This window comes from Furipterus horrens, unplaced genomic scaffold (genome assembly GCF_987537825.1).
Source record: "Furipterus horrens unplaced genomic scaffold, mFurHor1.1.pri manual_scaffold_5, whole genome shotgun sequence".
NCBI lineage: Eukaryota > Metazoa > Chordata > Mammalia > Chiroptera > Furipteridae > Furipterus > Furipterus horrens.
In genome coordinates, this window is record NW_028327175.1 from 126,126,950 (window position 1) to 126,197,202 (window position 70,253).

At 39.4% G+C, this 70,253-nt stretch overlaps 1 pseudogene; it reads right to left on the reverse strand.

Annotated features, from left to right (window-relative positions):
• Positions 1-47,411: 47,411 nt before the first annotated feature.
• Positions 47,412-49,967, reverse strand: LOC150009752 (cAMP-regulated phosphoprotein 19 pseudogene; annotated as a pseudogene).
• Positions 49,968-70,253: the final 20,286 nt, after the last annotated feature.

Consider the following 70,253-nt stretch of genomic DNA (forward strand, 5'->3'; position numbering starts at 1 on the left):
TTTGTAAAGTGGCTTTTCACCTCCCACCATCAAAAGAAGTATCTATTTTTCCACCCACTGGCCTTGTGTTCTACTTGGACTAAAAGAAGGAAGGGGACAGGATGATGGGTCAATTCCAAGCCTAGGTCTCTAGAGACCATGCATGTTTCCTGACATCATCATGTGTACAGGCCTATCTGGCCTTCCGCAGAATTAGAGACTAGGTGGAGCAAAGCCCAGTTATCCCAGTTGAGGCCCAGATATGTGATAGCCCAACCAAGACCAGCAAACTCACTTCTCCAACCTGAAGTTGACCAGAGACCCATGAGTGAGCCCAGACAAGACCAGAACAACCACCCAGCTGACCCACGTTCTTGTGAGCAATAAGGAGTCCTGTTATTTTAAGCCACAGCATTTTAGAGCAGCTTTGGTCAGTAAAAGATACTGAAAAATCAAAATAAACCAGCAAGTAAATTGTTGGAGTTCCTATTTGTTCCCAGGCTGAGCTCTTTTTCCACCCTCAAGCTGTGCTTCTAAATGCCACTTCTCAGAAATGCTCAGATTTCCAATTTAAGCTGGCATATATAATTTCCTTAGTGCAATGCTCACCTCACAGCTTTTCATTGAACGTGGACCACACCATATCAGCTGTCTGCAACAACCACCACCTCACAAAGATTAGACCCACACACTCATAGAGGATAAATTCAGGAGGGGCAGAGAAAGACATGCCCCCACCCCTGAAGATTTTCCACAAATGGCACCTTCAATAATTCTTTTAAGACAGTGGTTCTCAAACAAAAGTGATTTTGATCCCCTAAGGGCATTGGTAGTGTCTGGAGACAATTTTTATTGTCACAATTGGGGAGTGTGATGTGCAATGGGTACTGCGAAGTAGACATTTTACAATACACAAGACAACCCCCTACAACAAATTATCCTACTTATCAGTAGCAAGGAGGCTGAGAAACCATCTATTAAGGTAACATGTAAACAAGACCATTGTGACTATGATGGAAACACTTTTGAGCAGTGGATCTCAACCCTGGCTATGCATCCAGGGAATTAAAAAATATATATATCAACACCCAGGCCTGATTCCCAGAGACTCTGATACAAATAGGGTGGGTTGAAAACCACTACTTTAGAAAAAATACTATGACAATGAGTCATACAGAGAAGATAGTGAAATGATGTTTTACAAAAATATGTTTGCCCATTTTCCTTGTCTAACTAGGCTTTCCACCTTGTCTTGTTCCCCTGACCACAACCCTCCCTACGATTGCTTCTTGTCATGTGGCTTACCTCCCCTTGTTTCTGTCTCTCTGTACTTCCCTTCCTCATCACTTTTACATCAAACAATTTTTTCTGATGCAAAACTCTATCTGCTCACAGATTTTTATGACACCTTCATTTATAGAAAAGATTTCAAGATTTACTATAGGGTTTTCTTGGTGATTCGGGATTATTGACAGGACACATCAGTGGGCAGAATCTTCTGATCTCCCTACTTTTATTCACACTTCTCTTCTGTGCACTAAAGGGTTAACTCACCAGGTCTGAATGGTCAAATCCTGCACACTCCCCACCAAAAGACTGGCCTTCGATCTGCTTCTGGGCCTGGTTATTACATAGAAGCCCTTGGAATATCCTAACTGATGACAGTGTTTCTATATACCTGAGGCCTTGGGTGATGCCAATCAGTTTGATTTCTATAGGGGCTTGGGGCAGGCTAACTAAGTCAGTCAGATAGTCACTCCATGCCCACATGACTGGCCCCCAATCAAAACCATGGACAATAAGGCTTTGGTGATTTTCCCAGGTTGACAATATTCTGTGTGTGCTATCAACACATTGTAGCTGAAGAATTAAGCATTGTGATTCCACTCAGAGGTAGAGCTGAGGGCCAGCACCTGGATTCTGCCTTATGCACCCTTATCCTTTGCTGATTTTAAACTGTATGCTTTCACTGTAACAAACTTTGTGAATATAACAGCTTTTCTGAGTTCTGTGAGTCCTTCTTGCACATCATCAACCTGAGGATGATTTTGAGGATCCTGATACATCTTCCCACTCCCTCTTCTCTTTTTCCTTCTTCTGGAATAAACTAAGAGATTCCTCTACATGTCTCCTGCAAGGCAGTTCTGACCATGTCCAGATCATTTATGGTCTTATACTCCTGTCTAAGTAGTTTATCAAGCAATCTCTTTCAAGTAAATTCAGTGCTTTCCATGGAAATGATGCTAGTAAAAACAAAAAATGTTCTCCAGATCATTACACTCTTTGGCAAACATTCCTGTGTAAGGTATGCATGCACACACACACATATACTCAGAGATGTCCAACTTTCACCAGAACCAGGACTAGGTGTTGCTGCACTGCTAGAATCTAGGAATCATTTTTGCTTACTAAGGCCAGTGAACATAGAATGAAAAATGAAAACCACAACTGGCAGTGCACATAGAATCAGCCTCTACAGATAAGGTGACACCCCCCCCCCACTTCCCACAAGTGCTATCAGTTGACTTGATTCCTTCATATGAATGTATTATAATTTTCTCAACCAGTCCTCTGTTGTTATATTCTTGGTTCGTTTCCAACAGTTTTGCTTTTCCAAATAAAGCACCAATAAATATTCTTGTATAGTAATCATTGGGCTCTTTTATAATTATTATCTTAAGATAAATTTCTACAAATGGAATTTCTGAATTAAAGAATACAGATATGTGTAAGATCTCTGATAGATTCTATCTTTTGGGGACTATATAAAATAAAAATTTCACCAGTTCTATGTAAACATGATTGTTTCCCTGCTTTCTTACCATATTGAACATTAATCATTTACTCCATTAATTAATTGCTCTATAAGTAGGAGGACAATTAGCTAAATTATAGTACCTTTATGTGATAGAATATTATGCTGTAGAGAATAAGGGAAGTTTCTGAAATATAAAGGTGGAGAGAAGCAAAATGATAGACTTTTCCTATCCCAAACAATAAAACGAACAAAACATTGACAAAATCTATATTTAAAAAAAAAAAAAAAAAACACTGGAAGCATTTAGAGGAAAAAAGGATGGCTTGTGCCCCCATGTTATGGCTTTAAAATGTCAGTGGAAGAAATACAGATGTTTCCTGCAATCAGTAGGCAGCTTCTGCCCTGTACCCTAGGGAGTGTAAGGAGTGGTAAGAAATAAGTAGAAGGTAAGGGCAAAAATCTGAAAAATCTTACTATTATCCCCCAGTTTGGAGAAAAGACAACTTAGGGGATGAGCCAGCAGCCTGGGAAAAAGGCCTCAGTCCCCACCCCCTTGGAAGAGAAGTTCCTTGCTTACATCTCAGTGTGGTGAAATAGGTAGTCCCACAGTGACAAATACCTAAGGCTACACACCTTACAATGTTACAGGTATAACAGCTCTACCTAAGACACAGAGGCAAACACAGGAGGCTGTCAATTGAGGAGACAAAGAAGTATGGCTCAGTAGAGGGAGCAGATCAGGTTCCGGTGGGGTAACTAAGTGACAAAGAGCTAGCCAATCTAACAGATGTAGAGTTCAAAACACTGGTAATAATGATGCTTACAAACTTACAGACATGCTTGAATATGACAAATGCAGAAGGGAAAAAGTGAAGGCTATGCTAAGTGAAATGAAGGAAAATCCACACAAAATCGATGATGAAGGGACAGAAACGGGTTCAAATCAATGACTTGAAATATATGGAAGAAATACACAGTCAACCACTACAGAATGAAGAAAAAATAATTTAAAAAATAGAGGAGAGGATTAGGAACCTCTGAGACAACTTTAAACATGCCAATATCTAAATCATAGGGGTGCCAGAAGGAGAACAGGAAGAGCAAGAAATTGAAAACTGATAAAAAGGAATGAAGAAAAAGTTCCCAAATTTGGCAAAGGAAATAGACATACAAGTTCAGGAAGCACAGGGAGTCTCAAACAAGCTAGACTCAAAGAGGACCACACCAAGACACATCGTAATTAAAATCCCAAAGGTTAAAGATAAAGAGGGGATCTTAAAAGCAGCAAGAGAAAAGAAGAGAGCTACCCACAAAGTAGATCCTATAAGTCTATTAGCTGATTTATCAAAAGAAACTTTGCAGGCAAGAAGGAACTGGGAAGAAGTATTCAAAGTGATGAAAGGCAAGGACCTACAACCTAGATTACTTTATTCAGCAAAACTATCATTTAGAATGAAAGGGCAGATAAAGTGCTTCCCAGACAGGGTAAAGCTAAAGCAGTTCATGATCACCAAGCCATTATTATATGAAATGTTAAAGGGACTTACTTAAGAAAAAGAGGATCAAAACTATGAACATTAAAATGACAACAAACTCACAGCTATCAACAATAAAACTTAAAAAAATAAAAACAAAACCCAACTAAGCAAACAACAAGAATAGAAACAGAATCATAGGTATGGAGATCATTCAGAGGTTTATCAGGTGGGAGGGGAAAAGGGGAGAGGTGGGGAAGTGGTACAGGGAATAAGAAGCAAAACAGACAGGGGGAATTTAAGAATAATATAGGAAAGGGTGAAGCCAAGGACTTATAGATACAACCCATGGACATAAACTAAGAGGGGTGAGATTGTTGGAGGGAAGATGGGTACTGGGCAGAGGGAAGCAAATGGAAAATAAATTGGGAAAACTGTAACAGTATAATCAATAAAGTATATTTTTAAAATGCCAAAGTTTAAAGATAAAGAGAATCTTAAAAGCAGCAAGAGAAAAGCAGAAAGTTACCTACAGTGGAGTTCCCATAAGACTATCAGTGGTCTTCTCAAAAGAAATTTTGCAGGCAAGAAGGGACTGGCAAGAAGTATTCAAAGTGATGAAAAGCAAGGACCTACAACCAAGGTTACTCTATCCAGCAAAGCTATAATTTAGAATGAAAGGGCAGATAAAGTGCTTCCCAGACAAGGTAAAGCTAAAGGAGTTCATCACCACTAATCCATTATTACATGAAATGTTAAAGGGACCTATTTAAGAAAAAGAAGATGATCAAAACTATGAACATTAAAATGACAACAAACTCACAACTTTGAACAACTGAACCTAAAAAACAAAAACAAAAACAAACTAAGCAAACAACCAGAATAGGAAGAGAAGCATGGGTATGGAGATCATTTGGAGGATTAACAGCTGGGAGGGGGGAGGGGAATATTAGAAGAAATGATGCAGGGATTAAGAAGCATAATTGGCAGGAACAATATAGACAGGGGGATGTTAAGAATAATATAGGAAAAGGTGAGGTCAAAGAACTTACACACATGACCCATAGACATCAACTAAGGAAGGGTATTGCTGGAGGGAAGGGGAGTATAGGTGGGGGGGGTAAAGGGGGAAAATTAGGACAACTGTAACAACATAATCAGTCAAATATACTTAAAGAAAAGATCCAGATCAAGAATTTATTTAACTTTTTTTCTCTGTGTTGTTAAATTTAGTAATGTGTACTTCTATCATGAGTGATTCCATATACCTGCTATTTTAGTTTATTTAGTTCTTTGTTATAGCCTCTTTTTTCAACAAAAACTTATTATTTCATTTCTTTTATTTTTTCTTATTAAAATAATTTATAATTATAGTTTTGCCTGTGATTACTGTGTTGCCCCCATCTCATCAGTTTTATGTTATTCTGTACATAAACAGAAACTGAAGTTTTAATTACATCTTTTCCCCTAAGAAACTTATATGGCTAATTCTTAAAATTCTAAGTATTTTAATTTTTTTCATTAGCCTGGTGTTATCTACCTATAGTTAGTTTTTATCAGATAATTTCACTTGTAAGATTTCTATCATTGGAATTTACTTATCCTTTCATTTGGCCTGATACATTATTTATTATGTGTTCTCTATATGTTTGAAAAGCATACATATTTTTATATGTATCTATTATCTAACATTTATTAATATCATTATTCAAATTCAAATGTTCTTATATATTTTGCCGTCAGAATGAGAAATTTGTTACTTGCTTGCTCAATGTTAGTTTTGTCAATATTTCTTATAATTTTATAGAAATAATTACTTTTATTCTTCAAATTATTTGCCTCAGCCTTATTTTAAATTTAAGACATGCATGCAATAGCATTTCACAAAAAGCTCTACGTTAAAAAACTGTTAACTCCAGCTCTTTTAAGAATGTGAAACACTGGATTTTCATTAAATAGCTTTCCTTTTAAAAACATGTTAAAAAGATAATACATACTAGTCATAAAATTAAATTAGAGCCATGGTTTTATGAATTTCCATCACCATAAAATTAAGTTTTGTCTGTTTGATAGCAAAGCTTAAAGGCAAGAAATTTTCTTAAATTCAGAGATTGCCCTTAATAGTTCCAAGGGTTGTTAAAATCTTGACCAATAAATGTTTCATACAGAAAATGGCATTTGCTAGAGTGTTTGTTATACAGAACTTTGCTGGTTTCCTAAAGTTGTGAGGTTCATTTTTCATGGGAGGTTAATTTTTAATCCTGATCCAGTTATAATTAACTCAGCCAGCATGTAAAATGTATATTCTCTGGGAGTCAGGAAAAGCTCTTGTAAGATTTTTCTCCTTACCTAAGTAACATCATAGAAATAAAGTGTGGTTATAGTGGAAATGGTTTAAGCAAAATCTGTCTTTGGCCATTGCTACAGTTTTTTCTGTCAGTGCTTTGCTTTTCATCTCAGAGATGTTCATAAATGTTATCTCGTAGAGGGGTTATACCTTCTATTATAAAATAATGCTCTGTCCAAAGTGCTTGTGCTTATACATCCTTCTTTCTCTAAAATTAGTATTACTGTTCTGTTTTCTTTATTTTTATATTTCTGATGTTGTTTTGACCATGCCCCCCTTTTTTTCTTAACACTTTTGATTCACTTTGCATTAGGTTTGTCTCTTGAAAACAGCTATATTTTAAAAAATCTAGTCTAAAGGGCCTTGTTTTTTTAATGTGGTTATTTAAATCCTTTTATTTCTGTTACATTAGGTCTTATTATCTTCATCATGTCTTCTACTTTATGAAGTTAATGCACTCATGTTTATTTTTTCCTCTTGTCACTTGCCCTATGAATCATGCCATCTTCTTGGGTTATTGTTCTGCTTTTTATAGATTTGTTCACTTCAGTTTATTCATGGACACACTTCCTCAGCTCAGGTAGTTCAGAGTTTCCATAATCCTGCCTTCATAAAGGGCAGTGACCTTAGGGAAGTGGAATGCAAGTTCAATTTGAGAAATGGCGTAAAGCCAGTGCTCCCAAGAAGCTCCAATTTCAGGTGCTTTTATATGAAGTTCAAGATGATTCGCAGGCCTCTCTGCTGATTTATTTGTTTTCCTTGACTAATCTATTTACTCAATGTCAAGTAGGCCAAGGGACTTCGGGATCAGGATTACACTTAATAGTCTGAACTCTATAGGCCCTAAGGTGAACTTGATCTATGGGGAGGCAGAAAGTTATCACTGGGGTGTCGAGAATCTGAACCTAAGTCTCTTTAAGGTGAAAAAGGAAAAACTGAGGATCCCAAATATTTTAATTGTTGCCTCCTTTTCCTGAGGAAGGTTATGGTTTTTGTTCCTGTCTCCACTTGTTTGGATCCTAATTACCACTTAACATCTATATTTAAGAAGCAAAGAAAGCAGAAGACAGGAACAGTGGATATGGAAATAGGTACTATAAGAACAACTGGTGGGCTGGAAAATGATGAGCTTGATGGGTTTTGGATGCCACTTGGGACCGTGGTCTGGAGGTTTTTAATGCAATCATTGCTTGTGGTAGGTCACCTGGATGCTAGCCAAAACACTGGTAGAGGCAAGCCTCAGAAATCAGTCTTGATCACTGTTTGGCATTTTCTATTTTCGGTTACAGAAAGGCCACTGTCTAATTTGTATATCTTCTTTTCAAATAATTACTTTGACATGTGCTTTAAATATTATAACAAAGTGATAACACTTACTTAGATACCATATAATGTATTGCAGTTAATTACATTTAATTGGTCTTTGTTTATCTTCCTACTTTTGTCGAGACTTCCTCTTTATTAATTTTTTTTTCCGAATTAATTTTAATTATATTGTTACGGCTACACAGGCGAGATTGAACATTCTGAAGTGGTGTATAAAGTTAAGCAAAGGATTTTAATAATGGCCAGGAGTTGGGCAGACCCTGAGCTGGTCTTTAACATGTTCCAACCTACAATGGAGTCTAAACGCCGGGTTTTTATACTAGTGCAGTCTCTTTGTTTCTTCTTTGGTGGGAAACAGCCTTAGGAAGAGGGGGCTGGGCTGGACTGCAGGAATGTCTTGGCAGTAACAGGAACAGAAATTCGTAAGGCTATAAGATTATCTTCGGTGGCAGCATAGCTCTTCAGCCAGGGACGAACTCCCTGCGAAGCAATCTATTTTCAAAGGGCTAGACATTCTGCAAAGCACAACCTTCACAAATGTTATAAACCAGACACAAGCAAGCAAATGGAAGGTGATAGAGGCTGAGGTGCTTTTAGCTTGTAAATCACTAATTGCTATAACACTCCTTCTTACATTCCTTTTTCCAAGGCCTTTTAGCAAGTCCTTGCTACTTCTTACAAAGAACATTTAAAGCCCTTACATACTTACATATTGAAACTTTTTACAGGGACTATTTGGTGCCTCTACAATATGAGTAATACATGAATGCATTATTCCTGTTAATTCCAAGTTAGCCTAAGTTTCTTCTCTCCCTCCACAGGGGCACAGAAGTAACCACTCTGGTGTGTATCTATCTATCTTATCCATCTAGCTATCTGTCTTTTTATCTATCTATCCTTCCATCCAATCAATTTTAAAATGCAATATTTAAAAAAATGACATCACATTGTATAACTTGGTTTTCCCTCCTCCCTACCTAGAGACCTAACCACATACAGTTGACCTTTGAACAATGTGGGCAGTCAAAAACTCACATATAACTTTTGACTCCCCAGAAACTTAACTACAAATAGCCTACTGATGACTGGAAGCCTTACCAATAAAATAGTTGATTCACACATATTTCATATATTATATTATTATATACTGTATTTTTACAATAAAGTAAGCTAGAGAAAAGAGAATGTTATTAAGAAAATTGTAAGGAAAATACATTTACAGCACTTATTGAAAAATATCTGTATGTAAGTAGGCCCACACAGTTCAAATCTATGTTGTTCCAGGTCAACTATATCTATTTTAAACTGTGGCATAAAATTCCTTGGAATAAATACAGCAAAAATTTAGGATCATAATCCAATTGATGGATATGAGAGCTCTTCTGATTGGTGGCCATGTAAACAATGTTGCAAGGAACATCCAACTACATGCCTTCATGTGCACTTATGCAGATATTTTTTAAGGGAAGAAAATAAGCAGTAAATTGCTTTATTTGTTGTTGTTTTATGTTTTTAGGACTATACTAGCAAGTACAGTAGCCACTGAGCACTTGAAATTGTGACTAATGTGAAAGGAGAAGTAATTTTTTTTTAACTTTAGGAAAACTTTAAGGTTCAAAATTGCCAAGAAATGAGAACTAAATTTTTTACTGTACTTAAATTTTAAAATTTCAAAAAGGAATCAGTACAATACATTTTTTCTGTTAAATTTAATTTTATCTTAGTAGGACGAATAAGTAATTGCACTGCATAAAATATTATTATTATATTATAGGGCACATGCTGTGTGCATAAAGCATATGCCTTGTTATAGGTTGGCTGGCCATATGTGCATGATTCTAGGGGTACATGTGAACACATCACCAGTCTAATTGGTCTCAATGGACTGATTCAGTTTAAATGATTGTTTTCTGTGCACTGATCTTACACTTAATGTGTTTACTTGAATGTTTAAGGCAATCAGTATAAGTTGCACGATACCTCTGTAAATCACAATTGGTAATTAAATCAAAATATATATTAATTTAATTATATTATAGTTCTACAGTTTTCTATAAGGGAATACAATTTTACATTCAGAATGAAAACATACAAGTGATGCAGAATCACATGAAGATGCAAATGCTAGTGCAATGACCAGAATAGTAAAGAAAAAAAGACTGGAAGAAGATACATCACAGATTTCATGGTGAATGGCAACAGCAATTAGCTGTGGCAAAGCAAAACAAAAATGCTGTGTTTGTTGTGACAGGAACATTTAAAAAAATAAAGTGGGAATATTGAGACATTTTCATCAAATACATAGTGAATTTGATAAGAAGTTTTTTCTCCACATTCAAAAAGAATTGGTGTAACTTATGAAAAGATGCCCCATATCACTAGTCATTAGGGAGATGCAAATAAAAATCACAATGAGATACTACTTCACATTCACTAGGATGGCTATTACCCACCCTTCTCCCCTTCAACACCAACAATAAAAACCCAGAAAATAACAAGTTTTGGTGAGAATAAACTGAAACCTTTGTACATAGCTGGTGAGAATATCAAATGGTAGACGCACTGTGAAAAGCAGCATAGCAATTCTTCAAAAAAATTAAACGTAGAAATACCATGTGATTCAGCAATTCCACTTCTTGGTATATAAGCAGAAGTGAGAGCAGAAATTTGAACAAGTGTTGGCATGCTCATGTTCATAGCAGCATTATTCACAACAGCCAACTGCTGGAAGCAACACAAGTATCCATTCATGAACGACTGAATAAACAAACTGTGGTCTATACATATGATGGAATACTTTCTAGTCCTAAAAAGGGAGGGAAGACTTCTGGCCAAGATGGAGGCGTAGACAGACATGCTGCATCTCCCTCCACAACTAAGAAGGAACACAGCTACCTCAAAACTAGAAACAACCAGAAGTTCCAGAAAAATCAAACTGCATGGAAGTCCAGCAAAGAAATATGTAAAGGAGAAATACTCATCCAGACAGGTAGGAGGGATGGAGCCAGGGCAGAGAGAATGCGGTGTTGTGGTCGCAGCGGCAGCAGCAGCAGCAGGCCAGTAGAGAGCAGAGTTACACATTTTAAAAAGTCAGGAGGGACACCTGAGGAGCATTCCCAGCTCCCCGCCAGACCAAGCAGCTCACAGTCCCAGCACTGGGGAAAATCAAGCCTCATTGCTTCTGACTGTGCAATGGGGGTTGGGACAGGGGCAGAAACTGCCAGTCCCTCAGCAGAGTCTGCTTGTTTAAAGGGCCCCCATGATCCTAGAATGTCCGCATACCCATCCACCCTGGGAACAACAGCCAGGTCAACATCTAGAGAGGCACCAGTCCCATATGGAAGTGGGAGAAGTGCCTGAAAAAGGGGCGAGTGCTGTGCAAGAGACATTGTTCCCTCAGACCCCTCCCCCGCATACAGTGGCACCACAACGTGGTGAAACAGGTCACCTTGTATGATGAATTCCTAAGGCTCTGTCCCTTACAATGTAACAGGAGCGACAGCTCTACCTAAGATATAGAGGCAAACAAACACAGGAGCCTGTCAAGATGAGGAAACAGAAAGTATGGCCCAAAAGGTGGAACAGATCAAGGTTCCAGTGGTAGAACTAAGCGATGAGGAGATAGCCAACCTAACAGATGCAGAATTCCAAATACTGGTGATAAAGATGCTCACAGGCTATGCTTGAGTATGGCAAACACATAAGGGAAGAAGTGAAGGCTATGCTAAGTAAAATGAAGGAAAATCCACACAAAACCAATGGTGAAGGGACGAAAACCGGGGTTCAAATAAATTATTTGGAACATAAGGAAGAAAAAAACAGTCAACCAGTACAGAACTAGGAAATAAGAATTGAAAACAATGAGGAGAGGCTTGGGAACTTCTGGGACAACTTTAAATGTGCCAACATCTGAATCATGGGGGTGCCAGAAGGAGAAGAGGAAGAGCAATAAATTGAAAACTTATATGAAAAAATAATGGAGGAAGACTTCCCAAATTTTGGGAAGGAAATAGACATACAAGTCCAGGAAGCATGGAGAGTCCCAGGTGAGCTGGACCCAGAGGGGACCATACCAAGACACATCATGATTAAAATGCCAAAGGTGAAAGATAAAGAGAATCTTAAAAGGAGCAAGAGAGAAGTGGAGAGTTGCCTAAAAAGGGGTGTCTATAAGACTATCAGCTGATTTCTCAAAAGGCACTTTACAGGTGAGAAGGGACTGGCAAGAAGTCTTCAAAGTGATGAAAAGCAAGGACCTACAGCCAACATTACTCTATCCAGCAAAGCTACCATTTAGAATGGAAGGGCAGATAAAGTGCTGCACAGACAAAGTAAAGCTAAAAGAGTTCATCATCACCAAGTCATTATTATATGAAATGTCAAAGGGACTTACTTAAGAAAAAGATCAAAACTATGAACACTAAAATGACAACAAACTCACAACTATCAACAACTGGATCTAAAAAATAAAAACAAAATCCAACTAAGCAAATCAGAATAAGAACAGAATCATAAGTATGGGGATCATTTGGAGGGTTATCAGCTGGGAGGGGGAAAGGGGAGAAATGGGGAAATGGTGCAGGGATTAAGAAGCATAATTGGTTGGTACAAAATAGACAGGGGGAAGTTAAGAATTATATAGGAAAGGGTGAAGGCAAAGAACTTATATTCACGACCCATGGACATGAACTAAGTGGGGTGGGATTGCTGGAGAGAAGTGGGGTACTGGGCAGAGGGAGCGAAAGAGAGAAAAATTGGGACTACTGTAAAAACATAATCAATAAAATATAATTTAAATAAAAAGGAAGGGAATGCTGATACAGGCTACAACATGAATGAACTTTAACAACATTATTGTAAGTGAAATAAGCCAATCACAAAAGAATGAATATTATGTTTCCACTTATATGAGGTTCCTAGAATAATTAGATTCATGGAGACAGAAAGTAGAGTAGAGACTGCCAGGGGCTGCGGGGGGAGGGCATGGGAAAGATTGTATTTAATGGAGGCAGAATTTTAGGGGCAGAAGATTGAAAAAAACTCTGGAGCTGGATGGTTGGTTGTAAGGGTTGCACAACAATGTGAATGTGCTTAATGCCACAGAACTGTACACTTAAAAATGGTTAAAGTGATACATTTTATGTAATTTATATTTTACAATAAAAAAGAAACTATGAAATAATTGCCTGAAATCAAAATAAAATGTTGAACAAAAAAAGATATTAAATACGGCCCTGACCTGTATGGTTCAATTGGTTGGGCATTATCTTGCAAAACGAAAAAAAAAAAAAAATCATTGGTTTGATTTCCTTTCAAGGTACGTGCCTGGGTTTTGGACCGGTCCCCATTTGGGGCATGTTTGAGAGGCAACATGTTTCTCTCACACATCAATGTTTCTCTCCCCCTCTTTCTCTTCCCTTCCCCTCTCTCTAAAAATAAAGAAATAAAATAAAAAAATTATTTTAATAGGTTTTAACAGGATCAGAGATTGCAGTTTTGGCCAGCTATAAAATGACTTGGGTTCTTATACACACATGCACACACACTATTTTAATGAAAGATGGTAAAAGAAATAATTTCAGTTGTGAAAAATTTTTAGAAAATTATGAGGCAAAGAATTTCCAGAAGCAGACTCCATGGAAAGTGTCAGGGACACAATCATTAAAATTGTTCAGTGTAGCCCTGGCCAGGTAGCTTAGGTGGCTGGAGTGTCATCTGTACATCAAAAGGTTGAGGGGTACAAAATACAGGGGAAGTTAAGAATAATACAGGAAAGGGTGAAGCCAAAAACTTATATGCATGACCCATGGACATGAACTAAGGGGGCTGGGATATCTGGAGGGAAGGGGGCTACTGGGCAGAGGGGGGCAAAGGGAAAACAAATTGGGACTACTGTAACAATATAATCAATAAAATATACTTTTTAAAAAAGGTTGAGGGTTTGATCCCTGGTCGGGGCATATACAGGAGGCAACTGGTTGATGTTCTTTTTCTCTCTCTCTGCCTCTCTCCCTTCCTCTCCTTCTAAAATCAATAAACATATCCACAGTTGAGGATTAAAAAAAATTGTTCAGTATATACTGGAAATGCTGTGGGCCATCCATTCTTGGGAAGGAACAAGGAGCAATGAATGTGATGATCTGCATCTTCATTTATGTTCATTGTTTGAATCATGTGTGAGTTTTATAGAGATCTACTCAACTCTTATTTTTCAATTCAAAATTTTCTTGAAACAAAAAAATTTTTTACCCAACATTAAATAATCAAATATAAAACGTGGCAGTGTGATGTCACATTGTATAAGAACAAGATAAATTTGAAGCTCTAAGAAAAGAAAAAGCATACTTATCACCTAGCTAGAAGGGTACAAGAATTTACATTGAAATTAAAACTTTTCATAATACAAGTTAATAAGAATGTTTTTACATATTTTCTTGTGAGTCAATATGCAAAATAATTTATTGTAATATCAGCATTATGTAAATTATCTGCAAAATGTACAAGAAAATTTTAAAGAACATTTTACTGATGTTGATAAACTTAGTTACTTTAAAATTTATCCAATACCCTTTTACAATCCATGTTAATAATACCGAACTGACAGGTCAGTGAACTGACAAAACACAGACAGGCACACTTTTGAAAGTGATGTGCTTTTGCTTCAAACAATTTTTCTAAGAAAGATAAATTAGCTTTGTCAATGTGGAAGTGATGCAAGAAAAGTGATTTTTTAGTACTTGATTCAGTAACAGAAAAACTTTTAAGTATGCTTCAAATAGAGTATGTGATTCCACTTTTTCAGCTATAAATATACATATAGATCAAATATTTCCATTAAAGAATTTTGTGTCAGGATTGAGCTGTGCTGTGAGTGTAAAATATACCCTGGATTTCAAACCCTTAAACAAACTACTACAGAAAGGATTATATCTCATTAATAATTTTTATACTGATTACATATTGACATGAGAAAATTTTAGAAATATTAGTTTAAATAAAATATAATATTAAAATTATTTTCACCTGTTTCTACCTTTTCTTTTTTAATTTTATTTTTTGGTTTTTCAATTACACTTGTCCCATTTTCCCCCATTGCTACCCCCCAGCCCACCTCTTCTCCCACAATCATATCCCTCCCTGTTGTCCATGTCCATGAGTCCTTTATACACGTTCCTTGTCTAGACCCTTCCCTTACTTATCCCTCTTCTCTCTTTTCCCCCCTCCCCCCTTTTGACTGTTGTTCTGCTCCTTGTCCTATTTAGTTCATTTGTTTATGTTGTTCTTTAGTTTCCTGTATTAGGTGATACCATATGGTATTTTTCTTTCTTTGCCTGGCTTATTTCACTAAGCATAATTCTCTCTAGTTCCATCCATGTTTTCGCAAATGGCAGAAGTTCCTTCTTTCTGTGTGCTGCATAGTATTCCATTGTGTAAATGGACCACAGTTTTTTGATCCACTCATCTACAGATGGGCACTTAGGCTGTTTCCAGCACTTAGCTATTGTAAACAGGGCTGCTATGAACATTGGGGTGTATAAATTTTTTTGAATTAGGGTTTTAGGATTTTTTCAGGTATAATCCTAGAAGTGGAATCTCTGGTTCAAAAGGCAGTTCCATTTTTAGTTTTTTGAGAAAATTCCATACTGTTTTCCATAGTGGCTGCACCAGTCTGCATTCCCACCAACAGTGCAGTAAGGTTCCCGTTTCTCCACATCCTTGCCAGCACTGTTTGTTGATTTGTTGATGATATCCATTCTGACTGTTGTAAAGTGGTATCTCATTGTGGTTTTTATTTCCATCTCTCTGATGCCTAGTGATGTTGAGCATTTTTTCATGTGTCTATGGACCTTCAGAGAAGGAAAACTCTGACTCCAAAAAACCTCCGCTGCCTTGCGGCATACCTCTTCAGGGGAAAGGCTAAGGGAGTAAACCCCGACAGAAAATCCGGAGCCGGAGTCCCTAAGGCGGTTTGATGTTGTAGTCAACACCGGCAACTCCTGCGGCGCACCTGAACCCAAGCTGTATTGACTCCGTCTTTCCCTTGGACCCTTCAGCTGCGAAGAGAGGGGGGGTCTGCTGCATGGGCAACAGCAGACCCTCCATATTACCCTGCCCAGACTCTGTAGCTTCAGTGTCATCGCAAGATGTCGATTCAACACGGGAGGAGACAGATACCATGTCACTCCCGAGTCAGACTGCACAGCCATTCTCGGCGGTGCAGATAGACTCTTAAGAAGCTACACCATCGTCTCTCAAGACGGACGGCTGCCGACGACGACTATGGACCTTCTGTATGTCCTCTTTGAGAAGTGTTTGTTCAGTTCCTTTGCCCATTTTTTAATTGGGTTGTCTGTTTTTTTAATGTTGAGTCGTATAAGCTCTTTATATATTTTGGAGATCAATCCCTTGTATGAAGTATCATTGGCAAATATTTTTCCCATATGGTTGGTTTCCTTTTCATCTTGCTGATGTTTTCTTTTGCTGAGCAGAAACTCTTTAGTTTGATATAGTCCCATTTGTTTATTTTTTCCTTTATTTCTCTTGCCTTAGGAGATGTATCCGTGAAAATATTGCTACATGGGGTATCTGAAATTTTCCTGCCTATGTTTTCCACTAGGACTTTTATGTTGCCATGGCTTACATTTAAGTCTTTGATCCATCTTGAGTTTATTCTCATGTGTGGTGTAAGTTGGTGGTCTAGTTTCATTTTCTTGCACGTCCCTGTCCAGTTCTCCCAGCCCCATTTGTTAAAGAGGCTCTTCTCATGCCATTTTATGTTTCTTCCTCCTTTATGAAAGATTAGTTGACTGTATAGTCCTGGATTTATTTCTGGGCTCTCTATTCTGTTCCCTGATCTATGTCTGTTCTTATGCCAGTACCAGACTGTTTTAATCATAGTGGCTTTGTAGTATTATTTGATGTCTGGTATTGTGATTCCTCCTGCTGTGTTCTTCTGTCTCAGGATTGCTTTGGCTATCCGGGGTCTTTTTTGGTTCCATATGAATTTTTAGAGTATTTGTTCTAGGTCTGTGAAATATGTCATTGGTATTTTAATAGTGATTGCATTGAATCTGTAAATTGCTTTGGGTACTATGGCCATTTTGATGATGTTGATTCTTCCTATCCAAGAACATGGTATTTGCTTCATTTAGCTTTATCTTCATTAATTTCTTTCTTCAATGTTATGTAATTTTCAGAGTACAGATCTTTTATCTCTTTGGTTAAGCTTATTCCTAGGTACTTTATTTTTCTTATTGCTATAGTAAATGGTATTTTCTTTTTTGTTTCTGTCTCTGATATTTTATTGTTGGTGTACAGAAATGCCTTAGATTTTTGTATATTTATTTTGTACCCTGTTATTTTGCCAAACTCACTTATTATATCGAGTAGTCTTTTAGTGGAGTTTATAGGGTTTTCTAGGTATACTATCACGTCGTCTGCAAATAGTGATAGTTTTACTTCTTCTTTCCCAATTTCGATGCCTTTTATTTCTTTGTCTTGTCTGATTGCTGTGGCTAGGACTTCCAACTCTATGTTGACTAGGGTGGAGAGAGTGGACATCCTTGTCTTGTTCCCGATTTCAGGGGGAATGCTTTCAGTTTTTGTCCATTGAGTATGATGTTGGCTTCAGGTTTCTCATATATAGCCTTAATTATGTTAAGATATACTCCCTCTACTCCCATTTTGCCAAGTGTTTTCATCATAAATGGGTGTTGTACTTTATCAAATGCTTTTTCTGCATCTATAGATATGATCATGTGAGTTTTGTCTTTCATTTTGTTTAGGTGATGTATTATATTTATTGATTTGTGAATATTAAACCATCCTTGCATCCCTGGGATGAACCCCACTTGATCGTGGTGTATGATCTTTTTGATGTATTGCTGGATCCTGTTCATCAATATTGAAGATTTTAGCATCTATGTTCATCAGTGATATTGGCCTGTAGTTTTCGTTCTTTGCTGTGTCTTGACCTGGTTTTGGAATTAGGGTAATACAGGCTTCATAGAAAGAGTTTGGAATTTTTCCCTTTTCTTGGATTTTTTGGAATAGTTTGAGGAATATAGGAATTAGTTCTTCCCTAAATGTTTTGTAAAATTCGCCTGTGAAGCCATCTGGTCCAGGGCTTTTGTGTGCCGGGAGATTTTTAATTACTATTTCAATTTCCTTCTTTGTTATTGGTCTGTGGAGACTTTCTACTTCTTCTTGATTCAGTTTTGGAAGGTTATATGTTTCTAGAAATCTGTCCATTTCTTCTAGGTTGTCAAATTTCTTGCCATACAGTTCTTTGTAGTAATTTCTTACAATCCTTTGTATTTCTGTGGTATCAGTTGTGATTTTTCCTCTTTCATTTCTGATTTTGTTTATTTGGGTCTTCTTTCTTTTTTTCCTGATGAGCCTAACTAAAGGCTTGTCGACTTTGTTTATTTTTTCAAAGAACAAGCTCCTTGTTTTATTGATCTTTTGAATTTTTTTTTGGTCTCTATGTCATTTAATTCTGCTCTGATCTTGATGATTTCGTTCCTTCTTCTTGCCCTAGGCTTTGTTTGTTGTTGTTGTTCTAGTTCTTGTAGCTTTAGGGTTAGACTTTTATTTGAGATCCTTCTATCCTTTTCAGATATGGCTGTATTGCTATGAACTTCCCTCTTAGGACTGCTTTTGCTGTGTCCCATAGGTTTTTGGCTCTTGTGTGTTCATTATCATTAGTTTCCGGAAACTTCTTGATTTCTTCTTTGATGTCATTGTTAACCCATTCATTATTTAATACCATGTTATTCATTCTCTATGAGTTTGGATGTCTTTGATTTTTTTCTCTGAGGTTGATTTTTAGTTTCAAGGCATTGTAGTCTGAAAAGATGTTTGATATAGTTTCAATTTTCTTGAATTTGTTGAGGCTTTTTTTGTGTCCTATCATGTGGTCTGACTTTGAGAATGTCCCATGTGCTTTTGAAAAAAATGTATATTTTGCTTCTTTGGTGTGTAAAATTCTATATATATATATATCAGTTAAGTCCATGTGGTTTAGTGTGTTGTTCAATGCCTGTATATCCTTGGTGTTTCTTTGCTTTGAAGATCTGTCTATTGTTGATAATGGAATATTAAAGTCCCCTACAATGAGTGTGTTGCTGTTAATACCCTTCTTGTGGTCTTCTAGTATTTTCTTGTGCTCCTATGTTGGGTGCATATATGTTTATCAATGTTACATCTTCTTGATAGACTGTTCCCTTAAGTATTATGAAATGTCCTTCTTTATCTCTTTTATTGCCCTTGCTTTGAAACCCGTTTCGTCTGATATGAGTACTGTTACTCCAGCTTTTTTTTCATGTCCGTTTGCTTGGAATACTTTTTTATATCCCTTTACTTTCAGTCTGTGTAAATCTTTTGTTTTGAGGTGTGTTTTTGTAGACAGCAAATATGTGGGTCCTGTTTTCTTATCCATTCCATTACCCTATGTCTTTTAATTGGAGCATTTAATCCATTTACATTTAAGGTTATTATTGACATGTATTTATTCATTTCCCTTTGTACCTGTGTTCCTCGCCTCTTTTTTTCTTCTTTTTCTTAAAACATTTCCTTTAGCATCTCTTGCAATATCGGTTTGGTGGAGAGGTATTCTTTTAATCTTCCTGTGTCTGGGAAACTCCTTATTTCACTTTCCATTTTAAATGAGAGCCTTGCTTGGTAGAGTATTCTCGGTTGTAGGCCTTTGTTTTTCATTGCTTGAAATATTTTTGACTATTCCATTCTGGCTTGTAGTGTCTCTGTTGAGAAATTGGTCGATAGCCTTATTGGACCTCCCTTATATGTTATTTGCTGTTTTTCTCTTGCTGCTTTTAGGATTCTCTCTTTGTCTTGGAATGTTGCCATTTTACTTATGATGTGCCTTGGAGTGGCCTTTTTGGGGTTCCTCTTCATTGGGACTCTCTGTGCTCCTTGAACTTGCATAACTTTTTCTCTCATCAGGTTGGGAAATTTTTCTGTCATTACTTCTCCTATCCGCTTTTCTATTCCTCGTTCCTCTTCTTCTCCCTCTTTTATTCCAATGATCCTGATATTATTTTTTCTCATGCTATTGTGTAATACCCTTTCATCTTCTTCATATTTTTTCAATCTGTTTTCATTTTCTTGTATTGTCTGGGAATTTTTTTCTACATTGTCCTCTAACTCTCTGATCTGATCCTCTGCTTCGTTTAGCCTGTGTTTTTCAGTTCAGAGACTGTATTCTTCATTTCTTCCTGGTTCTTGTTAATAGTTTCTATGTCCTTTTTTATGCTGGTGTATTTCTCCATAAGTTTCCTGTAATTTTCTTGGAGCTGTTGGTAACTTCCTTCAAGATTGTCATAGTTGTTTTTGAGGTTGTCGAGTATATTTAGTTTCTTCACCACCATTGTTTTGAATTCCGTGTCTGACATTTGGGCTATGTCTATTCCATCTACCTCTGTTTCTGGGATTTCCTCTTTTCTTTTCATTGAGCAGTTGTTTCTGCGTCTTACCATGTTGGATTCTTCTTGCTTGTTTTTGTTTTTTGGGTTTGTCTACTTTGACGTCCCACCTTTGTGGTATGAGATTCTTAATAGGAGATCTGGGGGTTTCAGTGGTGCAGTCTCTTTGACCTCCTGAGCCTGATGTTCTTGGGTTACCCTTTATGTCATTTGTTTATGCTGTCTGGTTTTATTTCAGATGCTCTTTGGTAGGATCTTCCCTCTGTCTAATTGATTGAAAGTCACTCTGCCCACTTTGTCTTGAGTTCTTTCGTGGAGATGCTGTTAAAAACATAAACACACAGCCCACGCAGGAAACACACACCCTCAAAAATATCCCCCACCCTCTATCCCGCTATCATCAGCAAATGAACCAGTATTAATATAAATGTAGAGAGGTTATGGCTTTTATACTATAGGAAGAATAGATAAGAGTTGTTTTTAAAGAGGAAAAATATAATTTTTGAGAGAGGGGATGATAGATTAATAATAATAGCAAGCAGTGTCGAGACTATGCAAGGCAGTAGGTAATATTTACATTGTATGTTAATAATAATAAAAGAAAAAGAGGAAGAATGCAGAATAGAGTAAGAAAGTGGAATTGTATAGTATTAGATTTATATAGTAGTTATATTCTATTTATTTAGTGTGAAAGGGAGGCTAAACAAAACAGAAAAACAAATATACAAAAATTAAAGATGAAGGATGAGAAGGAGAGATGGTATGAAACAAATTAAAGAGATAATTAAAAAAAATTTTTTTTCCTCTTTTATTTTTTGGCTTTTCAATTATAGTTGTCCCATTTTCCACCCATTGCTCTCCCACACCCAACCCACCCCTTCTCCCACAATCATATCCCTCCCTGTTGTCCATGTCCATGAGTCATTTATACACGTTCCTTGACTAAACCCTTCCCTTAATTATCCCTCTTCTCTCCCTCCCCACCTCCCCCTTTTTGACTGTTGTTCTGCTCCTTGTCCTATTTAGTTTGTCTGTTTATGTTGTTCTTTAGTTTCCTGTATTAGGTGATATCATATGGTATTTTTCTTTCTTTGCCTGGCTTATTTCACTAAGCATAATTCTCTCTAGTTCCATCCATGTTGTCGCAAATGGCAGGAGTTCCTTCTTTCTTTCTGCTACATAGTATTCCATTGTGTAAATGTACCACAGTTTTTTGCTCAGCAAAAGAAAACATCAGCAAGATGAAAAGGAAACCAACCATATGGGAAAACATATTTGCCAATGATATCACAGACAGGGGACTGATCTCCAAAATATATAAAGAGCTTATACGACTCAACAGCAAGAAAACAAACAACCCAATTAAAAAATGGGCAAAGGACCTGAAGAAACACTTCTCTGAAGAGGACATACAGAAGGTTCATAGACACATGAAAAAATGCTCAACATCATTAGCTACCAGAAATATGCAAATAAAAACCACAGTGAGATACCACTTTACACCAGTCAGAATGGCCATCATCAACAAATCAACAAAAAAGTGCTGGCGAGGATGTGGAGAAACAGGAACCCTACTGCACTGCTGGTGGGAATGCAGACTGGTGCAGCCATTGTGTAAAAAAATATTTTTAAATAAAAGTAAAAATTAAAATTAAAAATAAGAAATTTTAAAAAGTTAAAATAAAATAAAATACAAAAAAAACAAATAGAAATAAAAATTTAAAATAAAATACAAAAGGAAAGTTTTTACTGAGTTCAGCCTTTGTGTGTCGTCTTCTTTTTCTCGATCCACAGCTGGTCTAATGAGGTGGGCCAGAGGGTCCTGATCCTTGCAGCAGCTGTGTGCACCTGCGTGTGATGTTGATTGTGTGCCCAGATTACTCCTGTGCGCCCACCCACGGTGGCCGGTGCTTTCTTTTGGTGCCTATTGGAGCCGACTGGGGTGCTTGTGTGCGCGCACAAGTGCGCGCAGAAGGTGGCCTGCACGCTAGCCTTAGGCCTGCCGAGTCGTGCCCCTGGAGTTGGTATCTTGCCCCTTGAGGCGGGGCCCCAGACACTTGTGCACAGTGGAAGTGAGCATCTGTGAGTCGCCACCACGCGCAGTCCCTGCACCTGCTTGAGTGGGCACGAGCAGAGCTAGTGCAAGTGGGCTGTGCTCCGGCCTGGCACCCACTTGGGCTGGCCAGGGGTGTCTGCGCACGGTCTTCTGTGTGCCCAGCAGGCCCTCCCTGTGCCTGTTTGGGCACTGATCTTATGTCTGTTGGGGTGTGTCCAAGGGGCACATGGCCGCACGGCCACAGACCTCGCTGTGCGCCTGGGCCAGTATATAAGGGCACTCCCCTGTGCACGCCCAAGCTACCCAAGGGTAGGGTTGGGGAGTAGGTGAGTGCACTTCTGCTCCTGCGCTCCTCAGGAATGTCCTATTACCCCCTGACCTTTCCTCCCCTCTCCGCAGCTCACAAGAGAAAAATATAAAGAAAATCATGTTCTCACATGCACAGCAGTATGCTGTTTCTTGTCTTTCAGCGCCAGATGCCACCTGGCCCACTCCTGGCTCTTCCAGCAGGCAGAGATCCGCTCTCCTCCTGATTCCTCTCTGGGGAAGCCTGTGGTTGCTAAAAAGCCTTTGTGTACTTCCAGCCACAGCTCGGGGAGCCAACCCAGTCAGAAACCCCATCTCTTCCTTTTTTCCTCCGCTATCCTCACCAAACAGGTCATTCCCAGATGGTTTTCTCTAATCCAGCAGTGCCAAGGCTTGACTCCTGCCAGTGTCCAGCTGCTCACTGAGATGTTCTGTCTGCAATTAGTCCAAACTACAGACAGGTCTCGGGAGCCAGAAAGCATAGCCTCCCCTCACTCCTCCGCCATCTTCTGTTTCTACCTTTTTAAATGTGGTTACTAGAAGAATTTACATTGCACATGTGGCTTACATTATTGTCCTATTGAATTCCTCCCTTCTTGTTAGTCCAGATTTCCCTCTGGGAGAATTACCCACTGGGATTAGGTCTGAGAAAGAGGGCAATTTAGGTGCTTGCCTCTTCTCTCAACTTCCACTGTGGAAGCTGAAGGAGCCAAATCAAAGAAGGTAGCCCTGAACTTGGACAATCAGAAGCTTACTCATGGGACTTTGATTCAAGAGTAAGGTGTGCAGACACAGAAGGTTTGGTTGGAAGTCAAACTCAACACAGTGTCAGTGGCAATGTGTGGACCAGAATTTTTAATTCCCCAAAAGGCACTGTTGTTACTGTCGGGAAAGGAGTGTATGGATGTTGCAGAACCAAACAGAATGTCCACCAGAAGTGTAGCCAGAGCAAGGTGTTGAATCAGGCAAAGATAGTGTCAAGCATCAAATCTGAAGAATTAGGTAAGCCTCCAAAAAGGGAATAAGAAAAAAATGTGGGAGCCAGGAAGAAGGGAATGGGATGGAAAGTGAAATGGAGCATGAGCTGTAACCAAGAATGAGTGGTGGATAGGATGGTAGATGAAAAGAACAACATAAAGATTAAGTAAGAGGCAGGTAAGGACTCCATGCCTGTCTTAATCAGCTCTTCTGCTAAAAAAATAGTCCTTTGAGTCCTAGAGTGAACACCTGGTTTAATTAGAGAAATAGGACTCTGTGGAACCATGAATGTCATGGCAACCATGATTTCTGAAGACCAAAGGAGTGGCCTTTGGGGAGGGAGGTGGCTCCATGGAGGAGGAATCAACCTCATCTCCTGTCCCCTCTTTCTACTTTCTCTATAAACCAGGTTATGTGGTTCTTATCAATGGGATGGATTTTGTTCTTAATTCAGAGAGATTTAAAGGTCAGGAACTCAGTCCCTCTGGCTATTATTTCAGGTTTGATTAAGGGTTCAGCTTATAACTGGGCTTCTGCATCTTATGCCCTGGTTCTGGTGGTATCTCCTTTCTTTACTCCTATGCATGAGTCCCTGTCTCAGCACATTGCCTAGGATCTAACTTATTCCTCCCAGAGGCTGAAAATGTTCCTTTGACTCTCAACTCAGTAACCACAGCCCTGCTTTCTGTCCACCCCTGCCTGACTTACTTGTTAAAATATTGGAACAAAATTCCTTAGTCTTTTAGAGGCTTAAACCAATAGTTTCTTTGTTCCATCTACATATCTGAATTCCTCACATGGCCTTTGCCTCAAGCCCTTCCCCATGGCACCTCCTACACTGTGGATTACCCCCAGCAGTATGGTCTTTTCAGGGACCATCAGATCACTGCCACTGATTTGGGTAGATCCTTGGCCACAGTCGCTTGGTCATCTTTGTTCTCTCTGCCTAGAAAATTTATTTTTTCCAAGGGGCCCAATGAAACTCAGCCTATCAACATACCTCTTTCTCTCTTTCATTTTAATTAATACCATTTCAACTTAGCAATTTGCCTTCTCCCCAGCTTACTCTCCTGTTGTTCTTCCCAAGAGACTTGCTTCTCTGGACAACTTCCCCTGATAAAGTTCTACGAGTGCAAGGATATTTGCCTATTTGGTACACTTGATGTATTCCAAGTGCTCACAATAGTACTTGGCACATAGTAGGTGCTCAATAAATAGTCATTGAATACAGGAAAAAGAAATTATGGATCAGACTCCTCAGAGAGAGCAATACTCATTAGCAGTGACCTATGTTTATGTAAAACACAGGATAACTCCTATAGTTGCAAAATAGTTCCTTTTTTATCAATACTTATCTTAAGGATGTCCCTTAATATAAACAGTAAGTGGGTATATATAGAAGCAGGAGCTCTCTTTTCCTCCCCATTCTGAGGTGGATGTCATTTTAGTGTAGCTTTTCCATTGTCACTGGTGATAAACTTTACCAGCCACTAACCTAGGTGACGTCACCGGTATCCACCTGCCATTATCAGTATTTTTCTCTTGGATCTCCACAAAAGCTCCTAACTGGTCTTCCTGATCCTTGTCTCCCCAAACCCCATTTGTCCTCTACAAGTGGCCACTGATTTAGCTAACACTGTGAATTGCACTGGAGACAGATTGGTATCAGAATGGCTGGAAGGTGACTCACTACCAAGTTATTTGAAGAGGGACATGACACAGCTAAAGATGGATCCACCTTGGGAAGGCGATAGTTGCTGTGGGACATGGCCTCTGTCTTGGGCTCACGAGGGTTGAATTTCAAACTTCACCTTCTTTCTCTTATCCAGCTTTGATTTCATCCCTAAGTCATTCAATTGTTAGAATTGTGAGCTGACATGCACTCTGGCTTCCTTAGTTGGAACCTTAGGCAGCTGTGAGCTGAACAGACTGACCCATGGTCCCCAGATGGGTTATAATACCTGTTTCATTCCTCAGGCAGCAAAATGTCTTGAGAGCCAGGACACCTGGCTTCTAGACCTGACTCTGCCACTAGTTGCATGACTTTAGGAAAATCACATCACCTCTCTGGGCCTCAGTTTTCACACCTGAAAAATGAAGGGGTTGCATTATATTAGTTATTCTCTACTTTTAATTTTTCCCCCTCTCGAACATAGCCAGTGATATAAATGCATCTATGAGACTCACACCCATAGGCAATTCCTGGGTGCTAACTTCATCCCTTTCTTCCCTTCTCAAGAAAGCCTATCAGGATACAAGGTAATGACAGAGAATATTTGAATATGTTTTTATTAACTTTATGATGAATTAATAATCCATAAGCTTGGTATTTCGATTGCAATAGTTATACTTATCAAGGATTGAATTTCCCACTTTCAGAATGAAAAGAGAGTGGAGTAGAGAGAGGGCATAAGGAAGAAAAACTTATCACTTGTATAGTGAGGAATGAGTGTGAGATGAGAATATGGACCTGCTAGTTTTTCCATTGGCCTCAGTCATTGCTAACCTCCCATCCTGTGAGGTTCTCATCAAGCTGAGAGTTATAGAAATAATTTTTATACAAAGTCCCAAAATGTAAATCAATGACTTCAGCTCATGTTCACTTAAATAAACAGAGATCTGTACCTGTGCTGGAAGAACACTTGATGGGAAGCATATTATCTCCCGTATGACCTTCTCCTTAGAGGTTTTCATGGGCAATTCTGACTCTGTGGTTTTTGCCTTCAACACTTGCTTTCTAATCCTCATGTCAGATGTGACTCTGCAGAATTCCAGTCTTATTGACAGATGCCATGACCTCCCCTCACAACTGCTTGTTTCATGAACTAACGTTGATAGATGCTGAATTAGGTAATCTCCAAGGTCTCACAGAGCATGGCTTCCCATCTTCCACCTGGCTTCACTCTGCTTAGGCTACTTTCCCACAGTCCTGCCTAAGAAGATTCCTCCACTCTGCTACATTAATAGCTATTTTATCAACATTTGTACCTATGTTTTAGTTATCCCTTTGTAAGAAAGAAATGTCACTGTTATCTCATTGTAAGAAAAGATCCCTCTGTCCCTGCTAATTCTTCCCCTTGTCCTTTCATTTGACATCCCCTACTCAACAATCATTTTTTCTGCCACCTGTCTTCAGCTTCTCTCTTCCCTGATAGACTATAAACTGCATGAGGGTAGATACTGTGTCTAGTTGGCACACTGCTCTATTACCTCTGTCAAGAACAGCCACTGGTACAATAGTTGTTGAATACACAACTGTCCAAAAGATTGAGTGCAGAAGTAAATTAATGAAACTATTGTTGTCTATTGATTTACCCCCTTTTAGCCTGAAAACATGCTCTAGTTTTTCTCATCTTTTATGATAAACAATAACACAAACACTAAAAAACATTGTCAACCCCACATAATTCTGTCTTAATTTTTTAAGTATTTGAGTATTTGCCAGCATTCACTGATTCCAGTTTCTCACAGTCTGCTTCTCATTGACTCTCTGGCATCTATTGCCTCCAGGAGAGTGAAACTGATTCCACCATCAAGAACCTACATGTTACCAAACCCATTGGACCAATGTTCTGTCCTTAATTTATTTGATGCCCTGACTCTAAATCCTAAAAGTGTCTTAATGTGTGTTGAGTGAGTTGATTGTTCTTAGGTCAGCAGACGGAGGACAGAAATGATTTTTTTAAGACACAGGAATGACAGTAACAATAGCTGTAGCTTTAGTTTCCCCAGGTCATCAGCTTCAGGGGAACTAAGTAGAGAACCATTCAGAGAGTGTACAGATGCTTTTGTTTAACCACTCACGTATTCATTCAAACACACTTGCACATGACAAATCCCTTCAATGTGCCAGGTTTTGGGGAAACAAGGCAAGATAACAATTTTCAGGAGGGTCCCTCTGATGCTTGTGTCATCTACCAGTGAGACAGCTAATTTCTGAATTAAAAAAATAATGAAACAATTGACATGTAATAGTCACATGAAAAATGCACGCATCATAAATTTTCAGTTGGATGAATTTTCCAAAACGGAACACCTGGGTGTTAGCCCCTGGGTTAAGGACCAGAGCGCAGCCAGCATTCCCACCGCGCCAGCCTGGTTGTTACGGCACGAATCAGTGTTGTTTGCTTTTCTGCTCTGCACACATGGAATCATCCAGAAGGCAGTCTCCTGTGCATCACTTATTCTGTCCAACATATTTGCCAGATTCACTGATCCTGTGTAAGTAGTTGTAGATCATTCATTTTCATTTAGCAATGTCCTTTTCCTCTCCACTTGGGACTTTCCTTCCCACAGTAACTATGGTTCCCTCTCCCCCATAACATTTCTTATGCCCTTCCTTGCTTTTTATCCCTAGCTCTCATCACCATATAACATACCATACATCTGATTTATTTCATTTTTTGCCCCCTTGCCTAGAATGTAAGTTCTGTGGTCTTATAAGTGCTCAACAAATACTTTGGAACAAATGAACCTCAGCTACTTCTGCATGGCACCCAGTATGCCTGAAGCTGCAGGGAATACCATTTTGCCCAGACAGAACAGATGGGTCAGGAACTGCAACCAAGTGTCAGTTAGCAGGAGAGGCCAACCAGATGTAAAGCCAGGTACGGCTTTCCTACTGTGACATCTGTACCACAACCATAAATATCGAAGTAAAAATCCTACATAAAATGCTTACAAATGAATTTTAGAAGTTTATTAAAATTGAAAAAGAAAAAGGTCCAGAAATATCTATCAATAGAGACTATCCCTTGGGATATTGGGAAATTGTGAACTTTCTGACTTTATATGCTTTTGTGTATTTTAAATTGTTAATAAGAACCATTGATTTAATAATAAAAAATTAAAGAATAACATACCACAATTGAGTGGAATTTATTCTAGTACAGTAAAAACTGTTTAATATTTATAAATTGATATTTAAAAATCACAAAGCCCTACAACATTTTATAAAAATCACAAAATTAATTTGACAATAACAGAAGAATGTCTGGCTTATAATAGGCACTCAAATATTTCTTAAATAAATGAGAATGTACTAATGCATTAAAAAATCATTCCAACAGGTCAAATAAGAAAAAGACAAATAAATCATTTAACTAATAAATACTAAAAAAAAAGCATTTAAACAAAATTCAGCATACATTTCTGATGAAAATCTTTGGCAATTTCATCAGTGTTCAAGAAGGGTTTTATTGTATGTACACCTCTCTGCAGACCACTGCAAGTTGGCTTTTCCTGGCACCACACCATGAAAACTGCTTTCCCTGAGGCAATTAGTCCCCTACATTATTGCCAAAGCCAATGCATTTGTATGGGAACCAATAAATATGTAATGAATTAAGGAATAGATGATAAGAGGATCTCAGATCAACAGTCAACATCATACTTAACAATAAAGCACCAGAGTTGTCCCTTTAAAATCAGAAATTAAGCCAGGATGTGAGATGTCACTATTCTATGACTTTTTTTATGGAAGCTCAAGCAAAACAAACATACACAATGAAGACAAAACAAGGTATAGCAGTTGGAAATAAGGAGACAAAAATTATCTTTCTTTCCATGTAACCTAGGAGAATCATCCAGTAACTATCAGAAATAATGAGAGTTCCAGGAGTTTACAAAATAAACACACAAAGAGCAATAGTTTACCCCAATGTAATATTTAAGGAATAAGTAAGTGATGAGATAATTCAGATATAGAGAAGGCACAGGATTCCATGAATAAGAAAGAATACAATCTGGGTGAAAAGTACAAAAGTCTAGTCATATAAATTTTTTAAAAAAGTTGTATGAAGAATAAGGTTTTTAAAAATTGGCTAAATATGAGAAATTTAGAGCAGTGTAGGAGGATGCAACCTGGCTCCTACAGCTCACCCATCTCCTTCAGGTTCATATATGGGGAGTCACAGTGACCCAGTGGTTCATTTGATTCTGATTGGCTGCCATGTACCATTCATGTCATGCTTAGAAACAGCCATCAATGATATTGAGGCCTGGCCTTAGTTGAAAGAGGGGTGCTGCCCTAACTTTTCATTTGATATAAGAAGGGCACCTCTTTTACTCTATAACCCAACCTGGGATCCAAGATGGTAGCAGAGTAGGTGGAAGCTATAGTCACCTCCAAGACCAAACTGGAATTACAACTAAATTATAGAATAAACATCCTGAATAACCAACTGAAGAATAGCTGAAGAGAAGTCTAATAACCAAGGATTTACTGAACAAGCCAAATCAAGACTGGCAGGAAGGGAAGAGATGTTGAAAGGTTTGGCCCCACTCACACAGGCAGTGACTGAGATCCTGGAGGGATATCTCAGCTACAGAAGGTTTCCCCTGAGAAATGTGGGGTCTAAATCCCAAACCTGGCTACCAAGCCCAGAGCATCAGAGCTGGGAAGAGGTGCTCACATAGCATCTGGCAGTGAAAAGCAGCAGAGTTTCTGTTTGCCAGAAAGAGATGGAGCCCACTGGAGACAAGGCACCCTCCTAAAGGGCTAATGCACAAAATTTCATTTGCAACCACTCACCCTGGGCTCTGACAGAGAGAGGGCAGAGTGGATTAAAGCTATATGAGAAGAGGATGAGGGTGGGACTCTGGTGAGAGAGCTGAAGGGATAGTCCCTAGGATACCCTGCTGAGTCATTCTCTGATACCACTGGCACCATCTTTCTTGGGTGAAGCACTCCCCTCCATGTGGCATCATCCTAGAGGAAAGCAATAGCTCCACACTCAGGATTCCCTGCTGTCCAGCCCCGTGGAGCTTATGCCCTGCTGAGGAGTATAGCCAGAGGCTCTTTAAATGACTTGGAATAAATGAACCTTAGCTACTTCTGCATGGCACCCAGCGTTGGTGCACAAATTGGTCTCTCCAACATGCACCCAGGTCAGCAGAGGTAGCCACAAACTGTGGATTGCTTGTAGCTCCAAACATGTTGCCAAGAGCCAGTCATAGGCAACATCTTACACTGGCTTGCACCAGAGTCCCTTCCAAGAAGCCCAGAACCAACACACCCAGTGGCCAGCTTCAGACAACATCAGAGAAGGTTTCAATAAGCTTCACAAGAAGCATATCTAAAGGGAGATCTTGGCAGGCATCAAACCCTGCTGCAGTAAATTCCACTTCATGTGGTCAGCACCTACACAGCAGCTCACATGCTGTGGTCAGGGCTGAGCCTCTCAGTCAGACAGCTTGAGGGTCATCCCAAGCACAAAAGGGCCAACAGAAATCAAGACTCAATTACAGCAGGAATTCTGACATAACTCACACAAGAGACATTCCTGGAGCACCCAGGTTAGGTGATCAAGGTGACTGCACCACTGGACCCCAAAGGACATCTACTACATAAGGCCACTTTACCAAGACTGGGAGTCATAGCAGATCTATCTAATATATAGAAACAAACACAAAGAGGTAGCTAAAATGAGGAGATAAAGAAACATACCCCAAATGAAAGAACAGAAGAAATCTCCAGAAAAATGGCTAAGTGAAGTAGAGGCAAGCAATTTATCAGATAGAGTTCAAAGTAATGGTTATAAGGATGGTCAACAGTATGAAATAGGACTTAGAAATCATATAAAAGGACCAGTCATAAATGAAGACTGCAATATCTGAAATGAAGAATACACTAAATGGAATAAGCAGTAAGTTGGATAAAAGAGGATTGACTCAGCGATTTGTAAGAAAAGGTAGCAGAAAACAATCAGAGCAGCAAAAACATAGAATAATTTTTTTAAATGAGGATAACTTAATGGACCTTTGGGACAACATAAAGTGTAACAACACCACAATATAAATATACCAGAAGGAGAAGAGAGAGAGCAAGTAATTGAGAATCCACTTGAATAAATAATGACCCCAAACTTCTCTAACCTGGTGAAGGAAATAGGCATACAAGTCCAGGAAGCACAGAGAGTCCCAATCAAGATGGACCCAAAGCAGCTTACACCAAGATACATCATAATTAGAATGGCAAAGGTTAGCCCTTCCCCCAGCTGCTGCTAAGGTACTTGGTCATTGTGAGGAAGTTAAGGCTGCATTGGGACAAGGCCCTTAGTTCAACTGGGGACTTGCATCACTCATGGCAGTACTCTCCAGGCACTTGCCCACACTATGACCTTCATCTTAGAGTTCACTTGCATCTACTTGGACCCCTTATCTTGCACGAAGATGAGGTGACAGTGATGGAGAATAAGATCAGTGTCCTCATTAAAGCAGCTGGTATAAATTTTGAACCTTTCTGGTCAGACTTGTTTGCAAAACTCTGGCCAATGTCAACATTGGGAGCCTGACTGCAATGTAGAGGCTGGTGGACCTGCCCCAGCAGCTAGTGTTGCACCAGCAGGAGGTCCTGCCCTATACAGCACTGCTGCTTCAGCTGAGGAGAAGAAAGTGGAAGCAAAGAAAGAAGAATATGAGCAGTCTGTCATTTTTACTAACCTGTTTTGTAATACACTCAATAAAAAGCTGAACTCTGAAAATAAAATAAAGTAAAATGAAACAAAATGGCAAAGTTAAAGACAAAGTGAATCTTAAAAGCCACAAGAGAAAAACAGTTAACTACAAGGGAGTTCTCATTAGTCTATCAGCCGATTTCTCAACAGAAACTTTTAGGCCAGAAGAGATTGACATGAAATATTCTAAGTGATGAAAAGCAAGGACCAAGATTACTTTACTCACGAGGTTATTATTTAAAATTGAAAGAGAAATAAAGAAATTCCCCAACAAGAAAAAGCTAAAGGAGTTTGTTACCATCAAACAAGTATTACAAGAAAAGTTAAAGGCCTATTGAAGAAAAGAAGAAGGAAGAGGAAGAGGGAGAAGAGGATGAGGGGAAGGACTAGGAGAAGGAGAAGGAGAAAAAGAAGAAGAAGAAACAGAGGAAGATAGTTAAAAGAATAAAATGGCAATACATATGTATGTATCAATAATCACTTTAAATGTAAATGGCTTAAATGCTCCAATAAAAAGACATAGGGTAGTAGAATGGATAAGAAAACAAGAGCCATATATATGCTCTCTTCAAGAGACTCAACTCAAAACAAAAATACAGAGAGACTAAAAGTGAAAAGAGAGAAAAAGACATTTTGTGTAAATGGAAAGAAAAATAAAAGGTCGGGTAGCAATACTCATAATCCACAAAATAGACTTTAAAGCAAAGGCTATAGAGAAAGAGATAAAAGATATGACTTGATGATAAAGTCAGCAATCTATCAAGGGAATATAATCCTCATAGACATTTATGCACCCAACATGTTTAAACATAGAGGGATAAATTGCATTAATACAGTCATATTAGGAGATTTTAATACCCAATTGATATCAATGGATAGATCATCCAGACAGAAAATCAATAAAGAAAGTTTGGCCTTAAATAACACACTAGATCAGAAGGATTTAATTGATATCTTCAGAGAATTTCACCGCAAAGCAGCAGAATATACACTCTTTTTAAGTAACAAGGAATATTTTTTAGGATATACCACATGTTGGGACATAAAACAAGTCTCAATAAATTTAAGATAATGGTATGAAACTGAAAATCAATCACAAGAAAGAAAGTGAAATACACAAAAAAGACATGGAGGCTAAAAAACATGTCACTAAACAATGAATGAATTAACAATGACATCAAGGAAGAAACAAAAGATACCTTAAAACAAATGAAAATGAGAACACAGCAACCCAAAATCTATGGGACACAGCAAAAACAGCCCTAAGAGGAAAACTTATAGCATTACAGGTCTATCTCAAGAAACAAGAAAAATATGATGTCCAGTCAAGGTGGAGGCATAGGTAAACATGCTCCACATCCACGTACAAATATAGCAAAAAATGCAACTAAACTACAAAACAAATATCACCCAGAATTGTCAGAAAATTGAGTTGTGTGGTGGTCTGACACCAAGGATCTAAAGAAGCCACATTCATCCAGACAGATAGAAGGAGGGGAGACACAAGAGGGTGCAGTGAGGCATGGAAAGGTGTGTAGATGTGGAGTGGTGTGGAGAGGCATGGAGATGAGAATGGGCAGTCCCACATCCACACGTGATGGATAAAAGTGGAAGGGGTACCTCATGAGTAAGGGATCCCAGCCCCTGTCCAGACCACCCAGCTCAGGGTTTCAGCACCAGGAGGATAAGTCCCCATAACTTCTGGCTGTGAAAAGCAGTGGGGCTTGGGGTGGTGGAAGAAATTGTGGGATTCTCAAGAGACTCCTCTTAAAGGGTCTGCAATGGACTTAAGACTCACACAGATCCACCCTCTCTGGGATTCAGCACCATGGCAAGAGCTGGAAGGACACCAGTGGTATATGGAGAAAAAGTGAAGTGCGAGTGCTGGGAGACAACTTCCTCCCACGAAAAACTCCATAGGCCAGGAAGTGGCATTGTCCCCTCTGAAAAGCCTCTCCGATACAGAGGAACAGAGTGGTGACACAGGTTGCCCAGCCTGGCAATTATCTAAGGCTCCCATATAACTTAACAGGTGCACTTTTCTACAATAGGCCACACTACTAAGAGTGGGAGTCAAAGCAGCTCTACTTAATACACAGAAGCAAACACATGGAAGCTGCCAAAATGAGTAAAGAAATATGGCCCAAATGAAATGACAGAACAAAACTCTAGAAGAACTTGATGAAATGGAGATAAGAAACCTATCAGATGCAGAGTTCAAAATACTGATTATTAGGATGCTCCAGGAACTCATTGGGTACTTCAATGGCATAAAAAAAGACCCAGGCAAAAATGAAGTTTCCATTAAGTAAAATAAGGAAAAATCTACAGGGCACCAACAGTAGAGTCAATGAAGCTTAGAATTAAATAAACTTTTGGAACACAAGGAAGGAAAAAGCATTAATTCAGAACAGTGGGAAGAAAAAAGAATTTTTAAAATTCTGGGACATTTTTAAACATACAAATATTCTAATCATAGGGGTGCCAGAAGAAGAAGAGGAAGAGCAAGTAATTGAAAACGTATTTGAAAAAATAATGAAACCCCCCCCCCCAATTTGGTGAAGGAAATAGACATACAAGTCCAGGAAGCATAGAATCCAAAACAAGATGGACCCAAAGAGGACCACACCAAGACACATCATAATTAAAATGGCAAAGGTTAAAGATAAAATGAGAATCTTAAAAGCATCAAGAGAAAAGCAGAGCATTACCTATAAAGGAGTTCCCATAAGACTGTCAGCTGATTTCTCAAAAGAAACTTAGCTGGCTAGAAGGGACTAGCTGACCTGTGCTTGTCAGCTAGTCCCTTCTAGCCTGCTGTGGATGAGTGGATCAAAAAACTGTGGTACATTTACACAATGGAATACCATGCAGCAGAAAGAAAGAAGGAACTCCTACATTTCGCGACAGCAAGGATAGAGCTGGAGAATATTATATTTAGAGAAATAACCCAGGTGGTGAAAGAGAAATATCATATGATCTCACCCAATACAGGAACCTAATAAACAAAACAAATAAATAAGCAAAATAGAACCAGAGACATGGAAGCAAGGAACAGACTGACAGTGACCAGAGGTGAGGGGGGAGGGGAAGAAGGGGGATAGAAGGGGAAGGGTCTAGTCAAGGAACTAGTGTAAGTGACCCATGGACATGGACCACAGGGTGGGGATGGGCTGTGGGAGTGAGGCGTGTGCAGTGGAGAGCAATGGGGGAAAATTTGGGACCACTGTAATAGAACAACAATAAAAAAGAAATTTAAAAAGGAGAAAATAGAAGAGACTAGCAAGAAGTATTCAAAATGATGAAAAGAGAGGACCTAAAACCAAGGTTACTCTATCCAGCAAAGCTATCATTTAGAATTGAAGGGCAGATAAAGTGCTTCTGATACAAGATAAAACAGAAGAAGTTCACCATCACCAAGCCATTATTATGTGAAATACTTAAAGGGAAATATAAAGGAAAAAGATCAAAATATTCAACATTAAAATGGCAAACAATTTACAACTATCAATAATTGAATCCAAATAACAATCTAAGCAAACAAGCTGAACAGGAACAGAATCATGGCTATGGAGGTCATTTGGAGGGATATCAGTTGGGATGGGAAGGAAGAAAATGGGAGGAAAGATAAAGGGATTAAGAAGCACAAATTGGTAGGTACAAAATAGACAGGGGGGTGTTAAGAATAGTATAGGTGATGGAGTAGCCAAATAACTTATATGCATGACCTATGGACATGAACTAAGGGGGCATTGATGGAGGGAATGGGTGTATCAGGTGGAGGAGGGCAAAGGGGAAAATTGGGACAACTGCAATAACATAATCAATAAAATATATTTTAAAAAAGAAACAAGAAAATTTTCAAATAAACAATCTAACCTTACACTTAAAGGAACTTAAAAAGGAACAACAAAGCCCAAAGTTAGTAGAAGGATGGAATTAAAAAGAGCTGGTCCTTTGAAAAGATAAAAAAGATTGACAAAACTTTAAGCAAACTCATCAAGAAAAAAAGAGGACCCTAATTAACAAAATTAGAAATGAAAGAGGAGAAGTAACAGACTCCAAAGAAATACAAAGTATTGTAAGAAAATACTATGAAAATCTATATGCCAACAAACTAGACAGTCTGGAAGAAATGGATAAATTCCTAAAAACATACAATCTTCCAACACTGAATCATGAAGAATCAGACTATCTGAATAGACAGATTACAACTAGTGAAATTGAAGCAGTAATCAAAAAACTCCCACCAAAAAACTCCCGGACCTGACAGTTTCACAGGTGAATTTTACCAAATATTAAAGGAAAACTAAAACTTATCCTTCTCAAACTATTCAAAAAAATTCAAGAGGAGGGAAGACTCTCAAGCACATTTTACAAGGCCAACATTATCCTATAACAAAAGCAGATAAAGACACTACAAAGAAAGAAAATTATAGGCTAACATCCCTGATAAAAACATAGATGCTAAAATACTCAATAAAATATTAGCGAACCAAATATTGCAATACATCAAAAATATCATATGCCTGATCAAGTGGGATTTATTCAGGGAATGCAAGGTTGGTACAACATTCACAAATCAATAAATGTGATACACCACATAAGCAAAATGAAGGATAAAACCCATATTATCAAATCATTAGACGCAGAAAAAGCATTTGATAAAATCCAGTACCATTTATGATAAAAACTCTCAGAACAGTGGGAATAGAGGGAACATACCTCAACATAATAAAGGCCATATAGGACAAACCCACAGCCAACATCACACTAAATAAGCAAACACTAAAAGCATTTCCCTTAAGATGAGAAACAAGACAGGGATGTTTGCTTTCACCACTTTTATTTAACATGATGCTGGAAGTCCTAGCCACAACAATCAGATAAGAAGAAGGAATAAAGGCATACAAATTGAAAAGAAAGATGTTAAAGTGCCACTATTTGCAGATGACATAATACAGTATGTAGAGAACCCTAAAGACTCCACAAAAAACCTACTAGAACTGATAAATAAATTTAGTAAAATAGCAAGATACAAAAGAAATATCCAGAGATCAGCTGCATTTTTATAAACCAATCATGTACTATCAGAAAGGGAAATAAGAAAGCAATCTAATTTACAATTGCATCAAAAAATATTAAGGAATGAATTTAACAATAGATATAAAAGACCTATACTTGGGAAATTATAATACACTGAAGAAAAAATTGAAGAAAATACAAATAAGTGAAAGCATATACTGTGTTTATGGGTAGGAAAATTACCATCATTGAAATGTCTAAACAATCTATAGATTCAAAGCAATTCCTACCAAGATTTGAAAGATATATTTCACAGAACTAGAACAAATATTCCAGAAATTTATGTGGAACCACAAAAGGCCCTGAATAGTCAAAATAATCTTGAGAAAGAAGAACAAAATGTGAGGAATCATGCTATCTGTTATCGAACTATACTTCAAGGCCATAAAAGTCAAAACAGAATGGTACTGGCATAAAAACAGACATATAGATCAATGAAACAGAATAGAGAGCCCAGAAATAAACTCACAGCTTTATGGTCAATTAATATTTGATAGAGGAGGCAAGAACATAACAATGGGGTAAAGACAGTCTATTCAATAAATGGTTTGGGGAAAATTGGACAGATACATGCAAAAAATGAAAGTAGACCACTTTATTACACCATACAGAAGAATAAACTCAAAACTGATTAAAGACTTAAATGTTAGACTCAAAACCACAAAAATCTTAGAAGAAAACACAGGTAATAAAATCTTGGATATCTCTTGTAGCAATATTTTATTTGACATATCTCCTCAGGCAAGAGAAACAAAAGAAAAATTAATGTATAGGACTACATAAAACCAAAAAGTCCTTTCACATCAATGAAAATCATCAACAAAATGAAAGGACAACCCACTGAAAGGGAGAACGTATTTACCAAGGATATGGGATAAGGGATCAATATCCAAAATTTATACAGAACTTATAAAATTCAACACCAGAAAACCCCCAAACAATCCTATTTAAAAATAAGCAAAGTACTTGAACATAAAGATGGCCAATAGACATATAAAAAGATGTTCAATGTCACCAATCATCAGAGAAGTGCAAATTTAAAAGACAATGAGCTATCAACTGACATCTGTCAGAATGGTTATTATCAATATGTCAACAAAAAGAAGTGTTGGCAAGGATGTAGAGAAAAGGGAATCATTATTCCCATTATTGGTGGGAATGCAGACTGGTGCAACTACTATGGAAAGCAGTTTGGAGTTACCTCAAAAAATTAAAAATGGAACTATCTTATGATCCAGTGATTCCACTTCTGGGAATTTATCTAAAGAAACCCAAAACAGTAATTTGAAAAAATATATGCACCCCTATGTTCATTGCAGTGTTACTTACAATAGTCAAGATTTGGAAGCAGCCCAAGTGTCCATGAGTAGATGAGTGGATAAAAAGCTGTGGTACATTTACACACTGGAATACCACTCAGCCATAAAAAGAAGGAAATCTTATTTTTGTCACAGCATAGGAGGACCTGGAGAGCATTAAGCTAAATGAAATAAACTAGTCAGAGAAAGACACGTGCCATATGATTTCACTCATATGCAGAATCTAATGAAAGAGAGAAAAAAAAGAACTAACCAGTAAAATAGAGATAGACACCTAGATAGAGAGAAGGCTGACAGCTGTCATGGGATGGCAGGATCTGGGTGGCAGCGTGGAAGTTTAAGCAAATAGTAAGAAAAAGAGAAAAAACCATAGACTTGACAACAGTGTGATTATCGCCAGGGGGTGAGGGCAGTTGGAGGTGGAGAAAGGTATAGGGGAAACAAGTGGTGATGGACAGAGTCTTGACTTGGGGTGGTGAGCACGCCAGACAGTGTACTGATGATGCATTGTACAATTGCACACCTGAAACCTATATAATTTTGTTAACCAGTGTCACTCCAATACATTCAATGAAAAGGGAAAAAATAATGATAAATAAAAGATGCTTACATTGTGAATTTTATATTAAATTCTAGGTGAAAGACAGAGGTTTGATATCTACCACAGACAGATCAGGTCTGGCTTAACCATGAGAATGAGTCAAGACTGTTGAAATGGTAATAACTATGTATGGTGCTAGGTTGGTACTAGAAATATCAGGGACCACTTTGTAAAGTATATGATCATCTAACACTGTGCTGTACACCTGAAACTAATACAAAACTGTAATTTAAAAAAAAGACTGTTGAAATGGGGGGACATTGTCCACCATGGAGAGCATACTTCAGCTCCCATGTTTCAGTCTGTGAGTCATGACTGAAGTTTCTGAGTATGGAACCTCAGCTAATCTGAGATGATAATTCTGCTCACTTAGTGGGAAAGTGACTTGACAAATATGGGTAAGTGTAAAAACAAGTGTAAGGATGATGGACAAATAAGTGAAACCTGTGGTAGTAATACCCTTGTGTTAGGTTCAGCAGTAAATGTTTGTAGTCCTTGTGATCATTTATGGTTTTCACATGTTATTTGAGCTGTGTGAAACCCTTAAAAGAATTTCACATATGTAATGTGCATTTATTTTGAAAGTTATTGATAAAATCATTGTAGTACTGAGTATAGAATAATATAATATAAAGTCCTGCCTTAATGGATCTTAAGTTCTCATCAGAGATGGACCAGAAAGCAAACAAATAAACACAGAACTAATATGTTTTTAAAAGAGAAGATAAACCTGGTTAAGATGATAGACATGAAAGGGGGTGTACTTTATATTGATGATGTCTCAGAAGGAGGTATTTGACCTGAGGTCTAAAATATATGAAGGAGAGAACCATGGAAAAGCAAAGCAGCCCATGCACAGGGAGTAGAATGTATAGTCTTGGAGGCAGAAGTGAGCTTGGTATGTTCCTGAGTGTGTAAGGCAGCACTATGGGTGGGTTGCAGTGAGTGTGCAAGGCAGCATTATGGGTGGGACACAGTGAGTGATGGGGGATGAGCTCAAGAGAAAGCAAGGTTAGGTCATGGAGTGCCTTGTAGATAGACCATGTGGAAGAATCTGAATTTTTAATGTGAAGAGACAGTCATTGAAAGATTTTGAGCAGAGGTGTCATGTGATCTGACTTAAGATTTTAAAAGCCCATGAAGGCTGTGAAAAATTAATAGGCAGTAGTGAGGAAAGCCATGAGTAGAAACAGGCAGGATACAGAAAGGCCCCTTATATAGTCCAGATGAAGATGATTTGACTTGGAAGAAGATGACAGTGCATAAGTGGAGAGAATGAAGAGTCAGAAGTCATGTTTCAAAGGGCGTGACAAATAATTTTCTAAGGATGGATTGGATGTGGGATGTGAGGTAATCAGAAATCAGGGAGAACTTCTAGGGTTTGGTCCTAAACACCAAGACGAGAGTAAGATATTGGGAAGGGGTGGTGGGAAGGACAGTTTGTTAAGAAGGAATCAAGAATTCTAGTTTGGTCCTGTAAAATTTGGGGTGCCCATCAGACAGCCAAGTGGAGATGACAAGTAGACAGCTGGAAATAAAAAACTAAAAGTGGTAGTTACAGATATGACACCTGAGCTAACAAAGGAAATGGCTTAAGTGGAGTAATGTTGGAGACCTGAGCCTTGGGGCATTCCATTGTTTAGCTTAAATTGGAAGAGGACCAAGAGGTAGCATGAGGCAGACCAATAGTGGGAGGTCCCAGAATGCAAGAGAAGACGTGATTGTGTTGAATGCTGCTGAGAGGTTGAGAAAGACGCCGACAGAGACTTGACTTGGCCATTAGGTGGAGTTTTCATGAGACTCATAAAAATCAGGTTAGGGTGGGAAGTTGTAGGGCCAAAAGTAAAAGTAGAGGTCTACACACTGTAGATTTAAATGTTATCCATCAAGCAAACTGCTAAAATATTATCTTCTTCTCTTGACAAATACATAGTCATCATCCATGAAGAGGTGAGGTTTAGACTTCTGACCAAGATAGAGGCGTGGGTAGACACATTTTGCCACCATCCACAACCATGAGAAGAAATACAACTATCTCAAAACTAAAAACAACCAGAACTACCATAAAATAGAACTGCATGGAAGTCCAACAAACAAAGATATAAAGAAGTAATACTCCTCCAGACAGGTAGGAGGGGCAGAGCCAGAGAGGAGAGGATGTAGTGTGGCAATGGTGGTGGCGGTGACAACAGCAAGGCAGTGGCTGTGGCTTGCCAGCAGAAAGGGCAGTCACATGTTACAAAAGTTGGGAAGGGCATCTGGGGAATGATTTCAGCCGCAGACCAGACCACCCAGCTCGTGGTTCCAGCGCCAAGGAAAATAATGCCACATTGCTTCTGACTGTGGAAACCAATGGAGGGTGGGGCAGCAGAAGAAACCACTCATCTCTCAGAAGAAACCATTTGTTTAGAGGTCCTCCATGGTCCTGGAATGTACACAAACCTACCCACTTTGGGAACCACAACCAGGACAATAGCTAGAGCGGTGCCAGTCCCATACAGAAAGTGGGAGAAGTGCCCAGAAAGAGGGCGAATGTGAGCAAATGGCATTGTTCCCTATAAGACCCCTCCCCCACATACAGCACCATGAAGTGTTGAAACAGGTTGCCGCACATTGATGAAAACCTAAGGCTGCATCCCTTACAACATAACAGGTGTGACAGCTCTACCTAAGACACAGAGGCAAACATAGAAACCTGTCAAGTTGAGGAGACAGAAAAGAATGGCCCAAAAGAGGGAGCAAATCAAGGTTCCAGCGGGAGAACTAAGCAACAAGGAAATAGCCAGCCTAATAGATGCAGAGTTCAAAGCACTGGTGATAATGATGCTCACAGACTTGACAGATATGTTTGAGTATAGCAAACACAGAAGGGAAGAGTGAGGGCTATGCTAAGTGAAATGAAGGAAAACTCACATGAAAGCAATGGTGAAGAAAAGGAAACTGGGGAGACTTCCGGCCAAGATGGAGGCCTAGACTGACACGTTCCATCTCCTTCCACAACTAAGAAGGAATACAACTACTGCGAAACAAGAAATAACCAGAAGTTCCAGAAAATAAATGGAAGTCCAACATATGAAGTTATAAAGAAGTGGTGCTCATCTGGACAGGTAGGAGGGGTGAAGCCAGGGAGGAGAGTTCAGGCTATGCTGTCCATGGCAGCAGCAGCGACAGAAGCAGGACAGCGATAAGCACAGACACCCATATTTAGGGGGAGGCAAGAAGCCCCTGGGGAGCACCCCTGGCTGCAGACCAGACGCGTCAGCTTGCGATTCCAAAGCCGGGTAAAGCAGACTTCCATTGCCTTGTACTGTGAGGCCTGGAGGGGGTGGGAATGGAGGAAGCAGCTTCCAGTCTCTCAGCGGAGAGTGAACAGCAGAAGTCCAACTTGGACCCCCACCCTCACAGAAAATGCCACAGCATGGTGAGACGGGTCACCCAGTTGTGATGAGTGCATGGGGCTCCACCCCCTATAGCGTAGGAGGTGTGACAGCCCTGCCCAGGAAGCAAAGGTAAACACAAAACTGTCAGGATGGCACAGATCATGATAGAGATCCTGGTGACGCAGCTGACCAGACAGCAAATTTCTAATCTAACGAAGCAGCAGATAGGAAATCTTTCTGAGGCTCGGTTCAGAACTTTGGTTATAAAAATGCTTACAGACCTAACAGCAGATCTTAAACAAGATGGGGAAGGAATGAAGGCTAGTCCTGCTGAAATGAACAAAAACACATATGAAACTAGTGGTGAGGGAAAGAAAACCAGGGATCAAATCAACAAATCAGAATATAGAGAAGGAACTAACAGTCAACCAGTGCAGAAAGAGGAAACAAGAAGGGAGGAAAATGAGGAAAGGCTCAGAAACTTATCAGACGGCTATAAATGGGCCAGCATCCGAATCACAGGGCTGCCAGAAGGTGAAGAAGAGCTAGAAATTGAAAAATTATGTGAAAAAATAATAAAGCAGAACTTCCCTAACTTGGGGAAGGAAATAGACTTACAGGTCCAGGAAGCACAGAGAGTTCCAAAAAAACTGGACCCAGGGAGAACGACACCAAGACACATCATAATCAAAATGTCAAAAATTAAAGATAAAGAGAGAATCTTAAAAGCAGCAAGAGAGAAGAAAAGAATTATGTACAAAGGGGTCCCAATAAGACTATCAGCTGATTTCTCAAAAGAAACTCTGCAGGCAAGAAGGGACTGGCAAGAAATATTCAAAGTAATGAAAATCAAAAATCTACAATCAGGATTTTCTATCCAGTGAAGCTGTCATTCAGACTAGAAGGGAAGAGAAAATGCTTCCAGGACAAAGTAAAACTGAAGGAGTTCATCAGATGCAAACTACTGTTATATGAAATGTTAAAGGGACTTGTTTAGGAGAAGGAGGATCAAAACTATAAACATTAAAATGAAAACTGTATCGCAACAACCAACAACAGAAGCTAGGGAATTGAAACAAAGACAGACTAAGTAGGCAACGAGAGTGGGAAAAGAATTATAGGTATGGGAACATTTTGGGGGGAGGTCCGTGGGGAGGGGGGAGGGGGAAAGGGAGGGAGATGGTACAGGAATTAAGAGGCATAGGAGGGAGTGAAGTAGATAGGAAGATGTTGAGAAGAACTATATGCACAACCAATAGGCATGGAATAATGGGGGGGACAACTGGAGGGAGGGGGGAACAAAGGGAAAAGAAATTGGGACAACTGCAATAGCATAAACAATAAAGCATATTTAATAAAAAAGAAAAAGAAACTGGAGTTCATATCAACAATTTGGAACATAAGGAAGAAATAAACAGTCAACCAGTACAGAATGAAAAAAAAAGAATTTAAAAAAATGAGGAAGGGCTTAGGAACCTCTGGGATAACTTTAAACATGCCAACATGTAAATCATAGGGGTGCCAGAAGGAGAACTGGAAGAGCAAGAAATTGAGAACTTATGTGAAAAAATAATGAAGGAAAACATTTCAAATTTGGTAAAGAAAATATATATACAAGTCCAGTAAGCACAGAGAGTCCCAAACAAGATGGACCCAAAGAGGACCACACCAAGACACATCATAATTAAAATGCCAAAGGTTAAAAACAAAGAGAGAATCTTAAAAGCAGCAAGAGAAAGTAAGAGAGTTACCTACAAAAGGGTTTCTGTAAGACTTCTAAAAAGAAACTTTGCAGGCAAGAAGGGACTGGCAAGAAGTTTTCAAAGTGATAAAAAGCAAGGACCTACAACCAAGATTATTCTATCCAGCAAAGCTATCATTTAGAATGAAAGGGCAGATAAAGTGCTTCCCAGACAAGGTAAAGCTAAAGGAGTTCATCATCACCAAGCTATTATTATATGAAATGTTAAAGGGACTTATTTAAGAAAAAGAAGATCAAAACTATGAACATCAAAATGACAACAAACTCACAATTACCAACAACAGAATCTAAACAAACAAACAAAAAGAAAACTAAGCAAACAACCAGAATAGGAACAGAATCATAGGTAAGGGGATCATTTGGAGGGTTATTAGCTACGAGAGGGAAGGGGGATAATGAGGAAAATGGTTCTGGGATTAAGAAGCATAATTATTAGGTACAAAATAGAGGAAAATTAAGAATAATGTAGGGAAGGGTGAAGCCAAAGAACTTATTAGCATGACCCATGGACATGAACTTATGGGGGTGAGATTGCTGAAGGGACAAGGGGTACTGTGCGAAGGGGAGCAAAAGGAAAAAATTGGGACAACAGTAACAGCATAATCAACAAATATATATATTTTTTAAAAGGTGAGGTTTAAATTTAAAATTCTTCAGTTCCTTGCATTCCTCACCAGAGTGAACTGGTATTGAGAGAGCTGGTCCCCTTACCTGCTTGTCTCCCTCCAGAATAAGCATATAATCTCAATTTAGACACCCTTCCCCAGCCCTCCACCCTGGTAAACAGCCATCTGTCAAGGTAGAGATACACACACCACATCCTTTAGTTCCAAGGAACAGCCAGTCCCTCATAGGCCCCAGGAGATGGTTTGGGGCCATTTAGAGAAGAAAATTCAGGGACCTAAGCACCCTGGATGAGGCCTGGTGAGGGGACAAACTCCAGGTGGCCATGTTTGGGTCTGAGAGGGCACAGCTGGAGGGTGGAGTGGGGCTCCCTAAAACCAGGAGGCCTGCAGGCAGTATTGGTGGGTTAAAGAGAGAATGGGAAATAGGAAGGAAGGTGCTAAGAAAGTAGGCCTAGAGAGCTCTTTGAGAGAGTTTTTTCTGTAGTGGGGTGGTAGTTGGAAGGAGAGGCAAAGCCAAAGAGAACTGTCTTTTTGCATTTTTAAAGAGAGCACTTTTGTAGGCAGTGGGAGTAGAGGGAAAAGTCAGTGAGGAGGAGAGGACGGGGATAATATGGGGAACAGAGTCCTTGAGTGGGTGAGGGTGCTAGGGTCTATGGGCCATGGACAATTATTCCACTGTAAGAGGAGGGAAGCAGATGAAATGAGCACAGAGGTAGGTAGGTTGGTAAACCTGCCAGTGGGAAGGAAAAAGCCATTCCTTTCTAATTGCTTCTAGTATTCTTAATTGCATAGTAAGTGAGATCATCCATTGACACTATGGAGAGACAAGCTGTGAAGAGTAATATGGGACACTGAAAATGGTTAAGATGATCAATTTTACGTTATGTATATTTTACCACAATTGTAAATAATAATTTTAAAAGAAAAATAATTTTCAAAGAAGAAAAGGCGATATAGGAAAACAGAAGGGAAATGTACTGTTGGAGGACAGTACTTGGGGTGTGCTGGGGATCTGTGGACATAAATTTAAAATAAAACCGATAAGCATAATTGTGCATGTTTTTTCTCTTGCTACTTTCAGTTGTGAGGATACAAACAGGTGAATCGAGCTGAAAGTTGGGGTAATGTTAGGTAGGATAGATGCCATATCAAGGCATGGAGGATGGAGACATGTCTCACCCACTTACTCAGCAGTCCTGAGCCTCATTTGATAAGATTGCCAGGTGTTCCAACATTACAGGAAACACCATATTCACACAAAGGAGCACAGTCCTTAAAATTCTGTGTATCATTTTCACTATCCTGGCTGGTTTGGCTCAGTGGATTGAGCGTCGGCCTGCGAGCTAAGTGTCGCTGGTTCGATCTTCCAGTCAGGGCACATCAGAGAAGGAAAACTCTGACTCCAAAAAACCTCCGCTGCCTTGCGGCATACCTCTTCAGGGGAAAGGCTAAGGGAGTAAACCCCGACAGAAAATCCGGAGCCGGAGTCCCTAAGGCGGTTTGACGTTGTAGTCAACACCGGCAACTCCTGCGGCGCACCTGAAGCCAAGCTGTATTGACTCCGTCTTTCCCTTGGACCCTTCAGCTGCGAAGAGAGGGGGGGTCTGCTGCATGGGCAACAGCAGACCCTCCATATCACCCTGCCCAGGCTCTGTAGCTTCAGCTTCACTGGAGAGGACACTCCAGCATCATCACAAGATGTCGATTCAACACGGGAGGAGACAGATACTGTGTCACTCCCGAGTTGGACTGCACAGCAATTCTCGGCGGTGCAGATAGACTCTTAAGAAGCTACACCATCGTCTCTCAAGACGGACGGCTGCCGACGATACCTAAAAACAACGGTGAAGTTTCTCATTAAAGACTGCATTCACAAACAGCTAAGTCAAAGAACATACCTAGCCTCATTCAAAGGCTAGAAGGTTGGATGTTTAAACTTGGGTGGTAGTTGCAAATGAATACTTAGAGTTTTTATTTGCATTCAATTCTGGAAAGAATTTCTCCATGTTTTCTGGTACTGTGTATGGTTTTTAAATATGCCCAATAATATGTCATTGATTTCTCTCTCTAGAGAATGAAGAAAATCAAGTGTAGGAGAGAGTGAATGCCTGCCAACGAAGTCACCTGCATCCCAGTTCAATTTCCTGACACCTTATCCTCAGCTCCCAATATCCTATAATGTGGGGCCTGAAATGAGAGGTTCGAGCTTTTCATGCTACTGACCATAGCATGTTGACACCCCACTTGAAATCATAGAGATAACATTTCCTCACAACATTGATAATGACAACAGGACCAGATATATGCTTTCTGATCTTTCATCGCATTATTATTTTTTCTGAGTATCAAAGTCTTTTATTCTAGTGTCCCCAAAATTGACTGTGTAAGAAATTTCTACATTTAAAAAGTTTACATAAATTACATGAATTGCAATTCTCATAAAAGTCAAAATGAAATGTTCTGCATAGGACAAAAGATATGCCTAAGCAACATATCATATTTGCACAAGGCCGCTAAATGTCATGGCAGACTGAGGAAGAGTTCAGGCTGGTATTCTAGAAGCCCATGATTGTAAACTACTCTTACTTTACAAAAGCTCTAATGGCATACAGAGTTTTGTGCAGGAACTTTTGTGCTTCTGGTTGGCATGTCATCTATTTTTTAGTATGTGAAATTAATACAGACATTTGTGAGAGGTTGTGCAAAACTACTGTATTTACAAAAATGGCACAAAAGTGAATTAAACAGTCAATGCACATGCATACTTCATTCATTTCTTTAACAACAAAAGGTACTGTAACTATATAACTGAATAAGAATATTAGCTTCAATGGCAGCTGTTAAGCACTAGGGTCACATAAGTTACACCAGAATGGGCAAATATTGCCCAAGTAAACTTCTATTGTTAAAGCTGAATCAGGTTTAGGGCCATTCAAGTTCAAGCACAGAAATACAAATCTTTTAGAGCTCCATCTATTTGTGTTTGAAATATGTGAACTTTCTTCCAACTTGTGGTCTTACACTTGTGTTTTATAAAATCCAAAAGGAAGATACAGAAGAAATCAACACAGTAAAGGTTAATTAAATAAGATTTACACCCAGCTATAATTAGGATGAGTTAAAGAAAGCCAAAACGTTAAAACTGTAAAACGTGCTTGGTAGTTTGTTAGGACCAGTCCTACACTAGGAGTTAGGTAATATATACAATTATTTTCAAGTAGATTACTTAGTGTTGCTCTAACATGTTCTCTTCATCAATGCACTGTCAAACTAATCAGAAACTCTACACAGGGTATCTTCCCTTAAACAGCAGCACACACTACCACTACCTGCAAAGCTGTCACTCTCAAATGACTTAGTGAATGAAACAAAATGAAAAGCAGGGAAGCAACATATTAAGGAAAACCAATGGGAATTAGAAGACGCACGCAGTTCAGCTCTTTTCACGAGATGGTTTCCGTAGAGGAAGGTAGTGGGAGTGGGAATGTGGTCACCAGTGACCTCTGTCTTATCCGGGGCGGTGGTAGGAAGTTGCTTGTTCTTCATTTTTGCTTTAGCCATGTTGTAACCCCCAGAATCAAAATATTTTTGCCCTTTCTGTAATCACTTCCTTAAGAAATCTGAACCTCCAGGCTTTTGTCCCAAATGAGGATACCTTGATTTTAATTTTGCTTCTTTGGCTTTCTCTGGATTAGTCACTTTATCTTCCATTTCCTTCTGCTCCTCCACGGAGGCTGCCTCGGGGACTTCCTCGGACATACTGCTCCCTCTGCGGACCCGCTTCTCTGGCTCTGCGACGCTGAAGCACTTTCTTTCTTCCTTCAAAGGTCGCGGCTGGCTGATCACCTCACATCCGTCTGCCCAATGCTTTCTCCATTGCATTATTAATATCATAAAGAAATCTTCTCTCTTCTCTCATTTCAGTTATTCACAGAAGTGCCTTCCCCTTGAACAGACAACTTGCTTTAGTGTGGAAAAGCAGTTTTAGTAGACGCCATACAGTCTTCCACAAACACACAGGAAATAGTTGCTCACTTACTGAGATTTGATGGTGCTAACATTTTCATTACTTCTTCAACAATTAAGATAGGATTCATGCTGCTCTAAGTAAGTAAAGCAGTGGTCAACTTGGCACTCAGATACAACTTTTGGATTAGTCAAGTGAAGTAGTTGGCAAAAATGACCTCAATTTTTCAACCATGTTTGTATCCATGCCTTGTGTCATATAATGTTGTAGCACCCTCCCATTCCCTCTCTGAGCTGGCCATGTGACCTAGCTGTGACCCAATGGGATGTTAATGACTGTGACACAGCAGGGACTTGACAAGTGCTTGCTTGTTCTTTTAATATGCCTGTGCCACAGAATATGCATGGGGCAGCCTGCTGGATTATAAGATCCATGGAGGAGAGTTGAGTGATCCCAGTTGTTCCAGCTGTCCATCCTAGACTATCCAGGAGCCTACTAACAGCCATACATGTGAGAGAACACAGCCAAGGGTCGCAGACTGCCTGCATGACCCACAGCCAAGCTGGCATCATGGTCATGTGACCTCATAGGGTCCTGCTGACATCAACTTGAAATCATTAATAATTTTTGAATAAGGGATGCTGAATTGTATTTTGCACTCAGCTCTACAAATTATGTCGTTGGCCATGCCCACCATATCTTATCACTGACCCCTGAATGAGCCTAGATGAAATGGGAAGAACCATCAAGCTGGCCTACAGACTCATGAGAAAAATAAATTATTATTATTTAAAAGATTGGGTTTGTCATTGTTTCTTGCATTAATAGCAACATGTACAGCCTTTCTCTGTTGGACCCATGACTGGTCCTCCATCAGCATTATCTCCAGTACATTATCTGCAACATGTTTCACAAAAGTTATATTGGATTAATTGGTAAATATAATTTAAAAACATCAGGTATATCTTTCTCATGCATATATACACCACCGAGATGCAAAGACCTGGTTCATACTTTTCCCACTCATGGCTTCACTGTTAAAATATCGACTGTCCTCATTACAACAGTAATAGTTTCACTGTATTTGTATGGCATTTGTGCTACACAGCACACAACCCTGCCACTAGGTTTGCTTTTGGACAATTTTGCTTTCTCTCTAAGCATTTTATTTGTCTTGAATTTGAGGTCAGTCCTATGAGCATATTGACAAGAGGTGGATAAAGCTCTTGTTCAGTAAAACCAAGTTTTTGGATATTCATAACCACACTTCTCATTCACAATTTCCTTTCAGATGCTTGGGTGAAGTCATCGCATTCACAGATGCTCTTGTCCCAACAGATCCTGAAATCGCGTTCACTAATTATGCTTCTGAATTGCAGTGTTTGTATCATTGCTTTTACACTTCAGAAAACTACTTTTTAATCATTAACATATTTTTGTTAATCAGAGTCATAAGTACATAATAGTAACAATAAAATAAAGTTTACACACATAAACAATAATATGCAAATATTATTGTTAAAACAAGCTATCCTAGGAACTGAATTTTAACTACACGTTGTTAAGAGTCTGACCCATTTGAGTCTTCTGTACACTTGAACCATTATTAAGAATATAATGGCATTTGATAAATTTTCTTCCCTTTCAAATTTAAAAAAGTTTTAAGCATACATTTTTTTTTTCATTGCTCATGCCACAGAAACTGTCAAACTACTCAAGACCCATTTGTTTTGCAGACAAATTGATCCCATTTTAGAGACAATGACCTAATATATAAAGCTTGAGCTCTTTGACATGGTATATAAGCCATTCCATACTCCAGTTCCTTGACTAGTATGACAACAACAGTTTTTATTTACTGAGACTTTACATGATACCGTGTGACCAGGTGTCATTCTAAGCATCACAAATGGATTTTCTCATGTCAAATTCAAACTAACACTAGGAGGCAAGCACCAGCGCTACTGCCATGAATGTACAGAGAAGGAGCTATGCATGACTACAGTGGCTTGCTCAAGGCCACAGAGCCAGTATGAGGTTGAGCAAGCATCTGCTCCCAAGCTTATCTAACTCTTAATAACCATCTTACACAGTTCCCCACGCTGCCTTTTCAACCCCTCCTTCCTGCACTCTCTCAAGAACATTCACAGCCTCTGTGGGCCCCAGCCATACCACACTACTTTCAGCTCCCAGTGAAGTGCTCTTCTATCTGTGTCTGTGCCCATCTTGTTCCCTCTGTCTGGTATGTCCTCCTTCACTTCTCCCCTTGTCACCTTAATGAAATTTAGGACCCAATTTAAGAATCTTTCCTTCCATCCACACCCCAGGATTTTCATTGTCTGTGACATCAGCCTAAATGTTATGTCTTTTCATGCTCTAGACAAACATGCAAAAATGCCTAGCATGACAGCTGAGTTATTAAGAATTACAATATGACAGAACATAATTTACTACATCATATCTGATTGTTCCCTAGTCTACTATTAGTCAGCTCCACTTATTGACTTATGCCTCAATGAACAGGCAATTCCTTACCTTAAAATGTTATTCTCAGGTAACTGGAGAATAAAATTAATTCTTATTTCATCTATAATAGCAAGTAGCTAACTTCATGAGGCACCAAGAATCTATTCTCTCTTTTAGCCTCTTCAATTTACTCTCTGAGAGCAAGACCATAATAGGTAAAGTTTCTAAATTCACTATCTCTGAGACCTAGGAATATTACTTTATGGATACTTAGAAAACACGGCTGACAAGGTGACAAGACTACATCTTCAGATCTGCTGGTAATTAAGAAAGCTATAAGTGAATCAGTTAGTTGTATTCTCTCTGAAGAAAAAGTAGAAGGTAGTGGTTTAGAGCAATGCTCTCTAAACTCTTTTGAACACTCACCTCAGTCGTATACACTTTGAACCTGTACCCCTGAAAATCTGTGCAATTTTCTGTAGTTTATGTATGTGTACTATGTAGTCACATTCAGTATATTCTAAAACATTCATGAAATGGAAACTAAAAAAAAGAAAAATGAGGTAAGGGGTTAATATGAATAAAAGTTCCACTATTTTCCTTCTTCACCCAGTGGATCATCTGGGTACCAGCTGGAATATGTTCACACTATTTTTGAAGACAAAGAGTCTAAAGATCATTCACTGGACATGTATCAACTAGCATCCATGGATCCAGATGTTGGGCCCACCCCAGGGGTCCCCAGTGCCTGGTTGCCCCTGTAGAACCAGGGTCCAGGTCCACACATGCAGACCCAGGTCCTAGGCCCATCACCACAGACTCAAGCACCAGGCCCACCCAAGGATCCTGATCCACCCTCATGGGTTCTCACACTATTCTGGCTCCCATATACCTAAGTACCAGGGTTTCTCACCTGCTGGCCCATGCACCATACCTATCCACCCAAGGACTCAAGCAGCAAGCCCACCTATGGGTACCACCAGATGGCCCACCCAAAATCTCTGGATTGGCTGACTGGTAAAGAGCTTTGCCTGCTGAAGCCAGTGTGTAAAGACCAGAAGACATGACTACCACCTCAAATGCACAGAAACCAATGCAAGGCCACAAGGATCATGATTAATCAAGGAAATATGACAACAACAAATGAACTAATAGAATTCCAATGGTTGTCCCTAAAGAAATGGAGATTATGAATTTTCTGACAAAGAATTCAGAATAATCCTCTTAAGGATATACTATGAACTGCAAGAAAACACAGATAAACAACTTAAATAAACTTAGAAAAACAATGCATACACAAAATGGGAAGTTCAACAAAGAGATAGAATACGTTTTTTTAAAAAGAGAAATCCTAGATTTAAAGACTACGATGACTGAACTGAATAATTCAATAGAAAGCTTCAACAGCAGACTCAACCAAGCAGAAGAAAAAAATAGTGATCTAGAAGGTAGACCATTTGAAATCATACATTCAGGGGAGCAAAAAGAAAAAAAGAATGAAAAAGTAAAGAAAGCCTATGAGAACTATAGGATACTATTAAAAGAAATAATTTACACATTTGGAGTCCCAGAAGGAGAAGAGGGAGGGGAGGAGGTAGAAAAGTTATTTAACAAAATAATGGCTGAGAACTTCTCAAATTTAGAGAGAGATTTGGACATCCAAGTTCATGAAACTAATAGGTTCCCCCTAAACTTTTAACCCAAATGATCTTCTCTAAGACACTATAATAAAACTGCCAAAAGTACAACAACAAAAAAAATTTTTTTAAACAGCAAGAGAAAAAATTTCCCACTTATATAGGGACCTCATAAAACTATCTGGATTTCTCAATAGAAACCTGGCAGAACAAGAGATAGTGGAATGATATATTCAAATTGCTGAAATAAGAAAACTGTCAACCAAGAATACTTTACTTGGCAAAGTTGTCTTTGAGAATGGGAGAGATAAAGAATTCCTCAAACAACAAAAAATCTGAGGGAGTTCACCATCACTAGACGCACCTTACAAGAAATGCTAAAAGAGGTTGAGAAGATGGTGCTGAGTAGGTGGAAGCTGAGCCCAGTTGTTTGTGCCCCCACCATGCATTTCCAGCTGATCTTCCAACGAGTGCACTGAACAATCAATAGAATCTTAGCTGACATGGATTTTTGAAGTCAAGGGGTACAAGGATGCTTTGCACCCTCTGGTAAGAGATTGTATAAGTTGAAGGGGAACTGTCCTGCGTGAGGCACCTGCAGCAGAGGAGAGACCCGACAGAAAGTGCAGTTTAGTGGCTCCTGTCCCTCCGGGAGTCTGCGGTCCTGGTCCCACACATGGAACGCCTAGCCCTAACTAAGAGCAACTTGGGAGGATATACAGCCTTGGAGACCCAGGCTGCACACACACACAGTGAGCAGCACGTCCGTAATTGTAGTGCCAGCTGGGAAAGTTCCGGAGGGAAACTCTATCACCTAAAACTGTCTGAGGCACCAAAAGGCTGCAGCCAGTCCTGACTGAGAGAGGCTTTTTGCCTTTTGAGGAGCCTGAGTGTTGAGAGAGCCAGACAGTGGCTCTGCACTGCAGTGTGAGTGCCACATAGGGGCTTTTTTAAAAGAGGAGCGCTAAAGCATGGCTGGGCGGGGACTCCACGCACAGACACAGCTGCCGCACTAGCAAAGAGGACAGATTAAAAGCGAAGTTCTTGCCCACTGAGTTCAGTTGGCCAGGAAGAGTAGAAGGCTGCATGGAGGGGGCCCCACCCAGTGCGGTTGGCGAGTTAGGGGCTGTGTGCAGAATGGAGGGTTTGCGTCTGAGTCTCCTACAAGCACAGTGGGCTATGAGCTGGACAGGCAAGAGCTGAGCACCTGCAATTCTTTGCAGCCAGGCAGGGCCACTCAAACCATGGAGTACAAAGCTCTGGGAAGAGGAAGGCATGCCCAATTCCCACCTGCAGGATTGCAAACTCTGCAGAACAGCAAGGCCAGGCTCAAGAACGCCCTTCCAGGCAAATATCTGCAGGGGAAAGAAAAAGAATCTCCAAAGGAGCCCTTTAGAACTTTTTGAAGATGCTATGCTGGCTCCTCCTTGGCCCCTATTCCACTGCAAACAGCAGAGCAGAGAGATTAGAGACAGGTGCTGAAAGAAGTATTCAGGGCCCCACCCAGCCTCAGCTCTCACACAAAGCTACCATCAGTGCCAAGCAGGAAAGAACTGACCCTTTTACACAGATTGGCCCCTTACATGAAACAGACAGCTAATTCATCAGAAATTACACATTATTGGAAATAACCTGAAACAGACCAAAATACGTGGCCCAGGAGTAGGGGAACACAGCGACCATCTTCCCTGAAGACTGAACAGAGCTTCCCAGGAATCACACCCTCTTGATCACACCAGATGCCCCCTCTAGAGGCAAATGGAGGTGAGCCACCTCTGGGCCTTGTGCTGATAAAAAGCCAGCAGGACAGAACAGTGGGGACTGGCCAAACCTGAAGGAGATAGCCACAGACTGTAGATTGCTTGTAGCCTCAAATGGGCTGCCTAAAGCTAGACTGGGACACCAGCTGACATTACCAGGGATGGATCCAGATGGAGAAAACAGTAGGCAAACAAACACTAGACTCATCATTTTCACTATCTGCAATATTTTTTTCCTGCATAGCTTTTTAATATTGTTTCTTTGTCTTCTATTTTGTTCCTATTATTTCACTATTTTTCTTTTTCTTTTATTATATATATTTTTTTTATTTTAATTTTAGTTTTATTTCAAATCTCAATTTTACTCTTTCCTTCTCTTACTCCATTTTGCCTTCATCCTTCTCTTTCTTATTTTTGTTCTAAATTTTAATTTTCTCTTTCTATGCCTTGTTTCTATTCCTTACTTCTTACTATTTCTCCTCCCGCCATCCTCTCAAAACCGTCTTTCTTTTCATTAGTCATCTCATTCTTTTTCCCTTTCTTATAATATCCTTATTCTCAGTCCACCTTTATTAATATTTGCTCAGCTGTCATTGATATTGGGGATGTTGTTGCATTTCTTCAATTTTATTCTTAGTTGTTCATTATTTTATTTTAAATCTCATATTTTACTGTTCCCTTGTCCCACTCCATTTTGCCTTTCTCCTGCCATGTCCTATTTTTTACTTTAAATTTTATTTTCTCCCTTTCTTAGCCTGGTTTCTAACCCTTATGGTTATAATTTCTCCTCCATCTATCCTCTAAAAATGATTTTTCTTTCCTTTAGACATGTCACAATCCTTTTTTCTTTCCTTATAATATTCTTATTCTCTTTCCATCTTTATTAATCTTTGCTCATTTTTTGTGGATATCACTGCGGTGGTTGTTTTCTTCAAATTGGTTCCTGTTTTTTCACTATTTTTTTTTCTTTTTGTAATCTCATATTGTACTCTTCCCATTTCTTACTCCAATTTGCCCTGTTCCCTTCCTATTTTATTTACATGATAAATTTTATTTTCTCATTATCTTTACCTTGTTTCTATTCCCTATTCTTCTTTTTTAATTTAAAAAAATATTTTATTGATTATCTTGTTACAGTAGTCCCAATTTTCTTCCCTTTGTGCCCCTCCTCCCAATACCCCCTTCCCTCCAGCAATCCCACCCCCCTTAGTTCATGTCCATGGGTTGTACATATAAGTTCTTTGGATTCACGCTTTCCTATATTATACTTAACTCCCCCCTATTTTGTACCATCAAATTATGCTTCTTAATTCCTGCACCATTTCCCTATTTCTCCTCCTTCCCCCTCCCAGCTGATAATTCTCCAAATGATTCCCATACCTGTAATTCTGTTCCTATTCTAGTTTGCTTAGTTGGATTTTGTTTTTATTTTTTAGATCCAGTTGTTGATAGTTGTGAGTTTGTTGTCATTTTAATGTTCATAATTTTGATCTTTTTATTAAGTAATACCTTTGACATTTCATATAATAATGGCTTGGTGATTATGAACTCCTTTAGCTTTACATTGTCTGGGAAGCAGTTCACCTGCCCTTTCATTCTAAATGATAGCTTTGCTGGAGAGAGAAATCTTGGTTGTGGGTCCTTGCTTTTTATCACATTGAATATTTCTTGCCAGTCCCCTCTTGCTTGCCAAGTTTTTTTTGAGAAATCAGCTGAGAGCTGTATAAGCACCCCTTTGAAGGTAACTCTCTGCTTTTCTTTTGTTGCTTTTAAGATTCCCTCTTTATCTTGAATGTTTGGCATTTTAATTATGATGTGTTCTGGTGTGGTCCTCCTTGGTTCTAGCTTATTTGGAACTCTATGCTTCCTGGACTTGTATGTCTATTTCCTTCACTAAAGTTGGTAAGTTTTCCTTCATTATTTTTTCATGTAAGCTTTCAATTTCTTGCTCATCCTCTTCTCCTTCTGGCACCCCTATCATTTGGATGTTGGTATGTTTAAAGTTGTCCCAGAAGTTCCTATGCCTGTCCTCATTTTTTTCAATTCTTGTTTCCTCATTCTGTACTGATTGACTGTTTATTTATTCCTTATATTCCAAATCATTGATTTGAACCCCAGCTTCTTTCCCTTCACCATTCGTTTTGTGTAGATTTTCTTTCGTTTCATTTAGCATAGACTTCACTTCTTTCTGTATGCATTTGCCATAGCATATCTGTCAAACCTGTGAGCATCTTCATCACCAGTGTTTTGAATTCTGAGTCTGTTAGGTTGGCTATCTCCTCATCACTTAGTTCTCCCACTGGAACCTTGATCTGTTCCCTCTTTTGGGCCATACTTCCCTGTCTCCTCTTGTGTTTGTCTCTGTAGTTAGAGCTGTCACACCTTTTACGTTGTAAGGGGCGGAGCCTTAGGTATTCATCAGTAATGGGCGCCCTACTTCACCACATTGTGGCACTGCATGTGGGGGAGGGGTCGGAGAGGGAACAATGTTGCCCCTTTTCAAGGCACTTCTCCCACTTCTGTACAGGATTGGCCCCTCTCTAGCTGTTGTCCTGGCCGTTGTTCCCAGGGTGGGTGGGTCTGCAGATGTTCTAGGACTGTGGGGGCGCTTTAAACAAGCAGACTCTACTGAGAGATGGGCAGTTTCTTCCTCTGCCCCAATCCCCACTGGTTTGCAAACAGGCTTTTTTTTCCCTGATGCTGGGACTGTGAGCTGTGCAGGCTGGTCTGGTGCTGGGAGTGTTCCCCAGGTGTCTCTCCCTAGTTTTTAACACATGTGACCATGCTTTTAGCTGGCCTTCAGCTGCTGCTGCTGTTGCCACCACCACACTGCATCCTCTCCACCCTGGCTCCGCTCCATCCACCGGTCTGAATGAGTATTTATTCTTTATATCTTTGTTTGTTGGACATCCATGCAGCTCTATTTTCTGGAACTTCTGGTTTCTCTAGTTTTTAGGTAGTTGTATTCCTTCTTAGTTGTGGAGGGAGATGCAGCATGTCTATCTAGGACTCCATCTTGGCCAGAAGTGTCTATTCCCTATTCTTATTATTTCTCCTCCTTCTGCTCTCTCAAAATCACTTTTATTTCCATTAGTCACCTCATATTCTTTTTTCCTTTTGTATAATAGTCTTATTCTCTTTCCACCTTTATTAATCTTAGTCCATTTGTTATTGATATGGCATTAGTGGTTGGAGGTATTTTTGCTGGTGTGGGTTTTTTTTGGTAGGTTGTTTTGTTTTGTTCTGGAAGCTCCTGTACAACAGCATACAAGACGTGGTGGGAGCTGTGACTCTCAGTCAGCCAGTTGGAGGGGAGAACCAACCAACAAATGAGCCAACAACAACCAAAACTCAATTACAAGAAGAGAGCCCACATAAACCACACAAAGGGCATCTCTAAAGCATCCAGCTCAGGAGTTCAAGAAGACTGCACCACTGAGTCCCATAGGTCTCCTACCACAGAAGGTCACTCCAAGAAGACAGGAAGTCAAAGAAGATCAACCTAAGAAGCAGAAACAAACAAGAAGAGTCACCTAAAATGGGGAGAAAAACAGACAACCCCCAATAGAAGGGAAAAAAGGAATCCCAGAAAGAGTGCTAAATAAAAGTGAGGCAAGCAATTTATCAGACATAGAGTTCAAAGTAACAGTTATAAGGATGCTAAAGGAACTCAGTGAGAACTACGAGGAACTTAGTGGGAAATATATCAGCATGAAAAGGACATAGAAACTATGAATAATAACCAGGAGGAAATGAATAATATAGTATCTGAAATGAGGAATACATTAAAAGAAATTAAAAGCAAGCTAGATGAAGCAGAGGATTGAATTGGTGAGCTGAAAGACATGGTAAAAAACCACCCAGTCAGAGCAACAAAATTAAAAAAAAGAAGATAGTTTAAGAGAGTGTAGGACAACATGAAATTTAACAATATGCACATCATAGGGATACCAGAAGGAGAAGAAAGGCTGCACAACTTAGAAAACCTGTTTGAAAAAATAACAACAAAAAACGTCCCTATCTTGGTGGGGAAAAAAGTCATGGGAGTTCAGGAAGCATAGAGGGCCCCAATCAAGATGAACCCAAAGAGGCCCACTCCATGATGCATCATAATTAAAATGGGAAAATTCAAAGACAAAGATAATCTTAAAGGCAGTGGGGGAGAAACAGCTAGTAACATACAAGAGAGCTCCCATAAAGTAATCAGCTTGTTTGTCAAGAAAAACACTAAAAACCAGAAGGGAATGGCACAAAGTATTCCAAATAATGAAAAGCAAAGACCCGTAACTAAGACAACTCTACCAAGCAAGGCTCACATTTAAAATGGAAGGCAAAATAAGGAGCTTCCCAGACAAAACAAACAAACAAACAAACAAACAAAAAATACCCTAAAAGAGTATATCTCCACCTAAACAGCATTGTAAGAGATGGTAAAGGAACTGCTTTAATAAGATGAAGAAAAAGAGAGAGAGAAGTACAGGAACAAAGGGAAAAAATGGCAATGAACAAATACTTATCAATAATAACCTTAAATGTAAGTGGATTAAATGCGCCAATCAAAACACATAGCATAGCCGAATGGATAAGAAAACACAACCTGCATATATGCTGTCTACAAGAGACCCACCTCAGAGCAAAAGATGTACACAGGCTGAAAGTGAAGGAATGGAAAAAATATTCCAAGTAAATGGACATTTTAAAGAAAGCTAGAGTAGCAATACTATCAGACAAAACAGACTTCAAAACAAAGGTCATAACAAGAGACAAAGAAGGTCACTATATAATACTTAAGGGAGTTGTTAAATAAGAGGATATAACCCGTGTAAACATATATATAGCCAACATAGGAGCACCCAAATGTATAAGGAAATACATGGAGGACATTAAAAAGGAGATCAACTGCAATACATACAGTCATCATGGGGGATTTTCACACCCTACTGTCAACAATGGATAGATCATCCAAAAAAACAACAACAAGGATATTTTGGTATTGAACAACGCCCTAGATCAAATGGCTTTAATTGATATTTACAGAGTATTTCATCCCAAAGAAGGAAAATATATATTCTTTTCAAATGCACATGGATCATTTTCAAAGATAGACCACATGGTGGGACACAAAACAAGCCTTGATAAATTCAAGAAAATTGAAATTATATCAAACAACTTCTTGATCACAATAGCTTGAAACTAGAAATTAACATCAAGGAAAAACTCAAAAGCATCTGAAAACATTAAGACTGAATAACTTGTTATTAAATAATGAAGGGGATAAAATGAGATCAAGGAAGAAATAAAAAAGTACCTGGGGACAAATGAAAATGAACACATAACAACCCCAAACCTATGGGACACAGCAAAGGCAGTCCTGACACAGCAATACAGGCCTACCTAAAAAAGATTAAAAAATCTCAAATAAACTATTCTACATCTAAAAGAACTAGAAGAATAACAAAATAAACAAAACCCAGAGTGAGTAGAGAAAGGAAGTAATCAAGATCACAGCAGAATTAAATGACATAGAGACTAGAAAAACAATTTAAAGAATCAATGAATCCAGGAGCTGGTTCTTTGGAAAGATAAACAAAATTGACAAACATTAAAGCAGACTCATCAAGGGAAACAAGATGGCGGAGGAGTAAGTGGAAGCTACACTAACTTCCTCCCAGAACTAGTCTGGATTTACAACGTAATTTTGGAGAAATCATCTGGAATAACCAACCGAACACCAGCTGGAGAGAAGTCTTATAACCACGGAGAGACAGAAAAGGCCGCTACATCACAACGTGACCGGTAGGGAGTGCGGAGACGCGGAAGGGCTGGCTGGGCTCACACGGGTGGCAGCTGAAGGGACTGAAAAACAGCTCAGCAGCTGGGGATTCCCCCTGAGAAAGACAGGGTCTAAACCCCCAGCCGGGCTCCCCAGCCTACAGCAACAGAGTGGAAAGTAAAATAGTATCCAGCTGAGAAAAGCGAAAAGCCACAGGGTTTCTTGCTAGCCGGAGAGAAACAGCTGGAGAAAAAGAGCTCTTAAGCGGATCACATACAAAAATATTTTGGCCCCCACTTACCCTGGGCTCAAGCGGAGGAAAGGCAGAGAGGACTGGAGATGCTTGGGGAGAGTTTGGTGTGGTGGCTTTGAGGGGAGAGCTGGGGAAGCGGCCGGCCGGGTCCCAGTGCTGACTCATCCCCACACTGCAGGCAGACCATTCCCGGCCAAGTGGCGTCAGCCTGAGGGGAAGCAAAGGCCCTGCCTACAGGAATTAAGCTGCCACACCCACGGTCCTTAAGCCTGACAGCTAATCACAGATTGAATAGATTAACAACTAAGAAGCCAGATAAAGGCAGTAGATCCCTGGAAGTCTCCAACAGGCTGCCTAGGCCCAGACTGGTACAGGATCTGATGCCACCAGGGGCAGATCAAGGAAGTGCAGATCATTCTAAGAAGCACCAACAAACAATAGGAGTCACAAAAATGGGGAGACAGAGAAACAACACCCCATCGAAAGGAAAGGTAGAGTCCCCAGAAAGAGTGCTAAATGAAATAGAGGGGAGCCAACTATCAGATATGGAATTGAAAGCATGTATTATGGAGAAGCTCAATGAGCTTAGCGGGAACTACAAAGAACTCCAGAAAAACTACAGTGAACTCCAGAAGAACTATAAGGAACTTACTGAGAATTATACCAGCATCAAAACGGACATGGAAGCTATCAATAAGAGCCAGGAGGAAATGAAGAATACGATCTCTGAATTGAAGAACACAGTAGAAGGAATTAAAAACAGGCTAGAGGAAGCAGAAAATCGGATCAGCGAGCTGAAGGACAACGTAGACAAAAACTCACAGACAGTGCAACAAAATGAAAAAAGGCTGAACAAGACTGAAGAGGCTCTAAGACAGCTGCAGGACAACATGAAACGTAATAATATCCGTATCATAGGAATTCCAGAAGGAGAAGAAGAGCAAGGGATAGAAAACCTCTTTGAAAAACTAATGACAGAAAACTTCCCTAACATGAAGAGAGAAAGAATCATGCAAGTCCAGGAAGCACAGAGGGTCCCAATGAAGATGAACCCCAACAGGCCCACTTCAAGACACATCATAATTAAAATGCCAACATTCAAAGACAAAGAGAGAATCCTAAAAGCAGCAAGAGAGAAACAACTAATAACATACAAGGGAGCTCCAATAAGGCTATCCTCAGATTTCTCAGCAGAAACACTACAAGCCAGAAGGTAATGGCAAAATACATTCCAAGTAATGAAAAACAAAGGCCTACAACCAAGAATACTCTTCCCAGCAAGGCTTTCATTCAAAATGGAAGGTGAAATAAGGAGTTTCCAAGACAAAAGAAGGTTAAAAGAATACATCTCCACCAAACCAGTATTGCAAGAGATGCTAAAGGGTCTGCTTTAAGAAGATGAAGAAATAGAGAGAGACAGAGAGGAACACGAGTACAAAGGGGGAAAATGACAATGAATAAGTACTGAAAGAAAGAAGGAACTTCTACCATTTGCAACAACATGACTGGAACTAGAGAGAATTATGCTTAGCAAAATAAGCCAGGCAACAAAAGAAAATTACCTTATGCTATCACCTGTTACAGGAAACTAATGAACAACACAAACAAATGAGCAAAATTGAACCAGAGGTATGTAAACGAGGAATAAACTAACAGTAACAAAGGGGGAAATGGGAGGGAGAGAAGTGGTAAGAAGGGGAAGGGTCTAGTCAAAGAACATGTATAAATGACCCATGGACATGGACAACTGGGTGGGGACTGAATGTGGGAGAAGGGAGGGACAGGGTGTAGAGAAGCAAGAGGGGGAAAAAAGTGAGACAATTGTAATGGAAAAACAAACAAACAGAAAAATTTTTAGTGGGGGGAAAAATAAAAATATAAAGAATAGAAATGCAAGTTCAGTGAATATTAGAAGGACAAGGTTTTTCCTTCACACTGTATATATTTTCTCCCTATCTGATCCCTCCAGAATTTGGCATTCTAAAGAAGTAAGTAATGACCTAAGTTTCTTTGCATAAAACTAATAAGACCAGTTGTTAATAACGATTTTTTTGACTAAGACTTTGACTGGCATGTCATGTCTAAAGGAGACATGCTTGGGCTTTGGTTGTCACCAAAAAGCCCTGAGCAACTGGGACTGACTTTCAAAAGTAATAAAAGTCCACGAGATAAAAGGCCTGGTACCTTGGATGGATGAGCGGTCCATAGCAATCTTTCCAGGGAAGGAACGAAGGTTGTTTTCCTGAAAGATGGCTAGAAGGGACCTTAAGGCACAATGGAAAACCAGGAGGACCTGGAAAAGACAGGTGTTTACAGGCAAGGCTGAATGCCAGGTATGTGGATCTGCTTCTGTGCCCTGAAGGGCAGACTGAAGGTCACCCTAAATGTTCCTTGCGTAAGTTCCAGCAAAGCAGAACTAAAGATCATAAGTGATCATTTGCTGCTCTTGTTGTGTTTATGCAAATGAACAGGATAAATTAAAAATGAACTTAATGCAGTCCCTTTAATGACAAGGAGGGTAATCTTAGGGAGAAAAATCAAGATTCAAGGAAGATCACAATGTCCAGTGGTAGACTATAAAGTAGTGCAGCTAACCGTCTTTAAAGTTTCTTTTCATTTAAAATTTGTTTTCATTTGAAAGTTAAACTATGTCTGTGGCATTATCAAAGATGTTTAATTTACAGGCAAAAAGAATGTCAAATGCCTTGCAACTGGATGTCTTTCCGATAAGACAGTCCTACAGATCTATAAACTTGTGTGTGGGTTATGTTACATAAATTAACATGTGTTTTCTGTTTTCAAAGGGCATAAGTCTATGATCTCATTACCTGAGTGATTGTCTGTACGTATAGACCTCACTTAATCCTGTCTGCATTGCTGCCTCCTGAGACTCACTGGTTTGGCTGAACTAAGTGGCTGAGTTGGTGAAGAACGGGGTGGTCTGTGGGCTTCACTTTAAAATTGGTTTCTCTTTTCTATCCTAATGGCTTGGACAGAAAGAGCCCAGAGGCCTGAGAGGGGGGAAACCTAAAATATTTCCCTCAGTCCAAACTAAGTATAATGGGCAAAAGGGTTTTGGACAGGTGAGATGTACCTGGCATACCTTCCTCCAAAGAAGCCCTTCTTTTCCCTAATGTGGGACATTGAAAAATTAATACCTGTCTTTTGTCATCTAGTGGTTACGGATTGAATGATGTCCTTTAACCCTGTTGCCCCCAGAATACAACAAGGATGCCAGCCTGTTAAACCAAGCATGCCGTTGTCCAGAGACAGCCAACCAACCTGAAGTCTGCACGATCCTTCCCCTTGTAGGAAGGCCACCCTCCCCTCCACATCCCCACTCTTATTAGGGATTTCTTGACCCAAGGGTAGGTAGGACGACGACCATGTCCAGCTTGAAGCAGCTAGAGGAGCTCGAGACCTTCGTCCATTGTCCTTTATAAGATTGTAAAGGGTCTTAAGTCTGAGAGGGAGGGATTGTTATTTTTTATTGTTAAAATATTTAACTAATTAATTAATTATTTAAAAAAAAAGAAGAAGAATATATGAAAGGGTGAGCCATGGGCATGGACTTAGGGAGGGCATTGTCGGGGAAGGGGGGTGCTGGGCGGAGGGGAGCAAAGGGGAAAAAATTGGAACTATTGTAACAATATAATCAATAAAATATACTTAAAAAAAAAAAGCAGACTCATCAAGAAAAAAAGAGAGGACCCAAATAAAATCAGAAACAAAAGAGAAGTGACAAATGATACCATAGAAATACAAAGGATTGTAAGAAATTATTATAAAAAACTTTATGCCAAGATATTGGACAACCTGGGGAAAATGGATAGATTTCTAGAAATATACAGCCTTCCAAAACTGAATCAAGAAGCAGAAAGCCCAAATAGACTGATAACAATCAGTGTAATTGAGACAATCATCAAAAAACTCCCTGCAGACTTCCGGTCAAGATCGAGGCTTAGACAGACATGCTGCGTCTCCCTCCACAACTAAGAAGGAATACAACTACCTAAAAACTAGAAACAACCAGAAGTTCCAGAAAATCAAAGTGCATGGAAGTCCAGCATACAAGGATATAAAGAAGAAATACTCATCCAGAGAGGTAGAAGGGGTGCAGCTGGGGTGGAGAGGATGTGGTGTGGTGGTGGCAGCAGTGGCAGCAGCGGTGGCAGGCCGGCAGACCAGCAGAAAGCTCAGTCACACGTTTTAAAAAGTCAGGAGCGATACCTGCAGAGTGTTCCCAGCTCCTCACCGGACCTGGCAGCCCATGGTCCCAGCACTGGGGAAAATCAAGCCTCATTGCTTCTGACTGTGCAGACCAGTAGGGGTTAGGGTGGAGGCAGAAACTACTGCTCTCAGCAGAGTCCGCTTGTTTAAAGGGCTCCCATCGTCCTAGAACATCCGCAGACCCACCCACTCTGGGAATGACGACCAGGACAGCAGCTGGAGGGGTGACAGTCTGGTGCAGAAGTGGTAGAGGTGACTGGAAAAGGGGGGAGTGCTGGGCAGGCAGCATTGTTCCCTCTCGGACCCCTCCCCCACATACAGCGCCACAATGTGGTGAAACAGGTCGTCCTGTACTGACAAATCCCTAAGGCTCCACCCTTTACAAAGTAACAGGAGTGACAGCTCAAACTGGGACACGGAGGCAGGAGCCTGTCAGAATGAGGAGACAGAGAAATATGGCCCAAAAAGGAAAACAGATCAAGGTTCCAGTGGGAGAAATAAGCGATGAGGAGATAGCCAACATAACAGATGAGGATATAAGACAACCTAACAGATGCAGAATTCAAAACACTGGTGATAAAGATGCTCACAGGCTTGACAGAAATTCTTGAGTATGGCAGACGCATAAGGGAAGAAGTGAAGGCTATGCTAAGTGAAACGAAAGAAAATCTATTACATAAAACCAATAGTGAAGGGAAGAAAACCAGAGTTCAAATCAATGATTTGGAACATAAGGAAGAAAAAAACAGTCAACCAGTGTAGAATGAGGAAGCAAGAATTGAAAGAAATGAGGAAAACTTTCCAAATTTTGCAAAGGAGATGAAGATACAGGTCCGGGAAGCACAAAGGGCAAGCTGGACCCAGAGGGGACCACACCAGAACGCATCATGACTGAGATGTCAAAGGTGAAAGATAAAGACAGAGTCCTTGGGGCAGCAAGGAAGAGGCAGAGAGTTACCTACAAAGGAGTGCCTATAGGACTATTAGCTGATTTCTCCAAGGACACTTTGCAGGCAGGAAGGGACTGGCAAGTAGTATTCAATATGATGAAAGCAACCTACAACCAAGATTACTCTATCCAGCAAAGCTATCATTTGGAGTGAAAGGGCAGATGAACTGCTTTCCAGACAAGGTGAAGCTAAAGAAGTTCATCATCACCAAGCCATTATTATATGAAATGTCAAAGGAACTTACTTAAGAAAAAGAAGATTAAAACTATGAACATTAAAATGACAACAAACTCACAACTATCAACAACTGAATCTAAAAAATAAAAACAAAATCCAACTAAGCAAACCAGAATAGGAAGAGAATTATAGGTATGGGGATCATCTGGAGGGTTATCAGCTGGGAGGGGGAAGGAGGAGAAATGGGGAAATGGTGCAGGGACTAAGAAGCATAATTGATTGGTACAAAATGACAGAGGGATGTTAAGAATAATATAGGAAAGCGTGAATCCAAAGAACTTATATGCAGAACGTATGGACATGAACTAAGGGGGGTGGCATTGCTGGAGGGAAAGGGGGTACTGGGAAGAGGAGAGCAAAGGGGAAAAAATTGGGATTACTGTAACAACATATCAATAAAATATAAAATATACTAAAAAAAAAAGGAACAAAAAGTTTCTGAACGGCCAAAGAAACCATCATCAAAATGAAAAGGGAACCGAACCTATGGGAAAACATATTTGCCAATGATACATTGGAAAAGGATTTAGTCTCCAAAATATGTAAAGAAGTCATACAACTCAACACCAGGAAGACAAATAATCCAATTAAAAAATGGGCAGCCCTGGCTCATGTGGCTCAGTGGATTGAGCATTGGCCTGTGAACCAAAAGGTTGCTGGTTCGATTCCCAGTCAGGGCACATGCCTGGGTTGCAGGCCAGGTCCCCAACTGGGGGCACATGAGAGGCAATCACACACTGATGTTTCTCTCCGTTTCCTCCCTCCCTTTCTTCTCTTTAAAAATAAATAAATAAAATCTTTTTTAAAAGATAGGCAAAGGACCTGAATAAACAATTCTCCCAGGAGGACATATACATGGCTCACAGACATAAGAAAAGAAGGTCAGTGTCACTAGCCATCAGAGAGATGTAAATTAAAGCCACAATGAGATATCTCCTCACACCTGTCAGAATGGCTACCATTAATAAATCAACAAACAATAAGGGCTGGCAAGGATATGGAAAAAAGGGAACCCTAGTGCACTGTTGGTGAGAATGCAGACTGGTGCAGCCACTGTGGAAAATAGTATGGAATTTCCTCAAAAGATTAAAGATGGAACTGCCTTTGAACCAGCAATTCCACTGCTGGAAATATACCTCAGAATTCTGAAACACCAATTCAAAAGAACTTCTGCACCCCTATGTTCATAGCAGCTCTATTTATAATAGCTAAGTGCTGGAAACAGCCTAAGTGCCCATCAGTAGATGACTGGATCAAAAAACTGGTACACTTACATGATGAAATGCTATGGAGCAGAAAGAAAGAAGGAATTCCTACCTTTTGCTACAGCATGGATGGAACTGGAGAATATTATGCTAAGGGAAATAAGCCAGTCAGTGAAAAAAAAGTAAATACCATATGATCTCACTTATAAGAGGAATATAATGAACAAAATAAATTGAAGAGAAAAATAGAACCAGAGACATGGAAACATGGAACAGACTGACAGCAGCCAGAAGGGAGGTGAGAGGGGGATAATGGCATAAAGAAGGGGAAGAGAGTAGTCAAAAAACATGTATGAATGACCCATGGACATGGATAATTGTGTGGGGATAGACTGGGAGTGAGGGTTGGAAGAACAAAGGAGGGTAAAGGGGAAAAATTGGGACAACTGTAATAGAATAACAATAAAAAAACTGCCACACACACACACACACACACACACACACAATCAAATTCTCCACAAAATATTCTCCTTTCCTTCTGAAGGTTTTATGATGCACTGTAATTATTAACCAGTACTTTACTGTTCAATTTTTTAAAAAAGGAATTACTAAAAGAATTTTTTCAAGTAGGAATGAAAGGACATTAACTAGTAATATTAAAATATAAAACATACTGGTACTGGTAATTTTATAGTCAAATTTAGAATATTCTTACATACTGTAATATGGTGGCACATTAACCACTTAACTATAGTATCAAGGTTTAAAGGACAAAACTATTAAAAATAGTGGCTCTCTCTAGGGAGCATGCCCACATATTTTTCCACCCCTTTTCCCCAGATGCATTTTCCTTGCCTTTGAAACATGTTTCTTGAACCCATTTCTTCTATAGCTCACTTCTTCTACCTCTGTGACTTCCTGAATAAACTTCTTTTTATAAAAAAAAAAATAAGTACAGTTACAATAATTTGTTAGTGGATATAGAATATAAAATAGGTAAATACTGACATCAAAAACACAAAACAGGACAATTGTAACAGAAAAACAATAAAAATAAAATTAAAAATAAAAAGAATCTAATGTTTGGTATACAAAAAAAACAAACAAACAACATAGCAGGGAGTAAAAGGGTAGAGGTTTTGTATGCAATCAAAGTTAAGTTATCAGCTTAAAATGCTGTTACATCCGTAAGATGTTTTATGCAATCTTTGTGGTTACCTCATAGCAAAAATCTACAGTAGATACCCAAAATTTTGATAAAGAGAAGGGGATCAAAGCATACTACTATAGAAAATCATCCAGTCACAAAGGAAGACAGCAAAAGGGAGGAAAAAAACCTAGGAAACTGAAAATAAATTATAAAGCAATAAGATGGCATTACTAAGTCCTTACCCCTCAATTATTACTTTAAATGTAAATAGATTGAATCCTCCAATCAACAGGTATAGAGTAGCTAATGGATTAAAAATAATACCCAGGGATCCAAGATGGAAGAGGAGTAAGTGGAAGCTGCACTAACCTCCCAGGACCAATCTGGACTTACAACTTAATTGTGGATAAATCATCCGGAATAACCAAGTGAACACTAGCTGGAGAGAAGTCTTATAACCACGAAGAGACAGAAAAGGCCAGTTAATCACAACGTGACTGGTAGGAAGTGCAGAGACGTGAAGGGGCTGGCTGGGATACCATGGGTGGCAGCTGAAGGGACTGAGAAACAGCTCAGCAGCTGGGGGTTCCCTCTGAGAAGGGCAGGGTCTAAACCCCCAGCTGAGCTTCCCAGCCTGCAGCAACAGAGTGGAAAGTAAAATAACATCCAGTTGTGAAAAGCAAAAAGACACGGGTTTTTTTGCAGGCTTGAAAGAAACAGATGGAGAAAAAGAGCTCTTAAGCGGATCACATATGAAAATATTTTGGTACCAATTTACCCTGGGCTCAAGCAGAGGGAGGGCAGAGAGGACTAGAGTTGCTTGGAGAGAATTTGGGGTGGTTGATTTGAGGAGAGAACTGAGGGAGCAACTGACCGGGTCCCAGTGCTGACCCATTCCCCATACTGCAGGCAGACCATTCCTCTCCAAGTGGTGTCAACCTGAGGGGAAGAAAAATCCCTGCCTGCAGAAATTAATCTGCCTGCCCTAGGTGCTTAAACTGGATGGCTGATCAGAGATTAAATAGATTAACAACTAAAGTAGACAGACAAAGGCAGTAGATCTCTGGTAATCTCCAGCAGGCTGCCTAGGCCCAGACTGGTACATGATCTGACACCACCAGGGGTAGATCCAGGAAGTGCAGATCAATCTAAGAAGCGGCAACAAACAAGAAGAGTCACAAAAATGGGGAGACAGAGAAACAAGCCCCCAATGAAAGGAAAGAATGAATCCCCAGAAAGAGTGCTAAATGAAAAAGAAGTAAGCAAAGTATTAGACATGGAATTCAAAACATGGATTATAGGAAAGGTCAATGAGTTCAGCGAGCTCAAAGAAAACTACGAAGAACTCCAGGGAAACTACAAGGAACTTACTAAGAATTACACCAGCATGAAAAAGGACATAGAATCTATCACTAAGAGGCAGGAGAAAATGAAGAATACAATTTCTGAATTGAAGAACACAGTAGAAGAAATTAAAAGCAGGCTAGAGGAAGCAGAAGATCGGATCAGCGAGCTGGAGGACAATGTAGAAAAAAATTCCCAGACAGTGCAACAAAATAAAAAATGACTGAACAAGAATGAAGAGGTTTTAAGACAGCTGCAGGACAACATGAAACGTAATAATATCCGTATCATAGGAATTCCAGAAGGAGAAGAAGAGGAGCAAGGGATAGAAAACCTGTTTGAAAAACTAATTGCAGAAAACTTCCCTAACTTGAGGGGAGAAAA